The sequence below is a fragment of the Copadichromis virginalis genome, linkage group LG2 (assembly GCF_057382275.1).
Source record: "Copadichromis virginalis isolate Kocher_CV1m ecotype Utaka linkage group LG2, C_Virginalis_male_GT1.1, whole genome shotgun sequence".
In the NCBI taxonomy this organism is placed as follows: Eukaryota; Metazoa; Chordata; class Actinopteri; order Cichliformes; family Cichlidae; genus Copadichromis; species Copadichromis virginalis.
This window is the reverse complement of record NC_140619.1, coordinates 13,747,452-13,819,540: the sequence shown is the minus strand read 5'-3', so window position 1 is coordinate 13,819,540 and position 72,089 is coordinate 13,747,452. Positions and strand designations below refer to the sequence as shown.

Genomic DNA, 72,089 nt, shown 5'->3' with positions numbered 1-72,089 from the left:
GAATGAAATGAAATGAACTGGCAGGTGTCACTGATAAATACAACAAAATAAAATGATTCGACCAAGACAAAAACTGTGGTATTTTGTAAATATAATAATTCATTGTGTAATCGTGTAACTTTATTAGCAGCGTCCTCCTGAAATGCGCCAACAACATTGAGAGTAACATCCTCCTCTCTCCCACTAAATGCTCTTTGGTCGCTATGGTAACACGTAAACATTTATTTCAAAATAAGACACACAACTACAAAACAAATATAAAAGTACAAGAAAAAATATAACTCACCATAACGCTCAATCAGTGAGAGCCCTGTGCTTGTTTCTCTGCAACGAGACGGTCCCACCTGGGTATAATGGGGGACAATGACACCCGAAGTGTGTTGCTTATGTTCAGTCTGCTCCTCAATTTTGTTTTCATCGCTGTTACTGCAGAAAACTCCGCTTCACACAGATATGATGTCGGAAATGGCAACAGGGTTTTTAGTGCTGTTGTGGCAATCTCGGGGTATTCTGCCATGACTTTTATCCAGAATACCGGCAAAGCTGATGTCTCGAACATACTTTTAAGGCCGCCGTCATGTGATTTCCAACAGCTGATCTTCTTCTTGCAAAGACAAGCTGGACTCACCCGGTTTATTGACAAATGGGACGCGGATCCATTCCTTGTCAGTTCGTGGGTCTTTTGTGATTGGGGAGTAGCGCTCGAACTCTTTTAAAAGCAATGACAGGTGATCGTGCACTAGCTGGGAGAATGATTGCTCAGGCTGAGTCTCTTCCAAAAATCCAGCCAATGTTTGAAACATGTCAAATATGCCTCTGTTTACGTGTCATCTCCACAAGTCCAGTTCGGCTTTAAATGCAACTACCTTATCTGCCAACTTGAAGATAGTTGTCATTTTCCCCTGAAGGGACAGATTGAGTTCATTTAGTAGGCCAAACGTCGCATAACTAAGCGAGTTTTGCGACCCACTTCTTGTCACTGAAATGTACTGCCAGCGGTGACTTCTATTCTGAGAAAAATCTCTGCTCTCGTAATTCATAAACTCTGGCCAGTGATCTCCCTTGGGTTAACCACCTTATTTCTGTGTGCAAGAGAAGGCGCCTGTGCTCCGCGTTCATCTCCTCACAAAGTTGCTCGAACAGGCATGAGTTGAGGGCGTGTGCTTTGATGTGGTTAATAACTCCAACAACATCATTCAATATGCTGTTAAGTTCTGGTGGCACTTTTCGGCTAGCCAGCATTTCTCTGAATGACACAGTGTGTAGATTCACATTCAGGTGCAACTTCCTTAATCCGAGTAGTCAAACCAGACAGCCGTCCGGTCATGGCAGCAGCTCCGTCTGTGCATATGCCGACACAGAAAGACCATTTAAGTTTTCCTGATACATAATCATCCAGTGACCTGAATAGTTCTGCAGCTATGGTTTTGGTTGTCAACGATAGTGCACACAACATATCCTCATGCACATCCTCCTGATAAAGGTATAGCACATAAACAAGTAGTATTGCCTTATTGTCCACATCTGTAGACTCGTCATCTACAAAGCGTACCACGGTGATGTATTAATTCTCTCCAACAACTGTGTCTCAATGTCCTCTGGTATTTCCTAAATGCGACGAGTAACGGTGCTAGCCGATAGAGACACCTGTGCTATCTTTTCACCCCCCGAAAAGTTCACAGCAAATGTCTTTAGCATGGCAGAAAGGGTCAATTCTTTTTAGCCTTAGCAATACGGTTAGCCACCAAGTATGATGCTCTCAGTGCACTTGCATTTGTGGTTGTGGAGGCCCTCAGTAATTGCTTCGGTCCCTGTTGTTGTTTTCTTTCAAAATACTCCAAAGGTTTGTTTTTAAATGTCGGGTGCTTGGTCTCCAAGTGACGAAGCAGTTTTGAAGGCTTCATTGCCTCATTGGAGAGCCGGTGGCCGCATATTATGCAGAGCGGGCTTGGTGCGTGGGAATCACCTGTTGCAATAAATCCATATTTCAAGTAGGTCTTTTGGTATTGTCTGTTAAATGCAGCTTTCTTTTTCTTAGTGGTTGTCATAGACTCTTCTTCTGTCTCCTCACTGGGCCTTTTTCCCTTTGCAAAGAAACCCTCCAAAGACATCTGTTTTTTACTCATTTTGCTAGCTTGTGGGTTTAATATTAGCTAATGTGTCTTGACATGCGTCAAGAGTCAGTCATAGACGGAAGTAACTGAGAGAATTCAGTCTTTTTCAAAATAAAACACTGCTCAGAGTCGGATAATAAATAAAACAGAAATAATGTAAGTTATTTATTTTTTCTGTGTGGTATGAGGCTCAACTCTCGCGGCCTGGTACCAAACAACTCACGACCCGGTACCGGTCCGCGGCCCGGGGGTTGGGGACCGCTGATCTAAGCTACTCAACCAAAATGTGGAGGACATGGAAACACCATGTTCATCTACAGCAAATCATCTGAGGAAAGGTTTATGTAGATCCATCCATGCATTCATTATTTAAGAATTAAATAATTGTGTTGTTTGAATGCCGTATTCTATTTAACGGAAAAAATTGACGTTTTTTTTTTTTTGAGTTTTTTATTTTTAGTAAAAAGCAGCTTTATTTATAGGTATCACATGACATTGCCACTTCCTTTTTTAAAGAAAATGCATGGCAGCCATGTTGACCATGTGCTGAACACAAGTACCTCAGTGTTGTGGCATCATACAAGCAATCCCACAACTTAGTTCATTTTACAGAAAGCATAGATCAATAAGTATTTCACTTAGAAGTTAACTCATGACTGAACAAGCTAAGTGCAAACTTCTGATTCATTTGAGATACAGACAGGAGTGCAGATGCTGTTTGTTTCTGCATTTTTTATTTTCAATAATTGAAATTTGAATCTCTGAAGACTATTTTATGTTTCCGTGACGATTAAATCTTACTGCAACTCTTTGGTGTTCTCATGCAGGTCCAATGAAGACACCGAGGAAAACAAGCCCTGCATGAAATGACAACTAGTGTTATTCACGTAACATTTTGTGGAACCTCAACGAAAAGGCAAAACCGAGACTCACGATCTCACTAATAATGTTAAGATTTACAACCAACACCGAAGCAGTCTGAACCTCACACTGTAGTAGAGGCACCTCTGTCAGTTAGGCGTAGCTTATTCCGCAAATGTGTTTAAATGTGTTTCAGAGTCTAATGAAGAAAATACCAGTTTAATCATCAACACTGTAAAGTAGGCTGTACGGGGACAACACCAAGGTTTACATGTAGAATATTTTGGCTGTTTGTTTGGGGTTTTTTGCAGCAGAATCCAAAACAAGCACATACTCTACTTTAACTTTACTCTAAATGTATCTTCTGCCAGTGAATTACACTTTATTGAAAGAAATACTTCAGTGCTTCTCTTGAAAACTCGCAGAAATATTCCTGGATAGGTGGAGAAGAGCAGCAGGGATTCGATCATCTCTTTTTGCAGAAACTCAATAGTCAGTTCAGCTGCTTTTCTCCCTGTTTATTCCCCAGTCCCCCGTCCACACGGTCAGATCAATATGCCATTTATTGGTGGTAAAGCTGAGTATTGCCTTGGGCTGGTTAGTGCAAGCTGGGATGTGTTTTCCTCTGTGTGTGTGTGTGTGTGTGTGTGTGTGTGTGTGTGTGTGTGTGTGTGTGTGTGTGTGTGTGTGTGCTGGTATGTCATAGCACAGACACAGGCAGGTACTGTGAATGAATGTGTTAGCAGTGTGATGTCCTGCGCTCCTAAATAATGGGGGTGTGCTGTGAGCTTGTAGCCTGATCCAGACGCATTTTAACTCTTTTTATGTTTGTTATCATTTAGTTTGACAGAAGTTTTATTTTTGGACCAGTCTTAGAAGTGTTCTACTGAAAAGGTCAAATTAGTTAAATCATTACATTTTTGTTTTACAAGATAAATGAGTCAAAATGGAAAAAGTACAACTCTAACAGCTACTTATTAAATAATTTCCCCCAGGGATCAATAAAGTATTCTGATTCTGATTCTGATTATTGACCCACTTGTAAATGAGTTTGCTATTGCTGTGTAGTTATTGCTTAGCAAGCTATTCATCAGCCAAAGCTGATTTATTAGATCAGCTGATTTATTAGATCTCTATTAATTGGTTTGAATTACCAACTAACCATTCCACTGTTCAACTTCAGGAAATCCAAAGGAAAACATCACAACAGGGGCTTCTTTTGTCATACAAACACTCACGGAACCCCTTCACTTTCTGGCAACACCAGTTTACCTGCCTGTTCATGTAGGCACAAGTACAACCCAATGACTGTTTTCTATAGTCATAGGTACAACCATTTTGACATGGAGCAACATTTCAGTGTAATGAAGATCTCATTAATCCATCAAACCGAGATAATAATAAAATGAGGAAAATACTAAAAAATGCAACAAGTCAGAAATGTTCACACTGATGGATGCAGTCCCAATTATTATTATTGTTTTAATTCCAGAGTTTCTGTGTTGTGAACAGAAGTCACTAAAAGGTTACTATTGTCACTGTGCCCCAAGCTGATTCAGAATTTCTAATTCTGATTCATTTTCTGGTGTTCAGAAACAAACAGTGGACTAACATTTTTGTCAGGCTCTTGTAAGACCGACACTTTACATGCAAAACAGATGGATTCATGATAAACGATGTTTACCCCTTAGTCCTAAAAGGTTGATGTGACCCTGCCGGGCTGGTGTGTGGGCGGGCGGCATGGACACTTGGGTTTGTGAATACGACAGCTTGAGAATGAGGCAACATCAAAAATGATAATCTCAGACAAGTCCAATTTTCAGTGACCTTGACCTCAAGGTCATTTTCAGAATTGTGATAATTCAAGGAGGAAGTCAGCTAGGATTTTCACATTTAAACCATCTAAGCATCTACTAAGAGGTTGAGAGCCAACAGTATTTTTTCATCAAATATTAGATGTTTTTCCCTGTTGGTAATTTGTTCCTTAGTCATATAGCATTTGGCTGTATTCTGCTTTTTCAGGCAAGAAATACACTTTAGTTCTCAGCTGTTGCCAGTTTTTCCTCACTGTGCCTCCTCATCTTTCTTCTTTATGATTTCAGATATCAGACAGGTGTTATTTATTTATTTATTTATTTAGGACAGTGCATGTTAATGAACATAAGTGTAAAAAAAAAAAAGACATGAATGTAAACATGCCAGATTATAGCCAAAGGCTAATTTCCATCTGTTGTCCTTAAACATAAAAAAATAGACATAATAATTCATCATTCATTCATAATAAAAACTCCATCACCAAACTTACACATACACACCATTCTGTTCCCAAATAAAACATTAAAACTATACAACTCATACATGATCACACACTTGATTTGTCCATAACCAGTTTTTAACCTTTGCCTTAATCAAATTGAATGTCGAGCATTCTCTAATGGGTTGAGGAAGACTGTTCCACAGATGGCCACCCTTAACAGAGAGGACGTTCTGCCCAAATGCTGTCCGTCTGTGGGGTATAAACAAGTCTCCTCAGATTGTAGCTCGAGTGGTCCTGTCTGAGCTTTCTTTATGCCTAATGAACTGCTTTAGTGGTGGTGGAGCAAGGGAGTGTAAGACTTTATATATTAAACACACTCTTTTAAGTTTCACTAAGTTATTGAAGTTCAGTAATTTATGTTTTTTTAACACATGACAGTGGTGGTGGGAAGTCGGTTTTTTGTCAAGTAGTTTTAAACTTCTTTTATAAATGTTTTCAATAGTTTTAAGTGTTGTTGGACAAGCAAGTGACCAGGACGTCAAACAATAGTCCATATGAGAGATGATCATTGAGTAAAAATAAGTTTTTGCAACATTCATATTTAAATTATTATGTATATGATTAAAATTTCGATTATTAAATTTATTCTAGCTCCTTCCATCTTGAGACACTTGTTTTCAACTTTTCCTTTTATACGTATGATGAAACAGAAACCAGCTAAAAATACAAATGTGGCTCTCTCTGATGCTGTTCCTACCAGGCAGCCACACTCTATCAAGCTGTTTGTTGTGACTGTATTATGGAAGGAACCCATCTCAGTTCAACATTCAGTTGGGCTGTGCGGCATGTGCCATGGCGACCCGCCGGGTGTTGCGTGATTGATCGCACCGTTGCGAGGAGGATTACTATGCCGTGATGCAGAGGCAAATTAATCATTCTGACACTGTGGCTGACATGTAATTTCTTCTCTGCACGTTAGCAGGGTGAAACCTCCGGCAGGTGGAAAGCTCAAATATGAGCAATGTTTACCCCGTGGAGGTGGAGTTGTATTCAGGCTTTACTTATTTACATGCAGTATTAACATTTAAATTAACTTATTTGTAAAAGAGCTGAGTGTTTTCAGGAGTATGCTCTCGTGTTTCACATCTGTAAGAAGCTGGATATGAGAAGCACCTGATATTTAGAAACCTCCTTCTCTGGCTTTAACATTGCTGTGAAGAATAAAAATAAAGTATCACCTGATGCCCCCCAAAAAACAGCAAGTTGTCTACATTATGGTGACATGACAAGACATGGTGGAATAACTAATATTTATAAGAAGCACCAACAAAAGAAGTGGAAATACTATCAAGCTGTTTAGTTCAGTGCAGGTGTGGAATTGAATGATGTGCTTTAAAACTCACATGTAATCTAGTGGATGTAAAGCGGTTAAGGTTACATTTGCATCCATCTATTTTCATGGATTTTTCGCCTTTTTAAGGGACCATTCATTCCAGTCCCTGGTAACATCCATGGGTTAAGGTGGGCTGGAATGATCCGTAACAATTTTTATTCTGTACTTAATCCAGCAGAAACCATTTTGTGGTATCAAAGCATTCCTCTTCTCCTATGCCAACAACACTGGGTGTGACTGTGCCTCAGGAGGTAGAGCATCTACTAATTGGTAGGTTGGTGGTTCGCAGTGTTGGTCAAGTTACTTGAAAAAAGTAATCAGTAACTAATTACTGATTACTCCCCCAAAAAAGTAATCCCGTTACTTTACTGATTACTTATTTTCAAAAGTAATTAATTACTTAGTTACTTAGTTACTTAGTTACTTTTTAAAAACACGATTTACAACCTGAAGAGGTGATAAAGTGATAGATCTTTCAGCCCAATTCTACTTTTTCTACATAATCCATCATACAAAATGTAATCAAATGGAAAAGTCTCTTTTTAAAACTTGTTTTATCAGTTTTAATCTTTTAACTTTATGCATCAAGCAAAACATTTAATTATATGCAACATTCTCTGACTTGAATAAATTAGTTTAACATTTAAACCTATTTTCTACACATTCCAGCACATAAAATAAAATATTTTTTGTGTTTTCACTCACTCTTTCAAACAGATGCAAGTAAAACACAGCAGAAAATAAATAAAGTCAAAGACTCAGCGGTCCTTTTGCTCTATTTTCACCTGTAAAGCAGGAGCAGGGTAGGCGGAGGGTTACCCTGGTGCAGGTGTGCTGCGGTCAGTTGAAGAATCCGCGCGAGTGTCTCTGTGAGTTTCCCATCACGTCGTAGCTACTCGGTGCTTGCTCGGAAGTTTAGGGGTTTTTTTCGCTGTAAAAAGAAGTTTTCTTCCCACGCACGATGGACGCTAATGTTTTTGTCACTTTTTATGGAATCAAACTCAAAGTAAGGTCAGTACTTCCACGCTTTAAACGCTGCACGCTCATACTCTCTCCCGCACTCGATATATTATCCATTGTTGATCTGCACACAGCTGCTGTCACCAACGTCGCACTTGCTTACGTCACTGTCATGAGACATTCTCGCAAAAAAAATCACGGTTTTAGTAACGCAGTAACGCAGCGTTCCTACGGGAAAGTAACGGTAATCTAATTACCGATTTTGCAATAGTAATCCCTTACTTTACTCGTTACTTGAAAAAAGTAATCAGATTACAGTAACGCGTTACAAGTAACGCGTTACTGCCCATCTCTGGTGGTTCGATCCCCAACTGCTCCAGTCTGCGTGCCAAAGCATCCCTGCTCCCAATGCAGAGTGTGAATATTATATCCAAACTCTTAGATTTAGAAAAAGGTGCCTGTGTGAATGAGACATGTTGTATAAAGCTCTTTGAATGCTCTATAAGCAACAACCCATTTACCACCATGCGTCAGAGTAATTGTGTAAATGACATATGATGGATGGGAAATCTGCTATAGGAGAATGGAAAGTGCCATAAACAATCAATCAGTAATGTCCTTCACTTCTAGGAGTCCATATCAGCATTTCAACTGAAAGTTGATACCCTCCAAACATACCCACTGCACATCACCAACAGTTATTTTACATGTAAAGGCTACAAGTGGTCAGTCGAAAAAACAATAGAGTCCCAGAAAAAATACAGACACGTGAATAGAGATTCCTTTTACTGCTGTTGACAATAATTAAAGGTTTTAAATCCAGTATTTACAGCACTTCACTTGTTCCATATTTGTCATGTTACAGTCATATTCCAAATTAGATAAAAATCATTTTCACCTCAAAATTTTACACACACAATACCCCATAACGACAAAGTGAAAAAAGTTTGCTTGAAATAAAAAACTACAGGGTGGGCCATTTATATGGATACACCGTAATAAAATGGGAATGGTTGGTGATATTAAAGTCCTGTTTGTGGCACATTAGTATATGTGAGGGGGCAAACTCCTCAAGATGGGTGGTGACCATGGTGGCCATTTAGAAGTCGGTCATCTTGGATACAACTTTTGTTTTTTCAATAGGTAGAGGGCCATGTGACACATCAAACTTATTGGTAATGTCACAAGAAAAATAATGGTGTGCTTGGTTTCAACGTAACTTTATTCTTATATTAGTTATTTACAAGTTTCTGACCACTCATAACATGTGTTCAATGTGCTGCCCATTGTGTTGGATTGTCAATGCAACCCTCTTCTCCCACTCTTCACACACTGATAGCAACACCGCAGGAGAAATGCCAGCACAGGCATCCAGTATCCGTAGTTTCAGGTGCTGCACATCTCGTATCTTCACACCATAGACAATTGCCTTCAGATGACCCCAAAGATAAAAACTCAGGGAACGTGCCAGCTTCAGTGCATAAAGAGGGAAACACATCATCATGTAGCAATTTCAAATATCCAGTGGCCTTGAGGTCCTGTTCCAATTTTTGTTTTGCCCATTCTGCAAATTCTGTGCGCCGATCTGGGTCATCCTCGTTGAGATGCTGCAGCAGCTGGAGTTTGTAAGGGTGCCATTTGTGAGTAGCTAATATAGGGATAGGGATGTTTGACTAATGCCACTCTCCAGTGACATGCGGCGAGTGCTACGCTGTGGGCTCTTGCTGAATGAAGCTAGGACAGCCACTGATGTTTCTTCATTAGTGACAGTTTTCTTGCGTCCACATTTTGGCAAATCCAACACTGGACCAGTTTCAGGAAACTTAGCAAGCAGTTTGCTAACTGTAGCATGGGAGATGGGTGGTCTCGTAGGGTGTCTTGCATTGAAATCTGCTGCAATGACCCGGTTACTGCGTTCACCAGATATCAACACAATTACGATCCGCTCCTCACGTGTTAACCTCTTCGACATGTCAATGGTTGTGAACAAAGAGAAAGTTGTAAATAACTAATGAAAGAATAAAGTTATCTTGAAACCAAGCACACTATTGTTTTTCTTGTGACATTACCAATAAGTTTGATGTGTCACATGGCCCTCTTCCTATTGAAAAAACAAAAGTTGTATCCAAGATGGCCGACTTCTAATTGGCCACCATGGTCACCACCCATCTTGAGGAGTTTGCCCCCTGACATATACTAATGTGCCACAAACAGGACTTTAATATCACCAACCATTCCCATTTTATCACGGTGTATCCATATAAATGGCCCACCCTGTATATCAAGCACATAAGTATTTACAGCCTTTACCACGAAACTCAAAATTGAGGTCGGATACATCCTGTTTCAACCAATTAGCTGTCAGATATTTCTACAACCTGATCGGAGTCCACCTGTGGTAATTTCAGTTGATTAGACATGATTTGGAAAGGCACACAGCTGTCTATATAAAGTCCCAGAGTTGACAATTTATATCAGAGCACAAACCGAGCCATGAAGTCCAGGAATTGTCTGTAGATCTCCGGGACAGGATTGTACCACAGATCTGAGGAAGGGTACAGAAACATTTCTGCAGTATTGAAGGTCCCAGCGAGCACAGTGACCTCCAACATTGATTGGGGTAGAAGGACCTCAGTCAGGGAGGTGACCAATAAGCTAATCATCACTCTGACCGAGCCCCAGTGTTGCTCTGCGCAGAGAGGAGAACCTTCTAGAAAGTTCTGCACAACTCTACCAACCAAACCTTATGACATAGTCACCAGATATAAGCCCCTCCTCAGTAAAAGGCAGATGACAGCCTGCCTGGAGTTTGTCAAAAGGCAGTGGAAGGACTTTCAGACCACGAGAACTCTGGACTGGGCAAAGGTTCATCTTTCAACAGGAGAATGACCCTAAGCAAACACCCAGGACAGCAAAGGAGTGGCTTTGGGACCACTCTGTGAATATCCTTGAGTGGCCCAGCCAGAGGCCAGACCTGAACCCGAATGAACATCTTTGCAAAGAGCTGAAAATGGCTGTGCACAGATGCTCTCCATCCAACTGGATGGAGCATTGAGAGCATCTGGAAGGAAGAACGGGAGAAACTGTCCATAAATAGTAGGGGTGCAATGATACTCAAAATTCACGGTTCGGTTCGGTTTGATACTTTGGTGTCACGGTTCGATATTTTTTCGATACAAAAAAAATGTTCATGCCTTTTTAATTTGTCATTTATTAAAATTATAAATATATATTTTAACTCAAAAGTACAGTTTTTAAATTTAACCCTAACCCTTGTGCGTGTTTTTTATTTTGACAGCGAATGGGCACCTGCGGACCACTTATGTGCACCCTTGGTTATTTAGCTCGTCATATTGCAGCCACAGAAATTATTTTGTCCATGAAACCATAAAGCTGCACTTTCTTTTTGCCTTATAGTCTGATTTGTCATAACTTTTCCGTTTTGTGGTAAGCTTTTCTTTGGCTGTCACTCCTTCACCCTGACCTGTCTTATTTGGCTCAGCAGAACTAAAATATATATCCTGCTGCTTTTACACACTCACTCACATAAGCTCAGCGATTCTCTGCGCGATCAACCTCTCACATGTTTAAGCTTGCTGCGGGAGATTTCACTCGTCATGTTTGCATAGTAAGCTAACGATTAATAAGACAATGTCAGAGGAATTGGTGCACAAATTATCATCACTCACCAATCAGTACTGTCGCTCTCTATACACAGTTCGCGCGATTGCAAAGTGAAAGCAAAAAAACAAGCGCAAATTCAAACGCGATTTCAATATGTCACATATTGACAGTGGCTCACCGATGCCAATGACATAATTACCCAGCTACATTTCCGAAAGAATGCAAAAGCATTGACATATATTTTTCCTTCCTACAATAGCCGGACGGGCAGGGCAGAGATAGATTTTGGTAGCCCGACTGGAAAAATCGCTAGCCCCAGGACGTCGGGCTAGCGATTTTGCGAGCCCTGTATCTGATTGAGGAATCACTCATCTTTGGAAAAGAGAGTTTATTACAGAGAAATGGCTCTTTCCAAAATAAAAGCTATACTATCCGCTTCTTCTGGGCTACATTCTCAGCAGCATATTAAACATATCAGGTCCCCATAAGGAGACTCATGTGCTAACGGCTGTCTAAATGACTCGGGTAAAGTTTGTAGCATGCATGCTTGTTGTTTTTGTCTTTGCACTAGGATGATGTCGGCGTAAATGTGCAGTCATATTCGTTGTGTTCCCACTAGTGCTTTCAGGTTAACCTCGTTAAAATGACCTTAACGCCACAACATGGCAAATCTCCGTTAACGAGCTACCCCTGATAGCCCCGTGCATGGGGCTAGACGGCCAACACGTTAACGAGCTAATTGCGCTAACACACTAGCTCCCACCCATGTAACTGAGCATTGCGTGGCACATCCAACATACTGTTTTACTTTAGTCCATGACGCGCTTACCTTCAGGGTCATACGTCACATGAAAACCAAAATAATTCCAAGCGCCAGATCTGAATGAGGGTGGGGGAGGTTCAATTTGCCATGTTGCAAGGAGAGCTTAACTTCTGTCTCGCCAGCTTGCCCTGCGCTCTTCCTTCTGACTATGCTGTCTGTGTGGAGCGCTCAGTGGATCTGCGCTCGACAGTGCAGCCTAGGCGGAGTAGTCGAACGCAGACCTGAAGGAAAGTTGATAAAATAAATTACAAATGTTGTATTGTTCGATACATATGCGTACCGAACCGAAAGCACTGTATCGAACGGTTCAATATCGATACGAATATCGTTGGACCCTAATAAATAGATGTGCCAAGCTTGTTGTATCATACTCAGGCTGGAGGCTGCTGTTGCTGCCAAAGGTGCTTCAACAAAGTAATGAGCAAAGGCTGTGAATACAACCTTCTTCCATTAATGGATGATGGCGGCCACTGCTGCAGAAGTGTTTCTGTATCTGTGCCTCGATACAGTTCTATCTGTAACATGACAAAATGTCGAACAAGTGAAGGGCTGTGAATGCTTCCCAGATGCACTGTACTAGGTAAGGGTTTGGGACACAGCACTTTTTAAAGTAGAACTTCTGTTTGACTTTACTATAGTAGAGTTTCAGATGACTCCCAAAGTCATTTAAGAAACCAGTAGTAACTTTCTAAAATCCTTTGGTCTAGCTGTGTCACATTGTCCCTGGCAGTCAGCTACAGCATGATAAAATGTCCCTTTCTTTCAGCAGCCTGTCACAGAGTTCCTGATACAGAATAACAAGGCCAAAGGCCACATTCAGACAGATCAAAACCTATTTTGTTTCTTGTCTGTTAGATGGAAGACAGTTTGGTTGGTACTGTGTCTTGGTGTGGCCGGTCTGTTCTCGAGTTCAAAAAAACATTGTCTTTATTTTTCTGAAATTTGTTGCCTTCGGTAATGCTTGTGTGTGTGGGGGTTTTTTTTGTGTGTGTATTCATGTGGATGAGGGCAGTACAGGAAGGCTTGATCCTGTGACACAACAGTAAGTCAAAGAGAACAGCGTGCTTCAGGACCCTGAACTCAGCTGAAACCTTCAGGTGAAAAGATACATGAGTTTTTACCTTTGTAGCTTCCACTTAACCTAATGAGTCTGAAGACTACAAACAAAGCAGTGATTTCACTCATCAGACAACAACAAGGGGTCAAATAGATCAGGATGAGCATCACACTGGGTTTAGACACCTAACCAACCATCAGCACTCGAGAAATCAGTGTAATCAAATTACCAATCTGGCGATAATTGCTGTCTCAGTCTTAAATGAGAGCATCAGCAGCATGCTATAAAAAAACATGAAACCTTTTAATGATTTCAATTTTATTTCATTTTGTGTTTTTTATTTTTATTTTAATTTACTTATCAATGGAATAAAAGAAAACTGCTATAATGCTTTGTTCAATCTAACTAAACTTTCTTCTGCCTTACTAACCCTTTCTGAGTTGAAATACAAAAAAAATGCATTAGTCAGCTTTACTGATTCCATTTTTATGATCATGGAAATCTTGGAAGATACATCAACCCCCTCAAAACCAATTTTGTGAGCCAAATGAGAAATAGGTGGCAAAATAGACCACAGCAAAAACTTGTTCTCTTTACTGTCAACGCGACAGCATCAGAGTGAGAATCCCACGTCTGAAATGTGCTTACGAAATGAGAGTACAATAGGAATAAGAAATTTCTCACAAAGGAGAATGGCAGCTCCATCTCTAGTCTACCTGATGGCTACCTGGACCCCTGTGTCTCTTCCTTAGGCTTCCTCTCACATTCAAAGAAATGCATGCAAGAGCTGCTTTCCTTCTATTCTGCTCTTGTTTGTGTGCTGATACGCACTACAGTGTGCATGCAGAAATAAACAAAGACAAATTACAAAAAATGTGTGTGTGCTTCGATTTGTGTGACTTTTTTGTTTAATTTTGTGTGACTTCAAAATCCAACACTTCCCATCTAAAATGAGAAGCCACAGTTGAAAAATGAATTACACATCTTCAGTGTTTCACTCCGGTGTGATATCGACCCACATGATGACTTTACCCAATAAGCCACATGCAAACAGAACTATCAGACCACATTAAAGAGAACCTTTGAACAGGGTAGAAAAGGGCTGACAGTAACAGCCTGAACACAGCAGTCAGGAAGAAGCGGGTGGAACACTGGATACAGGTCTTAATTCAGACAGACTCAGGCCGATTAGGTTTATTAGGTGGAGGTAGAGGTTCAGATTTATTCAGAAATTTAACTCTCAGTTAAAAACAATATTGGATTTTGGTATTAAGAACTATTCAGCGAATAGCTAAGGTACTCTACTTTCTTGCCACAGTGGGAAGCTACACGTATCTGACTTGATTTTATGCCCAGCGTCCTTCATGAAACATTAATATTTTATTACATTAGTTTTAAATACAGTCATAATCATTCAATTCAATTCAATTTTATTTATACAACGCCAAATCACAAGAACAATCACTTCAAGGCGCTTTATATTGTAAGGTAGACCTACAATAATACATAAAGAGAAAAACCAAACAAACACATGACCCCCTATAAGCAAGCACTTTGGCGACAGTGGGAAGGAAAAACTCAGTTTTAACAGGAAGTAACCTATGGCAGAACCAGGAGCAGGTAGAGGCTGCCATCTGCTGCGACCAGTTTGGCTGAGAGAAGGAAGACAGGATAAAAGACATGATACAAAAGCATTCACAGTAATGGGCATGCATATTTATTTATATTATATATGTGGAGGATGCTTTTGTTTTGGACAAGATGGCACCTGTGTGTTTGGCAAGCTGTCTATCGCTCTCTTTTATTTGTTTTATTTTATTGTTCTTAGCTAACTTTATGCAACGTGTCAGCCCAACATTGTCTTATGATTGCCAGACATTACTGGAAATAGGTTTATCGACGCAGATCTTAGATCGGATTGGAAACAAGAACCAAGGCTTTCTGCCTCCCTGAAGTAACACCACCGCACTGGCGCTCCTTACCACGGCCACTGGATTCGCGGAAGCGATGCAGGAGATGGGGTAACCGTAGTGGCCACCTCGTCAAGCTGAGGATTTGGATTTCTTATTTTCTCCATTTGTCGATCTTATCTGCGACTCTTGGTGCCAATGCGTGCCTTGGACCCGGTGGACCCCTGGCTGCAAAATCCCCTTCTTTTCAGCATCTGCGTTGGCGCGGAGTGGAGCAGACTAACCTTCGACTGGTGGATCTGGATGCCGCTGCTTCGGAAGTTTCCGACCCATTTCGCCTCAGGTTATGTTTAATTAATGGCCGATCTGTGGCAAATAAGACCTTCATTTTGAAAGAATTTTTCACTTCCCATGTGCTGGATTTTCTTTTTCTGACTGAAACTTGGATTCCAAACAGTGAGTTAAGTGCCTTCACTGAGCTATTGTAGGTTGGCTGTGACTTTTTTAATGTTTCGAGAGTCTCTGGTTGTGCCACCAGCATCCCCTGCCAGCGAGCGGTCGGTACGGTGAGAGCCTGTCCCGGTGCAACACCACCATGCGCCCCGGGCCCGGCATGCGAAGACACCACTTCTGTTAGCCGTTCCACAACCTCCGCCGGCCCTTGCCAGTGACTGCAGAGTTTGGGGGACACTCCTCTCTTGCGAACCGGGCAGTACACCCAAACCTTGTTGCCAGGCATGAAAACCCCCCCTCGGCACTTGGTGTTGTAGGTTCTTTTCTGTCGTACTCCGGCGCTGGCCTGGGCCTGGCGGATGTAGTCATGAACCACCTGCAGCCGCTCTCTCAGCCTCCTGTAGTAGTCCATCTCTGGCCCACCATCAATCTCCGGCTCGGGGGGGGACCCGAACACCAGATCCACAGGCGTCCGGAGCTCCCAAACATCAGAGCGGCAGGTGTGCACTGGCTGGACTCCTGAACCGCAGTCCGATACGACCAAAGGCCCAGGGGCAGATGTCGGTCCCAATCCCGCTGGTGGCGGCTGGTGAGAATGGCGAGCTGGGTGGCCAGCGTGCGGTTGAAGCGCTCAACCAAGCCATCGCTTTGTGGGTGTAGCGGTGTGGTTCTCGTCTTCTCCACCCCCAGTCGCCGGCAGATCTCCCCGTAGACCTTCGATTCGAAGTTACGCCCCTGGTCACTGTGGAGCTCAGCCGGGACCCCAAAACGGGTGAACATCTCCTCCACCAGCTTCTCGGCCGTAGTCGTTGCGCTCTGGTCCGGCACCGCGTAGGCCTCTGGCTACTTCGTGAAATAGTCCATAGCCACCAACACATACCGGTTCCGTGACTCTGTGACGGGGAAAGGCCCTAGGACATCCACTCCCACTCTTTCCATTGGGGCCCCCACCAGGTACTGCTGAAGGGGGGCAGTGGAGCGTTGAGTTGGGCCCTTCTGTGCCGTGCAGGTGTCACAGCAGTGCGCATGAAGTTCCACATCCCGTTGACAGCCAGCCCAGTAGAGCCGTCCCGAGGCGGCGGAGAGTTTTGGCGTTCCCATAGTGTCCTGCCCCCACCGAGCCGTGGAACAGCTCAAGCACCTGCGACTGCAGCGACCGAGGCACCAACAGCTGCAGGAGATCTCTGCCCTGACCGGGGGCCCGCCATCTCCGGTACAGGAGGCCGTCGTGGGTCTCCAGATTGTTGTGCTGGGAGTAGTAGGCCTTCACCTCGGGCTCCTGTCCCGACACCCCCGTCCAGGCGGGACGTTGCGCCGCCTCCAGCCAGGCCCCCACCTAAACCAACGTCGCGCCCTGACTCCTACATTGCTAGCATCAGTGTCCACAATGAAAGGTTGCCGGGCGTCGGGGTAGGCCAGGACTGGGGCTCTGCTGAGGGCCTCCTTCAGCTGTGCTAAAGCCGCAGCACAGGCCTCCCCCCAGCCAAACAGCTGTCCCTTGTCAGTCAGGCGGTGGAGGGGGCTGGCCATCGTCGCGAACCCCTTGATGAACCGACAGTAGTAGGAGGCTAGGCCCAGGAAGCTCTGCAGTTCTTGGACGTTCGAGGGAGTCGGCCAGTCCCGGACCGCAGCCACTTTTGCGGGGTCAGTGGCGACACCTCGAGCGCTGATCACATGGCCCAAGAACGTGGTCTCTCTCGCCAACAGCCGGCATTTCGCGGGGTTGAGCTGCAGCCCAGCTCGTCGGATGGCACTCAAGACCTCGCTCAGGTGAGACAGTGCACTGTCGAAGTCGCCACCGTGCACCAACAGGTCATCCAGGTACACAACGCAGCGGCTACGAGGGATATCCACGAGCACCCTCTCCATCAGCCTCTCAAACGTCGCTGGCGCATTGCAGAGCCCAACTGGCATGACCCTGAACTGCCACAGCCCCTGTCCAATGGTGAATGCAGTCTTAGGCCTTGCATCGGGGGCTAGCTCCATCTGCCAGTAACCGCTACGTAGGTCGAGGGAGCTGAACCAACTGGAGCCGGTAACGTAATCTAGGGCCTCGTCGATCCGCGGCAGCGGGTACAAGTCCTTCTTGGTGACTGCATTGAGTTGGCGAAAATCCACACAGAACCTTGGGCTGCCATCCTTCTTCCCCACCAGAACCACGGGTGCCGCCCATGGGCTATTGGACCGCTCGATCACCCCAGCCGCAGCCCTCTCACAGATCTTCTCTTCCGCTACCTGCCGTTTTGAGACGGGCAGCCGGTGTGGGTGCAGACGGATGGGCTGAGCAGAGCCGGTGTCGATGGTGTGCTGGACCAGACTCGTCTGCCTACAGTCTTTGTCACTGGCAGCAAAGATGTCCACATTCTCGTCCAGGAGGAGGCACCTCAACCGCTGGCGCTGGTCGACGTTGAGGTTTGTCAGGCTGAGAGGCTGAGGCTGAGGCAAGTGGAGATGAACCGGAGCCACCGGTATCCGAAATCTGCTGAGCGCCAGCTGCCCGACGCCTGTCTCGTCTGGTCCCCGCTCCCTGCTTTTGGCCGCGCTGGAGATCAAAAGTCTCTGCGCCAAGAGTGATAGCCAGCTTCGCGGTGTCGACGCAGGCCCCCCAGCGGCTCAGCAGATCCAGGCCAATGATGCACTGGTCTTGAATGTCGGCGAGCCAGAAGTCGTGCACCAGCTCTAGATCCTTCAGTCGGATCCGCAACAGTTTCTTCCCCCGCATAACAGTTTTCTCCCCCGTCACTGTCATCAGCTGGGTGTCTGTGGGCAACCAACCCTTCACCAGTGGCCTGGATGTTTCAGGGAGCACGCCAGGTCGTATCAGGGAAATGGTAGACCCCGTGTCCACCAGGGCCTGGCATGGCTGGTCCTCAACACAGCAGCTCAGGTAAAGTCCCTTGAGGTGCCCAACTCGGCCCACCACTGTGCATCATCCTTGGAGGGGGGCAGGAAGCTGGAGCGGTGGTCCCCTCGCTACACCGCTCCCTCCTCGTTTCCCTGAGACTGCGTAGTTCTGGTCTTCGGGGCTGGTGCTGGGCAGTCACGCGCCACGTGACCAGGCTCATCGCACCGGTAGCAGCGGTCGGTCGACGAGGACGCCTCCGGGGCACCGAGGGTTGCAGCTGGGACATCTCGGCGACCCCCCCCCCTCCCCGTCGCAGTCTGCGACTCTGATTTGGGGGTAGTTTGGGGGGGGGGTGCCTGCTTGTTAGGTCGCGAGGTGAGCACTGGCTCGGCCCTTTCAGCCTCAAGAATAGAATAGAATAGAATAGCCTTTATTGTCATTGTACAGAGTACAACGAAATTGGAGTGCCACTCCCTTGGTGCAAGTTTCAATAATAAATATAAATGTAAAATATAAAAAGTACAAAAAAAACAATCGTAAGTACTCAAACAATAGTATGTACAATATATACAGGATAGCAGCATTAATATAATGACAGTGACGGTATGGAATAGGTTCAATTGTTTTTGTGCTTATTTACTACGGTGATAGCTCTGGGAAAGAAGCTATCCCTGAATCTGTTTGTCCTGGTTTTATGTGACCTGTACCGTCGGCCTGACGGTAATAGTTCAAACAGTTGGTTGCTGGGGTGAGAGTGGTCCTTGATGATATTGCCAGCTCTGCTGAGGTACCGAGAGTTTGCAGTGACCTCCAGGCTGGGCAGAGAGCAGCCAGTGATCTTCTGGGCTGTGTTGATGACCCTCTGCAGTACTTTCCTGTCTGCAGCTGAGCACCCTGCATACCATGTTGTTATGCCGTACGTTAGGATGCTCTCTATGGTGGCTCTGTAAAATGTCACCAGCAGCCTCTCCTCCAGGTTGTTCCTCCTGAGCACTCTCAGAAAGTGGAGACGCTGCTGGGCCTTTTTAACCACCGCTGTAGTATTTGCAGTCCAGGAGAGGTCATCAGATATCTGCACGCCCAGAAACCTCATGGAGTGTACCCTCTCCACACAGCTCCCGTGAATGTAAAGTGGGGCCGGGTCTGCTCTGCCCTTCCTGAAGTCCAAGATAAGTTCTTTAGTTTTCGTGGTGTTCAGTTGGAGGTTGTTAACTGAACACCACTCAGTCAGTCTGTTGACCTCATCTCTGTAGTCCGACTCATCCCCCCTTGAGATGAGTCCAACCACTGTGGTGTCATCCGCGAACTTTATGATGGTGTTTGAGAGATGGGTAGGGGAGCAGTCGGATGTGTAGAGCGTAAACAGGAGGGGACTCAAAACACATCCTTGTGGAGACCCGGTGCTGAGTGTGATGGTGCTGGACCGGTGGGGGCCGAGTCTGACAGACTGTGGTCTATTTGTCAGGAAGTCCTTGATCCAGAGGCAGATGGGGGTGGAGAGTCCCAGGTGAGACAGTTTCTGGACCAGGATCTCCGGGATGATATGATTGAATGCTGAGCTGAAGTCCAGAAAGAGCATTCTCACATAGCTTCCTCGGTGCTCCAGGTGACTCAGCGCAGTGTGGAGCGCTATGGTGATAGCGTCCTCGGTGGAACGATTTGTCCTGTAGGCAAATTGGTGGGGATCCAGAGTGGGAGGCAGACCGGCCCTGATGTGCTGACAGACCAGTCTCTCAAAGCACTTCATCACTACAGGCGTAAGTGCAACAGGCCTGTAGTCATTTGGGCTGGCCACGGCTGTCTTCTTGGCGATGGGGATGATGGTGGAGGTTTTGAGGCAGGGCGGGACGGTGTTTGATGACAAGGAAAGGTTGAAGATTTTAGTGAAGACTCCGGTCAGTTCGTCAGCACATGCTCTGAGAACCTTTCCATGTATTCCATCAGGACCTGCCGCCTTCCTGGGATTCACTGACCTTAGAACACACCTCACTTGGTGCTCCCTAAGTGTTAGTGTGCCAGTGCTGGGGGCGGGTGGAAGTGGTGTGGCAGCTGAGGGCTTGGTCATCTCAAAGCGGGCGAAGAAACGGTTTAGATCCTCAGCCAGTGAGGCATCAGTCCTAGATGTTGCCTGGTTATTGCTTCTGTAGTTGGTAATGTGATTGATCCCCTGCCACATTTTTCTGGGGTCGTTGTCAGCAAAGTGATCTTCAATCCTCCTCCTATAGGCAGCCTTAGCTTTCCTGATGCCTCTACTCAGGTCTGCCCTGGCCGCCCTATACGCAGCCCTGTCCCCTGACTTGAAGGCAGTGTTGCGACTTTTTAGGAGGGATTGCACTTCGCTATTCATCCAGGGTTTTTGATTTGGAAACACCCTGACCCTTTTGTTGACGGTGACATTGTCAACACAGTTCCTGATGTACGAGAGTACAGTGTCCGTGTACTCCTGGAGGTTGTGGCTGGAGAATAAATCCCATACAGTTGTTGAGAAGCAGTCCTGCAGTTGAGAAAGGGCTCCTTCAGGCCAGGTTTTTATTGTCTTTGTCTGGGGCTTTGTTTTTCTCAGCAGGGGGGTGTAGGTGGGGGTGAGGGACATGCAGAGGTGGTCAGATCCAGCCAGGTGGGGGAGGGGTGTCGCTCTGAAAGCATGCCTGATGTTTGAATAGACATGGTCCAAAGTGTGTTCTCCTCTCGTAGCAAAGTCCACGAACTGGACAAATTTAGGAAGCACAGTCTTTAGGCACGCTTTGTTAAAGTCGCCGGCGACAATAAAAACCTCATCGGGGTGGGCAAGCTGTTGTTTGTTTATGGTGTTGAGCAAGAGGCTGAGAGCCGTGCTAACGTTAGCATCCGGCGGTATATAAACAGCTATCACAATAACTACTGTAAACTCCCTCGGGATGTAAAATGGTCTGCACGAGACTGCCAGAACCTCCAAATCAGGAGAACAGTGTGTGTGAATGATCCTGCTGTTACAACACCACTCGTTATGCACGTAAACACATAGCCCCCCTCCTCTGCTTTTACCTGAGTTGCTGTTTCTGTCATGCCGGTGTAGCGTGCGGCCTGCTAACTCGACTGCAGCATCGGGAATCAGCGGGTGAAGCCACGTCTCCGTAATAAGAATAATGCTGCAGTTACGTGCAAAGCTTGTGTTGGCTATCTGTAGCTCCAATTCGTCAAGTTTGTGGGTGATGGATCTGGCGTTCGATAGGAAAAGGCTCGGAAGTGCTGGCCGGTGTGGATGTTTGCGTAGCCTAGCGTCTGAGCCCGACCGGCATCCCCTCTTCTGCTTTCTTTCCCTCCGTCGCCTTCTACGCTTGCTGGGCGGGCAGACCATCCACGGTGACCCTGGCGGTCTCGCTATCTCCACCAGGATGTTGTGTGTTCGCTGATAGTCGCCAGAAACAGACAAACTATATTTAAAACCTAGATCAATTAGGTTCTGGCGACTGTAAGAGATGGCGGCGTTGCAAACATTAAAAAATATCCACATTAAAAGTAAAAACGAGCACCAAACTGGAGAGCTAAGAGCCGCTGCACCCGTGCGCGCCGCCATCTTGTTTTTGACAAGGAGCGCCTCACGGAGGGTCTGAGGCATGGCCAGGCGGACGTGTTGGCGTAGTCGCTCTGGGAAAAGTCCTTGCAGAAAAGCATGCAGGCTAAGCTCCTCACGGGCTGCTGCTGGAAACTCCGGGTAGCCACGACGAGCATACAGCAACACATCTGCTGCAAAGGTGCCCAGGTTCTCCCCCCGGTCGACGGCTCCGGTTGGTCAGCTGCTCTCTGCTCTGATCAGTGGAGTGCTGCTGCCCGAATCGCCTCTCGAGTGCCGCGGTGAGGGCCTGGAGCTCATGCTGCTCTGCCGGGGCTAGGTCAAGGAGTATCTGCAGTGCATCTCCCTCTAATGCTAGCGCTAGGTGTGTAGCAGTCTCCTCTTCGCTCCAGCCACTATGTCTGGCGGCCAGCCGCACTTGTGAGAGGTAGGGCTCTAGCGGGGTTAGCCCGTTGTATTTCGGTACCTTAACTGGCGTGGTAGGCATGACTGCTCGAGGTTGGGGGCTCGGCGTGTGGGTCGACAGAGGTAGCCTATGAAGCATTGTCCTAGCATCTGTCGCGACGGGCCGCCGCCGCGGTGTACTCGCGCTATCGGGACCCGTTGGGGGACTTACATGGCCGCTCACATCCTCTCTCTTCAATCGCCAGTTTCCCAAGTGGGGAATGTTCTCCTCTACAGCTTGCTCCAGCCTCTGAATGTCTCTCTCCATTACGGCGAGGGTGAGCTATCCCACTTCTGACACCAATGTGGCGAGCTCAGACAAGGAGGAAACAGGGGTATCGTTTGGTCTTGCTTCCCGTGAGCTAGCCAGGGAGCACAGCCGTTTATTAACATTTGCAGAAGAACACTGCCGCTAGCTAAGTGCTCAGCGCAGCAACAACGACAACAACACACAGGGCGCCCTCTGACCCTGGAATGACACACCGTCGCAGCCAGAGGGCGTCACCCGTCACTATGGTAACATAAACAAAACATCACAAACAGAACCCCGAACAGCCCTGACCCGCTACAATATATTTCTAGTTAGAGAAATTTAAGAGGCTTATCCCTCAAAACTGTAAATATAAAAAAGTTGCACAAAATAGTTTCCCACCACAGAAAATTTATTTTGAGTGTCTTCATGGTTTTATTTTTGAAATACACCAATTTCTATACACTGCAGGAAAAACGAAAATAAATATTATAATGCAAATTTGAAAAAAAGCAGCATATGCATCAAAATAAACTATTTCCAGCAGTGCAATATTAGTCCTAAGCATCCCAGAAACGACACAGAAAGTCATAAAGTCAAACATAACTTTTAAAAACACCAGTATAAGCTCATGAGGCCTTGATGGTAAAAAACTACATGACCTAGGACAAGCTGATGGCATAAGATGTAAGTACAACTCCTCCGGTTTCATATGCAAAAAAAATTATTGCGCTAGCTCACGTGGTTGCAGTGCTACCGGGATTTAAAAATAGTTACGCAAAATGGAGCGTGCCCACTCTGACCGGTTTTAAAGGGTTAAAGAGGCCAAACACATAAAAAGGTGACTCAGACCAGGAGCACTGCAGGACTGTGACAACATATTATATATTAGATAGACAAATAGAAATATATAGACAAAGAGGAAAAAAATAGACCAAATGTGGAAAATTCTAATGCTCTAAAATCAACACAGCATCTCTCTGAGAGGTAGAGAAAGTTACTGACTTGGGCCAGAGTCGGGGACGGGCTTTAGTACAGCGACTCAGGACAGTATCTGCTCAGAGAAACACAAATCCAGCTGTGTCTGAAACTGTATACAATATATAGCATTAGTACAGTATTCAGTAATCACTGCAATACAGGGAGTGCAGAATTATTAGGCAAATGAGTATTTTGTCCACATCATCCTCTTCACGCATGTTGTCTTACTCCAAGCTGTATAGGCTCGAAAGCCTACTACCAATTAAGCATATTAGGTGATGTGCATCTCTGTAATGAGAAGGGGTGTGGTCTAATGACATCAACACCCTATATCAGGTGTGCATAATTATTAGGCAACGTCCTTTCCTTTGGCAAAATGGGTCAAAAGAAGGACTTGACAGGCTCAGAAAAGTCAAAAACAGTGAGATATCTTGCAGAGGGATGCAGCAGTCTCAAAAAATTGCAAAGCTTCTGAAGCGTGATCATCGAACAATCAAGCGTTTCATTCAAAGTAGTCAACAGGGTCGCAAGAAGCGTGTGGAAAAACCAAGGCGCAAAATAACTGCCCATGAACTGAGAAAAGTCAAGCGTGCAGCTGCCAAGATGCCACTTGCCACCAGTTTGGCCATATTTCAGAGCTGCAACATCACTGGAGTGCCCAAAAGCACAAGGTGTGCAATACTCAGAGACATTGCCAAGGTAAGAAAGGCTGAAAGAAGACCACCACTTAACAAGACACACAAGCTGAAACGTCAAGACTGGGCCAAGAAACATCTCAAGACTGATTTTTCTAAGGTTTTATGGACTGATGAAATGAGAGTGAGTCTTGATGGGCCAGATGGATGGGCCCGTGGCTGGATTGGTAAAGGGCAGAGAGCTCCAGTCCGACTCAGACGCCAGCAAGGTGGAGGTGGAGTACTGGTTTGGGCTGGTATCATCAAAGATGAGCTTGTGGGGCCTTTTCGGGTTGAGGATGGAGTCAAGCTCAACTCCCAGTCCTACTGCCAGTTTCTGGAAGACACCTTCTTCAAGCAGTGGTACAGGAAGAAGTCTGCATCCTTCAAGAAAAACATGATTTTCAATTCAATTCAATTCAATTCAATTCAATTTAATTTATATAGCGCCAAATCAGAACATAAGTCGCCTCAAGGTGCTTCATAGATACAGAGAAAAACCCAACAATCATATGACCCCCTATGAGCAAGCACTTTGGCAACAGTGGGAAGGAAAAACTCCCTTTTAACAGGAAGAAACCTCCGGCAGAACCAGGCTCAGGGAGGGGCGGATTTTGAATTCAATTCTGGATTTAACAGAAAGCCAATGAAGGGAAGCCAAAACAGGAGAAATATGCTCTCTCTTTCTAGTCCCTGTCAGTACTCTTGCTGCAGCATTTTGGATTAGCTGAAGGCTTTTCAGTGAGTTTTTTGGACATCCTGATAATAATGAATTACAGTAGTCCAGCCTGGAAGTAATAAATGCATGAACTAGTTTTTCAGCGTCACTCTGAGACAGGATATTTCTAATTTTAGAGATGTTGCGCAAATGGAAGAACGCAGTCTTACATATTTGTTTAATATGTGCATTGAAGGACATGTCTGGTCAAAAATGACTCGAAGGTTCCTCACAGCGTTACTGGAGGCCAAGGTAATGCCATCCAGAGTAAGAATCTGGTTAGATACCATATTTCTAGGCTTTTCAGGGCCGAGTACAATAACCTCAGTTTTATCTGAATTAAGAAGCAGAAAGTTAGCGGCCATCCAGGTCTTTATGTCTTTAAGACATCCCTGCAGTTTAACTAATTGGTGTGTGTTATCTGGCTTCATGGACAGATAGAGCTGGGTGTCATCTGCGTAGCAGTGAAAATGTATGCTATGTCTTCTAATGATACTGCCTAAGCAAGCATGTATAATGTAAACAGAATTGGTCCTAGCACTGAACCCTGTGGAACTCCATAATTAACCTCAGTGTGTGAAGAGGACTCTCCATTTACATGAACAAACTGGAGTCTATTAGATAGATATGATACAAACCACTGCAGTGCAGTACCTATAATACCTACAGCATGTTCTAATCGCTCTAATAGGATATTATGGTCGACAGTATCGAATGCTGCACTGAGGTCTAGCAGGACAAGCACAGAGATGAGTCCACTGTCAGAGGCCATAAGAAGATCATTTGTAACCTTCACTAAAGCTGTTTCTGTGCTGTGATGAGCTCTGAAACCTGACTGAAACTCTTCAAATAAACCATTCCTCTGCAGATGATCAGTTAGCTGTTTGACAACTACTCTTTCAAGGATTTTTGATATGAAAGGAAGGTTGGAGATTGGCCTATAATTAGCTAAGACTGCTGGGTCTAGAGATGGCTTTTTGAGTAATGGTTTGACTTCAACTAGCTTGAAGGCCTGTGGTACATAGCCGATCATTAGATTAGATTAGATTAGATAGAACTTTATTAATCCCTCGGGTGGGTTCCTCTGGGAAATTCGATTTCCAAAAAGCACAGCACCGACAGAAGTTTCAGAGTTACAGAATATTATATATATATATATATATATATATATATATACACACACACACACACACACACACACACACATATATATAAATACAGAGACAATATAAATAAAATATACGAAGGGGATAAATAGAATAAATAGGAATAAAAAATAAAAATACAAGTGAATGAATTGCACATTTCGAGTATTGAGTCTATTGCACTGTTGACTATTTACAAAAGTATTGCACAAGGTATTGCATTAGAGATAGGTTGGTCATATTTAAGATCGAAGAATTAATTAATGGCAGGACTTCTTTGAGCAGTTTTGTAGGAATGGGGTCTAAAAGACACGTTGATGGTTTGGAGGAAGTAATTATTGAAGTTAACTCAGAAAGATCAATTAGAGAAAAAGAGTCTAACTTAACATCAATGGTACTAAGAGTAGCTGTAGATAATATTACATCTGTGGGATGATTATTGGTAATTTTTTCTCTATTGATAAAAATTTTATTTGTGAAGAAGTTCATGAAGTCATTACTAGTTAACGTTAAAGGGATTGTTGGCTCAAAAGAGCTCTGACTTTTTGTCAGCCTGGCTACAGTGCTGAAGAGAAACCTGGGGTTGTTCTTATTTTCTTCAATCAGTGATGAATAGTAAGATGTTCTGGCTTTGCGGAGGGCTTTCTTATAAAGCAGCAAACTATTTCTCCAGGCTAAATGATGATCCTCTAAATTTGTGACACGCCATTTCCTCTCCAGATTACGAGTCATCTGCTTTAGGGTACGTGTTTGAGAATTATACCACGGAGTCAGGTACTTCTGATTAGAGACCTTAGTTTTCACAGGAGCTACAGTATCCAGATTCGTACGTAGTGAGGAGGTGAAATTATTAACAAGATAATCGACCTCTGTTGGAGTAGCGTTCAGATAGCTGCTCTGCTCTGTGTTGGTACAGGGCATCGAAGATGATAACAGTGGGTGGATTATATTCTTAAACTTAGTTACAGCGCTTTCAGAAAGACATCTACTTTGATAAAGTCTACTCTCCACTGCTGTGTAATCAATTATTGTAAATGTAAATGTTATCAGGAAATGATCAGACAGGAGAGGGTTTTCAGGAAACACTGTTAAATGTTCAGTTTCTATGCTATATGTTAAAACAAGATCTAGAGTGTGATTAAAGTGGTGGGTGGGTTCTTTTACATTTTGAGAGAAACCAATTGAGTCTAATAACAGACTAAATGCCATGTTGAGGCTGTCATTTTTAGCATCTACATGGATGTTAAAATCACCCACAATAATTATTTTATCTGAGCTCAGAACTAAATTAGATATAAAGTCTGAGAAATCAGACAGAAACTCTGTGTAAGGCCCAGGTGGACGATAGATGATAACAAGTAAGACTGGTTTCTGCGTTTTACAGCTGGGGTGGATGAGGCTAAGCATCAGGCTTTCAAATGAATTAAAAGTCTGTCTTGGTCTTTCATTAATTAATAGGCTGGTGTGAAAAATTGCTGCCACACTGCCCCCTCGGCCTGTGCTTCGAGATTTCTGGTAGTTAGAATGACTCGGGGGTGTTGATTCATTTAAACTAACATAATCATCCTGCTGCAACCAGGTTTCTGTAAGGCAGAGTAAATCAATTTGTTGATCAATTATTAAGTCATGTACTAACAGAGACTTGGAGGAGAGAGACCTAATATTTAATAATCCACATTTCACTGTTTTACTCTTTGGTTCAGATGTGGATACTTTATTGTTCTTTCTTTGTAATTGTTTATGTTTAAGTTGTTTGTTGCTGGTTTTTAGTTTGTTTTTTGTCTGTTTGGGAGCTGACACAGTCTCTATGGAGATGGGTTTTTGGGGGGGTAGCAGGAGGAGAGAAGCTGCAGAGAGGCGTGTAAGACTGCAACTCTGCTTCCTGGTCCCAACTCTGGATAGTCATATTTTGGGGGGTTTAATAAATTTGTCCATATTTCTAGAAATGAGAGCTGCTCCATCCAAAGTGGGATGGATGCCGTCTCTCCTAACAAGACCAGGTTTCCTCCAGAAGGTTTGCCAATTATCTATGAAGCCCACATCGTTTCTGGGACACCACTCAGACAGCCAGCAATTTAAGGAGAACATGCGGCTAAACATGTCACTCCTGGTCTGATTGGGGAGGGGACCAGAGAAAACTACAGGACATGCAGGACAATGCTCCATCACACGCATTCAAGAACTCCACAGCGTGGCTGGCAAGAAAGGGTATAAAAGAAGAAAAACTAATGACATGGCCACCTTGTTCACCTGATCTGAACCCCATTGAGAACCTGTGGTCCATCATCAAATGTGAGATTTACAAGGAGGGAAAACAGTACACCTCTCTGAACAGTGTCTGGGAGGCTGTGGTTGCTGCTGCACGCAATGTTGATGGTGAACAGATCAAAAAACTGACAGAATCCATGGATGGCAGGCTTTTGAGTGTCCTTGCAAAGAAAGGTGGCTATATTGGTCGCTGATTTGTTTTTGTTTTGTTTTTGAATGTCAGAAATGTATATTTGTGAATGTGGAGATGTTATATTGGTTTCAGTGGTAAAAAATAAATAATTGAAATGGGTATATATTTGTTTTTTATTGAGTTGCCTAATAATTATGCACAGTAATAGTCACCTGCACACACAGATATCCCCCTAAAATAGCTAAAACTAAAACACAAACTAAAAACTACTTCCAAAAACATTCAGCTTTGATATTAATGAGTTTTTTGGGTTCATTGAGAACATGGTTGTTGTTCAATAATAAAATTATTCTTCAAAAATACAACTTGCCTAATAATTCTGCACTCCCTGTATTATTAGCTCACATTCCTACTGAAGAATGTAACATCATGGCCTACATGTGGGTGGGAAACAGCTGTAATAAATGAGTTGATAGCCAGCTGTTGCACATCCACTCTGCCACATTATTCCTGGAGTCGGCTGGAGCTCAAACACCACCAGCTTTTTTAAAAGTGAAAGTAAGACTGTTCTTATCCGTCCTTGTGAGGCTGAAACATCTGCTGACGCGTCAGTGTGATTGAGCGGCCACATGACTCAGTCATCTGGAGCTCCAGAGGAGTGAACAGCACAGCAGGTAAAGCAGGACAAGGTGTTGGAAATTGTGAATGTGGAAAAGTGTGAAGAAGACTTTATGGATACGGTGCACAGAGCACCACAGTTTGAAACCAAAATAGAAAGTTGAGAAGGTAAAACTTTGATCAAGAAGTGTGAATTTTTTTGGCTTGGATCATTTTTATTACTTCATTAGTGAGTGCTAAATGTTCTTAGGCAACAAGAGAACACCATTCTCTCACGTTCATGTCTGTTCCTGGTTAACCCAACCATCCACCCCGACCTCCTCCTTTGTACACAAGTCGGTTTCCTCCTCTGCTCCCTGCTGACGTGAGTTACAACAACGTTTTACTTCAGTGTGTTGTTTTGAGGCGTTTGTTTAAAACAATATTTTAATTGCACAGACAGTATTATAAAAGACAATATATAAAATATATTGTCAAAAACAGTTAAAAACAGATTAGCTATATAGAAGTTTCTTTTCTCGTTGGCTGCCTTGTTTTCTCAATTTATCTATCATTTTCTCTGCATAAAGCCTCTCTCCCCATCTCTGTCTGATGTATCAGCATCCCTGAGAGAGGCTGCTGAGCCCCCAAAGTAATTTATAGATGCAAAGAGTCTTTTCTGCTTTCGCTGAATACATATTTCCTTCATAAACAAACGATCCCATTAGCATACTCTACAGTATTTCTTACTTTCTTTTTATTCATATCCTACTTTGTGTGCAGCCTTAGACTTATTCAAACAGACCTGTATAGTGAAAATGCACATTTTTTTTAAAACTATATAAATATTCAAGTGTACATGCATGAAAGGTCAGTTTAATCGTGAATACTCACATAAACAGAAAGCCACACAAACACTCATCGATAAGTTATTGTTCTGCAAAATATTTTTTCCTGGGGTTTTAATTCATCCCATCCTTCCTAGCATGCCTAGCTGCTTTGTATACAAAGCATAAAAGCTGATCACTCGTGGTGGGATTTGAAGAGGTGATGGGAAAATGAGTTGAACTTTATCACAGGTTGCTGGTCTTAATCGGATTCATAAGTAAGATCCAATTACATCTTTTCTTCCAATGGGCTCTTTTGTCCTTTGAAGGTTTTGAAGGTCTCCAGACCATTTGAGATTCCACCATCATTCCAGGCCTGATAAACAATCAGTGGCTGTGGCGGATGTCCCGAATGACAAACAACAAAGGGTTTGTAGAAGCATTGTTTGCTTCAGCACATGCTAGCTGTTTCTTTAATCACCGTCAGTCTGGGCAGTGGACAGTTTTTCAAAAACTACAGACATTTTAGAACATTTGGTTAAAAGAGAGAAATCTCTGGCAGACAGTATCTGATAGACTTTTGCCAATCTTTGATAAAGCGCCTTGAGACAACTGTCGTTGTTCTCTTTCCACCCACTTCCATGTCACCAAATTCTGCACAAACACTCCCTTGCCTTGAATTTCCATGGATTTATATACAAAATCAGGTTTTTTAGAGACAAAGTTATAGAAGGTCAATTATGTTTGTTTATGGGCTTTATTGATTGTTGGTGGTTAGACTGCCACTGGGGCAATATGCTAACCACACTTACTGCACCCCAGCCTTCTCCTTCCATGGTGTTCCCAAGCTAGCCAAGAGATATAATCTCTCCATTGTATCCTGGATCTGCCTCGGGGCCTGATAGAGAACCATCTCAGCTGGCGCCTTGTGGTGGGATGACAGTTAGAGTCTGAGTGCCTCCTAAATCACCACTGGATATATGTCACTGCCACAGAAGGTGGATGCCTGCTGTAGGCAGATTCATGAGAATTAAAATGAAAGCAAAATCAAAACCTAACAGAAGATCCAGGTTTAGATGGGATTTCTCTTTAGCAGTGGACTTAACAGACCACCATCCAGAGTGATGTGCAGCTTTTTCAAAGATTTAAAGTGAACCTAAGATAAATTTAGAATGAAATGAAACTTGAAAGTTGTGCTTACAGAGATGGAAAGTATGGAGATTGAGGTGAGGATGGTTTCTTTTTAAATTGCTCTTTCCAGTCCTCTGCATATATTTGAAGTGAAGAGAATAGAAATTGAAAGTGAAATGTGACAGCAGTCTGAGTCGTGGGTCCGACTGAATGGCAACCTAATTGGCCATCTGCTGAGTGTCCTGTGTGTCGCATAGTTCCCGGTTCTCTTTTAGTCAGAGATTATAAACAGTGACTTGTAACAATATTCTGCACCAAAGAGCAGAACCAAAAAAGCTTTTGGATCTGCAGATGTTGTATCTTGGTTTTGATATTGATGAAGATTCCAGAGTGTGGGTTCTTTGGATATATTTGGATATTGGATATTCAAATGTCAGAGTATGTCAAGACATACTGAAAAGACCAAACGTCTAATGATCACATACAGACTAAAGACTTTCTGCATTCATAATTCCATCAATTTTGACATGATCTCCAACACCACGGGCTGAAATCAGCCCATACCATGACAGAGCTCCAACGTGTTTTACAGATGTAGACTCTAACTATTGGACCTCCTCTATACATGCTGACCATGACTTGGATTCATCACTCTATCAGTCCAGTTTGTGTGTAATTTTTATACCTCAGCCTTTTCTCCCTGTTTCCCTTAATTAAGAATGGCTTCTTGACAGTCACTGGGACCATGTATGATAAAGCTTCAGTGAACAGTAGATAACAACAGATAATTAGGGCTATATAAAGAAAATGAAAATAGAAGGATTTTTTTTCATTATTATTGTAAATTTAAAGAATAAAGTCAAAATGTAGAGATTAAAGTTGGCATTTCAGTCTAAACAACAGCCAGGCCTGCTATATCTCAGTAATGCCTCGTGTAGTGAAATTAAACTTTAGAATTGTTTTTAGTATCGAGGAAATGATTTCCCTTTTAGCGCATGAACACAGTATGATGATAAAGACAGAAGGAAAAACAACAGAAAGTTTGAGGAGTTGGCCACATTTGTACAAAATAAAACAGCTGGCAATGGACAGATGCAAGGATATCCATATCAGAGGAGGTATGATGTTGTATAAAGACACAATAAGACAGCTCAACATCAAGTTGTTTCACTAACTCATTTACTCAAGCCATCGTGGAGTATGTAGCAGCCACAGCAGTTGTTTGACTTGAAAGAACAGCTTTAATGTCCACATTATGGCTTTATAGTCTTAATGTGGCTCTAATACTCCATCACAGTAGATGGATCAGCTTAAGGAATGTGATGCAGTGGCATGTCCAGCGGGGTGGCCTGGGGGGGCACAGGCCACCCCCCCCCCCCCCCCCCCCCCAACCAGACTGGCCACCCCAGGTGCCACTCCAAAGGCAAAACAATAAAATTCAATCAAATATCAAATGTACGATTATGTTTTCACGGTGAAGCTCAGATATCCGAGTGTAAGTGAATGCAGCATCGGCTTCTGCGCTGTGTGCATCACGTTAGCAAAGGTAGGAGAGCCAAGCACGAAAGACAGCACTGCAGGAAACAATTTTTCGGTGAAAGAAAATGAGGACAGAATAAATGTCCCGGTAAGTAATATTAAGTTTGTTGAGTTTAGTAAACTTCGGTTAAATTAGAATACCAAGGAAAAAAATAACACTTGCAGCCGTTGAATATTTCAGACAGTATGCTACTGAGGGGAGCTAACATAAGAGTTATGAGTTATAAGATGTAATCTAAGTCGTAACATTGCTGTATGGAGCTGCAGATTTGGTTGCAGGTTAACATAGCTGGACTGGCCATCGGGCATACCGGGCATATACCTGGTGACTTATTTTTTATTTTTTTTGTAATGGCATGAACAATGAGAGGTGGTGGATTGGCCAGATGCAGGTCGATGTGTAAAAATAACTCAGTTGTTTGGTGGTGGCTATGGCAGGGCTGCCACAGAGGCCAGCAGGTGGATGAGGGAAGGGGAGGCAGGAGGAGAGCCCCGAGGCAGCCACCAGTCCGAGTGTCAGGTGAACTGAACTTCAGGTAAGAAGTTATGACCTGCAGTCTATCTGGGTCAGATATAAACCAAGTTTAGGTGGAGTTTATTTTCATGTTGCTGACTTTTTACTGTCAGTTGCAATAACTCGTACTGCGTTCTAGCCAGCTTGACGGAGTTTTTATACAGTACAGCTGGGTGGGTGCTATGATGTTACTGATAGTGAACTTTATTTTATTCATAAGGTTAGTTAGTAGAGTTGCCAACGGCTCCTTAAAAAAATGGAATGGTCCCTCATTCATAGAAAATATTACGCGTTTCGTATTGAGCTGAGAAGAGACGCAGTTTGTCCCGTACTTTCGCTATAATGAAGAAAAGACACAAAGCTGGATTTATTCTGTCTTTATGCTGCACAGCTGCCTCTTCTCTCATTCTCTCCCCCTCCCTCTCCTGTTGCTACTTCAATCATGAAACTGATCAATGATCAGCTGATCGGCTTTTCTCTCTTGTTTGTTTATCGCCCACTTTGCGCCAGAAAGAGGAAACCAGCAGATGTCGCGCTAAACAACAGCAGCACGTTTAAGCTTGATCAGCTGTTGTTAGAATTTATTTAATATTATATTAATTTCTAATATCAGCTGATGTTTGCTGGAGCCACAGCTGTAAAGCTGCTGGTCATGATGTCAGTTTGGATATGTGGTGAGAGGGAAACATGAGGATGAAACCGGGAGATGTCCTTACTGAATCATCAGAGCTGAACAGGTGATGGAGAAACAGGTTTACCTTTTAGTTCACATGAATGAGTTGAAGGGAAGTTATGAACTGTTTCTGAGAGACAAATAACACCAGGATCCTTTTCTAAACAGCTGACAGCTGGGAAATGTACAGGGGCGGGTCTAGCAAAGTTTTGCCAGGGGGGCAGGTAGGGCATTAACAGGGAGAGGGGGGCACAAAGAAATACTTTTCTTTCTTATTCTCATTTAAAATATCTCGCTTTTATTAAATAATTATCTAAATCTTACAACCAAAGTTTTTATCTGACGTAAAATGTATAGAAATCATACATATACCAACAAGACTGTACATCACTGTCACAACAGGGTTTGTTTTCAGTCAAAGTCTTTATGGCTTTAATACCTGGTGGGCCGGTCTCTAGTCAAACTGCCCGATTTTCTGTCCCAGTCCATTCCTGCAGGTTAATACTGGCAGTGTCACCATGCCAGCTGACTGTATTTCATCATCAGCCAGTGTTGTTCTTTATACATCAATATTACCAAAGTTTACCATAAGGCAGCATAGAAAGTATTTACTTGCTTTCAGGTTTTATTCAAATGTTAGTCTTTTCAGTTGTTTCCCCACTTTTTTCCTGTTTCAAAATCAAACACCAGTTTGTGAGAAGATTATCTTCTTTTTTTAATAGGCAGATAAAGTTTTACATTGGCATTGGCTAATTTGTCAATTGTTTGTTACAAATGTTTGTATTTTAATATTCAAAAATGTTTTTGCCCAAGACATATGTGCACTACATGTCAGTAAAAATACTATGCAAATATTGATGTCCTTGACTGCTGAATAAACACTGATTGTATCTCTTGTACTTTATCAACGCAGTATCTAAAAACTTTGCACCGTAGTGGTTAAAATCTCATTCTGATAAGAGTTAAAAGTGCATTCGGTTGTTAGGTTTATAGGGTTATTGAATTATGGTTAACGGTTGGTAGAATTTTTTTTAAACATTATCTGCCAGTTACATCTGCCACCCTTCTCCAAATCTGTGCCCCTACCTGGCCCCCCCAACAAAAATTTTCTAGACACGCCACTGATGTGATGAAGAAATGAGGTGGCTGAAGACTTTTGCACAGTATTGCAGCTCAAAAAGCTTAAAACAGCTGTGTAATCTCCACCAGTTTTCTGTTAAAAAGATGGTTGATGTATTTTTTATATTACTGCAGTATGATGCTAAAAGAGAAAACACAAAAAGATTGTAGATGAGGAGGTCGTCCCACCTCCGCCAGAGCTCCGAAAGCATTCCGAGGGAGACTGGGGACATTGAGTCCGAATGGACCATGTCCAGTGTAACAGAGTTAGAAAGTAGCTTAATGAATTTCCTCAAAATTGATGTGCTTTGTGAATAGTTGGAGCCACCTGGTGGACAAACACAGCAACTGCAACTGTTAAGGTTCTAAATTGTTTCACAGCGCATGCCTCAGCAAAGGAAAAAAACTCCCAAGCTGGTGGTAGGTGCTAGTGAGCGATACTGTTGTCAATTTTGTAATTGTACTAATGAAAACATTCTTATAGTGGTAATTGTCAACATGTATTCTGATTGTAAGCAGTACTAGCATGTATCCTGAAAGTTACAGGCATTTTGATGCATGGGTAGTAACTTTATTCACGAGTAGCATTTTTAGTTAGCATGCTAAGCTAATACTCGTTAGCTAGTCAGGTGCTTTTTGACTTGCACTCAGCTCTAATGCTTCTCTATGAGATTGTAATTGTTCTAATTCTTTTTAACAGAACTGAATGTTGCAGTTGCTTTGCACGCTGTTAATGAAGACTGTGTGCTGTTTTCTTTGTACCAGTTGCCAGAATAAAGAGGGAGCCCAGAGTAAGGGCAAGTCCATCGTTGCAGTGCCGTCCTTTCTACATGGGCATATCACACCACTTGCACAATAGACTCACAGAACAGCAACAGCTACACCAGCACTTCCATTGCTGAAGCTGTTGAACCACCGCAAGGTGTTTGTGTGATGGTAACCCCCAAGATGATGGACACCAGAGGTGAAGAGAACCAAAAACACAGGTGTGGCAGGTGTTTGGCGAGGCCATGGAAAAAGACTTTTGGACTGCCTCAAGAAGATTCTGGAAAACTGTGAGGCGACTAAGGAGGGGAAAGTGGTGCTCTGAGGATATTGTTGGGCGGTGGAAGGAATACTTCGAGGACCTCCTTAATCCTACTGACACGTTAGGATGCTGGAAAGGAGAGTTGAACTTTGGATGAACTGTCCAGATAAACAGAATCAACTTCTTGGGGGTCCAGCACTAATAAATTTATCCACATGAACTCTAAAAGACAAATTTAGAGTTTATTTGTATGTGAAACAGGGCATCTTAGTTCACACTTACCCAGGAATATTAAGCACAGTAACCTCAGTAACATCATTTCCACATGATTCAACCTCGTGGATCCACAGCAGATTAGGTATGTATGCGGGTCACATCCATTTGGGGACACAGAGAGTGCTGACATATATACATGTCAGGGTGCGATAGCAGAAGCCTCAGGTTGGCTGCAGATGAGACCTCCGCCCCTGCCTAGGTGGAGAAGAGTTAACAGGAGGTTAAAAGAATCATTTTTCATCCATCTTGAATCACCTTTCCCTGCAGACCTGCCTGATACAGCAAAGCATCATCTGGCCCTGCTGACAGCGGGCACACAGACCTCTGCTCCACTTCCAATTTCACTAAGCTCCAGCTGAACTCAGCTTCCACCTTACATTCAAATAAAGACTTTTAGTGATGCAGCTCGAGCATCAGTCATACATCAGTCCTACGATCGCTCGGTTTATTGATTTAAATCATCGTTCTAACCACTTACAAGACTCGTAAATCTCTTGCTTTTGAACAGCAGCTACCTGTTACAGCAGTTTATTTGCATCCCCATTCATTTCTTTTTTCATTAATTTATATCTCAGCTTATTCATCAGTTCACTAACACATGAACTGATTTGTTTGCTCGAACACAAACATGAAGTACCTCACTCTGTAGGTCAGCTGATGTCCAACACACACCTCTAATCATTCAATCCATCAGACCTCAGTTCCTTCATTTACACACGCTCCATCCTCCCCTACAGCAATCATTAAGCTTTTTTTCTAAATCATTAATGTAATTTCATTGACTCAAGCAGTCTCTTGTTAATCCTTTCATGCTTGTAATATGAAGCTGCTGTCATATCTGTGATGCAGGGCTATATTTTCTTCTGTTTACACACTCAGACAGCTAAACAGACCGCAGTGCAAAGCCCCATCAGTTACCATGTATCCATGCGTGCTAAATAAACCGTGTGTGTGTGTTCACTCAGTGAACAGCAGTGAATGAAAAACAGCTTTCTTCCTCTTTTGTTCACATTGAGCTAATGAAGAAAATGGAGCAAACCATTGAGCCAATCAAAAACCTTTAAAAAGACAGACGCTAAGCTGAATGAAGATGCCAGTTTAAACCACAAACGTAAATAGTGCTTTTAAGCTTTAAGCTTTTTATTTTTATTATTAATATTAAAATTAGGGTAATGGGGCATACATTATACTGCCAAAAGTATTCACTCACTCATCCAAATCATTGAATTCAGGTGTTCCAGTCACCTCCATGTCCACAGGTTTATGAAATCAAGCAGCTAGACATGCAGACTGCTTCTATTTCAATTCAATTTCATTTGAATTCAATTTTATTTATACAGCACTAAATCACAAGTCGCCTTAAATTTCAGAAGCTCAGTGAATTCCAGTGTGGTACCGTGATAGGATGCCACCTGTGCAACACTTCAAGTTGTGAAATTTACCCACTACTGAATATTCCACTGTCAGCTGTTAGTGGTATTACAATAGTTGATGCTGAGACGCGTAGTGTGAAGACATCACCAACTTTCTGCAAAGGCAGTAGCTACAGACCTCCACATTTCATGTGGTCTTCAGATTAGCTCAAGAACAGTGCATAAACCGCGTCATGGAATGGACCAACTGCATCAAAGCCTTACATCATCAAGCTCAATGCAATGCATCAGAGTGATGAGTCACACGTACACCAGTATACACGTACAAATACAGCAGACAGTGTGTATTTGTCTACACAGATTTGTATTTATATTCTGTGTGTGTGTGTGTGTGTGTGTGTGTGTCTTTTCCAACATCAGTGTCTGGCTTCACAATGTACTTTTGGAAGAATGGTCAAAAATTCCCATAAACACTAGGGGTGCAACGATATTCGTATCGATATTGAACCGTTCGATACAGTGCTTTCGGTTCGGTACGCATATGTATCGAACAATACAACATTTGTAATTTATTTTATCAATTTTCCTTCTGACGATGCTGTCTGTGTTGAGCGCTCAGTGAATCTGTGTTCGACTACTCCGCCTAGGCTGCACTGTCGAGCGCAGATCCACTGAGCGCTCAACACAGACAGCATAGTCAGAGGGAAGAGCGCAGGGCAAGCTAGCGAGACAGAAGTTAAGCTCTCCTTGCAACAGGCAAATTGAACGTCATTCAGATCTGGCGTTTGGAATTATTTTGGTTTTCATGTGACGTATGACCCTGAAGGTAAGCGAGTCATGGACTAAAGTAAAACAGTATGTTGAATGTGCCATGCAATGCTCAATTACATTGGTGTGAACTAGTGTGTTAGCGCAGTTAGCTCGTTAACGTGTTGGCCGTCTAGCCCCATGCACGGAGTGATCGGCGGTAGCTCGTTAACGGAGATTTGCCGTGTTGTGGCGTTAAGGTAATTTCAACGAGATTAACCTGAAAGCACTAGCGGGAACACAACGAATATGACTGCACATTTACGCCGACATCATCGTAGTGCAAAGACAAGTGGAAGCAGACAAAAAAAAGCAAGCATGCTACTAACTTTAGCCGAGTCATTTAGACAGCTGTTAGCACATGATTCTCCTTATGCTGCTGAGAATATAGCCCAGAAGAAGCGGATAGTATAGCTTTTATTTTGGAAAGAGACATTTCTCTGTAATAAACTCTCTTTTCCAAAGATGAGTGATTCCTCAATCAGATACAGGGCTCGCAAAATCGCTAGCCCGACGTCCTGGGGCTAGCGATTTTTCCAGTCGGGCTACCAAAATCTATCTCTGCCCTGCCCGTCCGGCTATTGTAGGAAGGAAAAATATATGTCAATGCTTTTGCATTCTTTCGGAAATGTAGCTGGGTAATTATGTCATTGGCATCGGTGAGCCACTGTCAATATGTGACATATTGAAATCGCATTTGAATTTGCGCTTGTTTTTTTGCTTTCACTTTGCAATCGCGTGAACTGTGTATAGAGAGCGACAGTACTGATTGGTGAGTGATGATAATTTGTGCACCAATTCCTCTGACATCGTCTTATTAATCGTTAGCTTACTATGCAAACATGACAAGTGAAATCTCCCGCAGCAAGCTTAAACATGTGAGAGGTTGATCGTGCAGAGAATCGCTGAGCTTATGTGAGTGAGTGTGTAAAAGCATTTCAGTTCTGCTGAGCCAAATAAGACAGGTCAGGGTGAAGAAGTGACAGCCAAAGAAAAGCTTACCACAAAACGGAGAAGTTATGACAAATCAGACTATAAGGCAAAAAGAAAGTGCAGCTTTATGGTTTCATGGACAAAAGAATTTCTGTGGCTGCAATATGATGAGCTAAATAACCAGGGCTGCACATAAGTGGTCCGCAGGTGCGCATTCGCTGTCAAAATAAAAACACGCACAAGGGTTAGGGTTAAATTCAAAAACTGTACTTTTGAGTTAAAATATATATTTATAATTTTAATAAATGACAAATTAAAAATGCATGAACATTTTTTTGTATCGAAAAAATATCGAACCGTGACACCAAAGTATCGAACCGAACCGAACCGTGAATTTTGTGTATCGTTGCACCCCTAATAAACACGCCAAAACATTTTGAAAAGCCTTCCAAGAAGAGACGTACTGTAGCTGTTAAAGCTGCAAAGGGTGGGACGACATCATGTTAAACCCTGTGGATTAAGAATTGGATGTCACTCAAGTTCAAATACGTGTGAAGGCAGACAAGCAAATACTTTTGGCAGTATAGTGCAGTGTTTCCCAACCTGTGTGCTGTGGAAGGTTATCTGGTTTTCACCTGATTAGTACTCTGTACTGCCCGTTACTCATGCCGGTCGCTTAGAGGGCAGTACAACTACCTGCTCTAATTAAATGGGTTGCCAACTGCCAGTAAAACAGAAGAAGACGAAGAAATTACATAATAGTGATGCTGTAAGACAACTGCATAATAGCAATAGATACATATTTGAAAAGAATAAGTAGCCAGTCTGACCTGGGTCCTGGAGAAAACTCCGACCCAAATGAAGGCCATAGCATGAGTAGTGGTCAGAAGAAAGCAAAAATGTATACTGGAGACAAACCGAGCCAATTTCACAATGGCTTCTGCATGGGGAAAATGATCAATATGCTTTTTGTGACATTTTTGTTTGGAGGTGTGCCGCGTGATTTACACTGGTGTAGTGTATTTTTTGATGACTGTGGGTTCTCCTCAGTGCAGGAGACAGCCAGTTTAAAATTCTCTATCCCACAATGGTTTGCTAAACAGTTGCTCATGTTTTCTTTGTGATATTTAACAGTGATTGCATTTTTTCCTGCTTTTCTGAGCATATTTCATTATTATACCAATAAACTTTACAAAGAAATGCAGGTGGAGCAATTTTCTTTGGTAATTTTCTTATTTAGTCACCGATGTACAGTTTGTCTTCTTTTATGAAAAACTGAAGAAATATATCTAGTACAAAACTAACAAATGTTGATTAATAGCCAGTTTACTAAACTACATGCTACTGGTTTTCCTCTACATACACATTTTTCATCTTGGAACTTTTCTCCCTCTTTCTTCCATTTTACTCTTTTTGTTTCCTCTTCTTCCCCCTTCCCACGCTCTGCAATTCAGTTTCTCTTTTTCCTTACATTTCCATCTCCAGCTGTTTTTCCCAATCTCATATACAACTTCTATACTTCCGTCTATACTAAATGTCCTTATTTTCTTTTTTCCTCTTCATCCCCCATTGTTGACATCCCTCTTCAAACATGACCCCCATTTGTTTCCCCTTTATTCCTTCTTTTTTCATTCCCCCTCTCCCTCCTTCCATTTCTCCCAGCTGAGATTTCGTCCTTCCACACCTTCCTTCCATCCTCCTCTGTCTCTCTCAACAATGACAGACCATCTGGCCTCAGCCAGGCATTTTAATGGCTTCATCACAGACTATGGGACTATGGGAAACCAAGAGCAGTGATTGGTTGACTAGGCTGTGCTCCTCCTACAGTATAACTACAACGCTGGAGTGGCTTTTCCCTGAGAGACGCCATCTACAGTGGGGCAAAAGAGTATTTAGTCAGCCACCGATTGTGCAAGTTCCCCCACCTAAAATGATGACAGAGGTCAGTAATTTGCACCAGAGGTACACTTCAACTGTGAGAGACAGAATGTGAAAAAAAAAATCCATGAATCCACATGGTAGGATTTGTAAAGAATTTATTGGTAAATCAGGGTGGAAAATAAGTATTTGGTCAATAACAAAAATACAACTCAATACTTTGTAACATAACCTTTGTTGGCAATAACAGAGGTCAAACGTTTACTATAGGTCTTTACCAGGTTTGCACACACAGTAGCTGGTATTTTGGCCCATTCCTCCATGCAGATCTTCTCGAGAGCAGTGATGTTTTGGGGCTGTCGCCGAGCACCACGGACTTTCAACTCCCGCCACAGATTTTCTATGGGGTTGAGGTCTGGAGACTGGCTAGGCCACTCCAGGACTTTCAAATGCTTCTTACGGAGCCACTCCTTTGTTGCCCGGGCGGTGTGTTTTGGATCATTGTCATGTTGGAAGACCCAACCTCGTTTCATCTTCAAAGTTCTCACTGATGGAAGGAGGTTTTGGCTCAAAATCTCACCATACATGGCCCCATTCATTCTGTCCTTAACACGGATCAGTCATCCTGTCCCCTTGGCAGAAAAACAGCCCCATAGCATGATGTTTCCACCCCCATGCTTCACAGTAGGTATGGTGTTCTTGGGATGCAACTCAGTATTCTTCGTCCTCCAAACACGACGAGTTGAGTTTATACCAAAAAGTTCTACTTTGGTTTCATCTGACCACATGACATTCTCCCAATCCTCTGCTGTATCATCCATGTGCTCTCTGGCAAACTTCAGACGGGCCTGCACATGCACTGGCTTCAGCAGCGGAACACGTCTGGCACTGCGGGATTTGATTCCCTGCCGTTGTAGTGTGTTACTGATGGTGACCTTTGTTACTGTGGTCCCAGCTCTCTGCAGGTCATTCACCAGGTCCCCCCGTGTGGTTCTGGGATCTTTGCTCACCGTTCTCATGATCATTTTGACCCCACGGGATGAGATCTTGCGTGGAGCCCCAGATCGAGGGAGATTATCAGTGGTCTTGTATGTCTTCCATTTTCTGATGATTGCTCCCACAGTTGATTTTTTCACACCAAGCTGCTTGCCTATTGTAGATTCACTCTTCCCAGTCTGGTGCAGGTCTACAATACTTTTCCTGGTGTCCTTCGAAAGCTCTTTGGTCTTGGCCACGGCGGAGTTTGGAGTCTGATTGTTTGAGGCTGTGGACAGGTGTCTTTTATACAGATGATGCGTTCAAACAGGTGCCATTCATACAGGTAACGAGTGGGGGACAGAAAAGCTTCTTACAGAAGACGTTACAGGTCTGTGAGAGCCAGAGATTTTCCATGTTTTGAGGTGACCAAATACTTATTTTCCACCCTGATTTACCAATAAATTCTTTACAAATCCTACCATGTGAATTCATGGATTTTTTTTTTTTCACATTCTGTCTCTCACAGTTGAAGTGTATCTCTGGTGCAAATTACTGACCTCTGTCATCATTTTAAGTGGGGGAACTTGCACAATCGGTGGCTGACTAAATACTTTTTTGCCCCACTGTATTGTTGATGAGTTATTCGTCTCAGCTGGGTACGAACAGAGTATCTATCTCAGCTCATGTACTCCCTTTCAGCTCAGTTTACTGTTTACATTTGAGAAAAACAGTAGTTTCCAGAAATGGTATCTGATTCTAAAGAAGTATATTTGGTTTAAATGTGTATGGTCTGACATTTAAATAAACTTATAGGCTCTATAAGCTTAAAATATAATGCTCCCTAATGATAGCTTGCATGTCAGGGAGAAGGTGCTAGTTAACTGTAGTTTCAGTTCCCCATGTATAACAGGTCAGGATAGTTTTGCCCCTGAACTGCCACACACACTAACAGAGCAGGCAGTACAGTGGCCACTAATATTTGTGGTACATTTTAAAGAGGAGAGTTCTGCCAGCATTGCTCTATACTGTAAAGATGTTTTCAAAGTGACAGCAGCACAAATTTGTGTATTCAGGTTCTAGAGATGGACCGATCCGATATTACGTATCGGTATCGGTCCGATACTGACCTAAATTACTGGATCGGATATCGGAGAAAAATAAAAAAATGTAATCCGATCCATTAAATATCACGAAAGCACCTCACAAAACTTGCAACACGCCGTAACTCGCCTCAGAACGTCGGAGCAGTATGCATCACGTGATAGAGCAGCTGTGGCATGCGGGACCTGTCGGTGGTCTGGATAGCATGTGGAGCTTCGCTAGCAACCTGGCATTTCATCTCCGACAAAGTTATCCCCGAGAGAAGTAAAGCAAGTGTGTAAGTCCATCTCTGAATGTTTGTAAAGCATTCCCAGTTAAGCTTAACTAGCGACTGCCTCTCGCTCTCCGGCTGCTACTTCAATCTGAAACTGCTAATGATCAGCTGATCGGCTTTTCTGTTGTGAGTCCGTCTCTCTTGTTTGTTTTTGGTCCACTTTGCGCCAGAAAGAGGAAACCAGCGGCTGAACAACAGCAGCACGTTTAAGCTTGATAAGCTGTTGTTAGAATTTATTTAATATTACTTTCTACACCAGGATCTTTTTCTACGTAGCTGACGGCTGGTAACTGTGCAGGGGCGGATCTAGCAAAGTTTAGCCAGGGGGGCCGATAGGGCATTAACTGGGAAAAGGGGGCACAAAGACATACTTTTCTTTCTTATTCTCATTTAAAATGTCTAGCTTTTAATAAATAATTATCTGACACCCAAAGTTTTAATTTGATGTAAAATGAATAGAAGTCAATTACTGTATATAGTGACTATTAAGTCTAATATATATACCCTAGTAAGCTATAGTACATTTTCCTTTGGGAAGGTACCATCTGTGCAGTCTGCAATTTTGTTGAAGAAAGATGTTGAATCTATTTAATATTTCTTGAAAAATAATTGATTTCTGTGCATTTTTTTTCACACTGCATCAAATTAAGGTTGATTACGTTGATTAAGCATCATGAGGTGGAGCGTGAGGGGTGGTTCCCTATTTTTTATTTATTTATTTTTGTTGTTGCTGGGAGTTGGAACCCTATTAGTTAGGTTGCTTAATATTTACGCTAAGTACTCTTTAAAATACCAGAATAGGGAGGATGGTGTAGGTCTAAGTTTATTAGATTGATCAGTATTGCTGAACTATGAAATATTTTTTTTGTATACAGGTATAACAGAATAGCTTTAGTGTAGTTGTTTTAAACTTGAGTATGAACTTGCAGACTTGCAAAATGCAGCAAGATATTTTAAAAAACAGTTTTGTTGATTAAAAAAACACTATATCGGATTCATATCGGTATCGGCAGATATCCAAATTTATGATATCGGTATCGGTATCGGACATAAAAAAGTGGTATCGTGCCATCTCTATCAGGTTCACAAAGTCCAAACCTGAACTTCACGTCACACGGTCCTCCACAGTCGAACTGTGGTGCTGCCCACACTGTGTCTTCTGGTCCGACTAGCATGAAACAAAATGCTTGTTCATCCAGTTCCCATCACAGCTTAAGTCAACATCACCCTCAGGAGGGGTTTAATTAGCCAGCGTAACAGGAAACACCTGTGAGCCTGTGCAGGTATGTTAGGGTCACAGGTCTGGTACAGCGTTTGGACGCTGGCTGTGCAGCTCATGGTAGGAGCCTCAGAGAGACATCTGCAGACACTTGGCTCAATCAGCACATAAAGTCACAGTGTGTTGTGTAATGATGAGATTAATGGTGTGTCCTGGTCCTGTTTGAATAGTCCAGTATATTCTCACGTCTCTGTGTTTATGAATATTTATTTGACAGCAAGTAGGCCTCACGCTGCTTTTCCGTTACAAAACACTGCAGGTACACAGCAGTTTGCTAACACTTCTTATGAGCTACCCGGGGTTTTGCTACCACCAACAAATCAGCAGCTGAACTAAAGGAGATTTTTTTTTTTTGCATCTTCAACTGAATGGACTGAACTGAAAGTGAACCATAGCCTCTGTGTGAAGCAGAGGAGCTGCTAAGGATGAAGGGCAGAACGAAGGAGATAACCACACTTCTAATTAAGGACAATGGCCCTCCAGAGATGGGCACTGATATCTCATACTGTACTTTGTGCAGAAGCATGTACTGAATCAGGGACAGGAATTAGCAGGGTCTCCGGGCAAAAATCTCCTTGAAAGTTCATAATATGTCTGCTAAATTAAAAACAAGGGAGAACAAATCATTCATATTATTTTCAAGGGTGGCAGGTATGGCATAGCTCTTACAGAAAGCTTGCTGTTAATTTTCAGCACTGGAGGAGAGTTTAAAGTGTGTGACAAAAATGTAGAGTGGTTATCCTACATGTTCTACCTCATAAATCATTTGAAAAACCTATTGTTTAAAGTGATGACAACTCCAATGTTTCTGTAAGCCTCTGGTATCACAATCATTTGTCTCTTTTACTTGCTAGCTTCTGCAGTGAACAATAAAACAAAAAAAATATCCCCAAAACCAAACTGAGTGTCCCTCCTACACGATTCAAACAGATATGTGATGTTAGACATGTCAAAGAGAAAGTCTTTCCTTCTTGTAAACATGGAAAATATTCAGAATGTGTTTCGTATGAAGAATGTCTAGGTTCATCCTTAGAGATAGGATGACTGGCTGAGAGTAAAGCTCCACACAGAGACTGGTGAGGTGGTATCTCCAAATAAACCCTGAAAATGTAAATAAATTTAAAAAAAATCTATTAAATGTTATTAAAGGTAAATACTCTACAATAATAATGAGAAAAACCCAACAATCAGATGACACCCTATCAGCAAGCGCTTTGGCGACAGTGGGGAGGAAAAACTCCCTTTTAACAGGAAGAAACCTCCAGCAGAACCAGGCTCAGGCAGGGGCGACTGGTTGGGGTGAGAGAAGGAAGACAGGATAAAAGACATGCTGTGGAAGAGAGCCAGATATTAATAACAAGTATGATTCAGTGTAGAGAGGTCTATTAACACATAGTGACCAAAGAAGAAACACCCAGTGCATCATGGGAATCCTCCAGCAGCCTACACTTATTACAGCATGACTGAGGGAGGATTCAGGGTCACCTGGTCCAGCCCTAACTATATGCTTTAGCAAAAAGGAAAGTTTAAAGAGTAATCTTAAAAGTAGAGATAGTGTCTGTCTCCCGAATCCAAACTGGAAGCTGTTCCACAGAAGAGGTGCCTGAAAACTGAAGGCTCTCCTTCACATTCTCATTTTAAATACTCTAGGAACAACGAGTAGGCCTGCAGTGTGAGAGTGAAGTGCTCTAATGGGGTGATATGGTACTATAAGGTCATTAAGATAAGATGGGGCCTGATTATTTAAGACCTTGTATGTGAGGAAATACATGAACTAGTTTTTCAGCGTCACTCTGAGACAGGATGTTTTTAATTTTAGAGATATTGCGCAAATGGAAGAAAGCAGTCCTACATATTTGTTTAATATGTGCATTGAAGGGCATCCTGATCAAAAATGACTCCAAGGTTCCTCACAGTGTTACTGGAGGCCAAGGTAATGCCATCCAGAGTAAGAATCTGGTTAGATACCATATTTCTAAGATTACAAAAAGACAATCTCATGCAGTGATTTACAAATCTCATTAACCCATTTTTTTCACAATGAAGCAGCGAAAACATCAGTTCATTTAAACTGAGATAATTTAGTGACTGAATCCAAACAGGCAATGTTTTTTACCATTGCTGCACCGCCTCATACATGACACCATCTGCATTACATCAACCAGGTTTCTCTGACCTCGCAACAAAGACCAGCCTCCGCTGGGAGGTGCAGAGGCTGGGAGGTGCAGAGTGACTTCCAGAGAGGAGAAAGCAGGTAACAGTGTATTTATCTGTATTACTACATTAGACCAGATGTGCTCTGTTAAAAAGAAAGCCCTCTGCCTCTTTTGTTCTTTCACCTCATAAATCACAGCACATGATCAACCCCAAAATGTAGGTGTAAATGTAAACTTTGCAGCCACCCCTACTGGCATCGAAATCTGAAGTGTCTCTATTGCTTTAGCTTCTCTATCTACATTTACTATGCTGAGCTCATTTACCAGACGTCCAAGGTGTGTGCTTTCTCTCTATTGGAACAATCAAGAAAGGGAAGGGGTTGGGGAACAGGAAAGCAATGGTAGGAGAGAGAGAGGAGGGGGGGGGGAAGAAAAGTGGAGCAGAGAGAGAGAGAGAGAGAGAGAGAGAGAGAGGGAAAGAAAAGTGGAGCAGAGAGAGGGGGGGGAGGGGTGATAAATCATCCTCCACCATCCCAGTTTGGGTTTTGTTGTTGCTCTCCTCCATCATGATGAATCGTACTCCTCTGAGAAAAGAACGCATAAAAACAAGAAAATGAAAGTAATAGAATAAAAGAGTGAAACGAAGGCCATCTCACTTCTTTTATCCAAAAAAATTAAAGGAAAAAAACGGCGGTGGGCACAGACAGTGGGCATGTCTGAGGGACGACGGGATGGCCTGAGTGAGAACACAGACATGGTTTCTGCTCTTCCTGCGAGTTTATGAGCCGTGAAGAGTCTCGAGCTGAAAATAGGCTGCAGTTGTTCATCAAACACTTTCAAGGATCCTCCTCTTCATTTTCACCTCTTCTTTAGCCTCTCTCTTATTTTTCTCTTACATAATTGTTAATAAATACGATAATGGGTTTGCATTTATTAAGGTATAGCTGTTACAACCAAACTCATTTCATCATTAAAAAGACAATTTTCTGTATTTTTTTGTACTTTTAATGTAATCATCGACAGAAATTCATGAAAGACATTTTCTAATTCTCCCCTCTGTCTTCCTCCACTCACGACCAGCTGGAGGCGGCAGATGGCCGTCCCTCCCTGAGCCTGGTTCTGCTGGGGGTTTCTTCCTGTTAAAAGGGAGTTTTTCCTTCCCACTGTTGCCAAAGAGCTTGCTAGGGTGTCATCTGACTGTTGAGCCTTTCTCTGTATTATTGTAGGGCTTTACCTTTACAATCAAAGCACCCATAGGCAACTGTTGTGATTTGGTGCAACATAAATAAAATTATGTTGAAAACTTGAATTGATTTTGTGAAGTTTAAGATGTTCCCAGTTTTTTGTTTTATTTTGAAACTGTTTCATGCGTTCCTGTTGCCTTGTTTCCTGCCTTGGCCTTATGTGCCCTATCTGTTTCTGTGATGTGTGACCGTTCAGCCCTGTGCGTTAGTTTCTGTTCACTCATCATGTGCTGCACAGTCCCGTCTCAGTTTTTATAAAGTTGCCTTTTGTGTGTTCGACTTCCTGTTTTCTGTGTTTGGGTCCAAATTATGTGCTGCACTCAACAATTTTATGGCAAACTACCCAATAAATGCTGAGATTTATCAGTCTGTAGACAGAGGATGGGAGTTCAAGAGCTTGGTAATTTGCTTTGTTTTTACTGGAGATTTACTTTGGCTTTTACAACCCTCTTCATTAAGTACAGGCACAAAGCACTTGGTTGGGTTTTGGAAAAGCTCATAGTTTTAATTCAGAGTTGCTAATTCACAACATTAGCCCTCTGTATTAAATAAAAAAATAATCAAACACATCTATCTGCACCTGTTTGTTATATCGATGCACTTCAATCAGATGAACCCATGTGAGCAAGCACTTGGCAACAGTGGGAAAACCCCCAGCAGAGCCAATCTCAGCACCAATACCTGCAACTTTGCACATGTTAAATGATTCTTTTTTTCTTTTTTTTAAACAATGCCTTTTTTTCCAGAGTAAGAAGTGTCTCATCCATTTATTGGATTTATATTGGATAAAATAACCTGGTGGCTGATGCTACCATGCTTGAGCGTAGTTGTCTCCAGATCCTCGGCTGGCCTGTGTTTACACGTAACACCTCTCTCTCTTTCACACACACACACACACACACACACACACACACACACACACACACACACACACACACACACACACAGGCTGTACAAGCAGGAAGAGAGTAGCAACCATGTGATGACAGGTGAAATAACCGTTAGCAAAACAAACTGTGTGGATCCGGAGTCCATATCTTCAATATGCAGCGGCTGCTTTCTGTAAGCAGAGCACAGAGACAAATTTATGCATTTTATGGATTAATTGTGAAATTAATTGTGACTTTGGCTGTGGTAACAGACTTTTCTCTCACATGTCGTATAAATGTATCTGTTACGCAGCACAGTGATCTTCATGGTGGCAGCTACTATCAAGTGTTACTAACTCTACAAGCAGGCCAGGGCACAGCATGTGCCAGATGTCAGAAGAACTGGACTGTGGAGGTCAAATGAGCTCAAGCTTACTCAAACTTGAGTTTATCCTCAAACTAGAGATGAACTGACTTTTTGCAGTCGTTTGAAGATATTGTTGTGACCCAGACTTACACTCCTGGTTTAAACCATTTATGACCCATCCAGTTATTCCCAAACAGGGTGAGATCATGATTAGATTAGACCAGCGGGGTTTCTCGGTTTGCTAAGTTTTAAATTAAAGTTGAGATTAGATTGGCAGCAATTCCAAGTGCCATGCTCACTAATAGGATAACAGAGATGATAGTACACAGCAAATTCAAAAGTGTTAAATGTTTTGGTGTTAATAGTCTTCTTGCAAAAGTAGAGTTAATTTTACTCTAAGCAGAGTCACATTCTTTTAATGTAACTCTGAGGTGTAAAATGATAGTAGTTAAAATCGAGTGTTAAAAATGAGTGTTTCTCTGTCAAATCTGGAGGTGTTACAATGGAAACATTAACTCTTGACCTCTTAACTCTGAACTCCTAGAAGGGCTATGACACCAACAGAGTAAATTCACAGACTCCGCCCCCAGCACGGCTCCAATCGAAGCTGAAGTGAAGCCATTTCAGAACATTTTGCTCTACATATTTGAGTTGTTTGCCATGCTTGGTAAGTCATTTTTTCAAAGATTGTTTCAATTATTATTATGAGCTTTTACTTCTGTGGCTCTTTGGAGCTGAGACAAAGCTGTGTGAAAGGCATTAGCCATGTTGCTCGGTGATAGCATAATATTCTGTTTTAGCTAGCTGAAAGGTATTGTTTGCGGGCAAATACCACAGCACTGAAAAAAAGCTTGCATGTGAATTTTCAGTCAAACCTTTGGTCAAATACACCTAAAACAATGTGTAGAATGTGAAATGTTGGTATAATGGTGCTACTTGAAGCCTGAAAACGATCGCCCATTAAAAAAAAACAAAAAACGAGCAAACAGCAGTAGCAGACGTCCTGACTGGATTCTACGTTAGCATAGATCCCTCCAGAGTTTTGTGCACACGGTTTAGGTAAAAATGAAAAAGGTTGAGGTTTTACATTTAGTTCAGTATTACCTGTTGCCTGTGTCCTTGTCTTTTGGGAAAATATTTTACACAAGTAATGGCTCAAAGAGGATTCCTTTTTTTTTTTTTTTTTACTGTGCTGCAATTGTTTACTGGATTATTTGTGCCATTAATTAGTGTCAACTAATTTTTATTCAATCTCCGCACAGGATATGCTTGTGAAGATGGAATATGGGGGAGAGCAGAAGTGCGTTGAAGTTCCACAAAGGGATGAATGAAGGACATGCATATTGTATTGAAGAAATAAGTGATGAGAATGCTGTTATTTGCATTTACCATGTCAGACCTTTTGATAAACAAAACTCTAATGAAAGTGAGAACATGTATACTGTTACGTCTTTCAGAAAATGTTTTGAAATTGTGGTGCACAGTTCAGAATAAATGTTTTTCAAAAACCATTGCATCTTTTTAGTAAATGTTTATTTCCAAAAGAAATTTCTAGAAGTTCAGAACAGTAAAATTCCTACTTTTTAGAATGAATTAGAAGATAACTCTTACGTAGTTAAACTAAAATACTCTTTGAGAGTTAATATATAAACTCTTAACACCAAGTGTTAAATTATCAACTCCAGACAGATTTGGTGTTTAACATTAAATCAGAGTTAACGTACCAACTCTCCAAAAAGAGTTAAATTAACACTCTCTGGTGTGGACCCATATAGACACTTTAATAGTGTTGAAATCAAATCCGACGGTGTTAATTTGGACATGCTGGATTTGCTGTGTAGGCTGAATGTTAATGTAAGTCTGGGATTAAAAAGAACTTTAGGCGTAAATGTGTCCCCAACATCAAACTGCAGCTAACGTGACGAAACCTCCATATTGTAACTTATAATCTTTGTTTCTTTGACATTTTTTTCTTCTTAAAGTAAAACTTCACTTCAGTCCAACCTTTAGGACAGGATTTAAAGCCTGGTTTGGCAAACTGATGCTGAAAATAGATTTTATGGTGCAGACTTGGAACGTTCTCATTTGTGCCTGAGTCGAGCGGTTCCTGAGAAATAACAAACTGCACATAAATAGAACTGGTTGCACCAACTTACAGGACTTCAATGTAAACTGTCATCAGGTTTGTATGTTTTCTTTTTTTTTTTAAGAGAAATTATGTTTCAACCAATTCCACCGTTAAATAAGCGTCATAACTTTGTAGTTTCATATTTTTAAAAATCAAAGTATATAGATAATGTGACAGAGGGCGCTGTAACTATTAATGTGCACCTCAAATACAGGGATGGGTGAGGAGACTATTTTCAGTGGTCACCTTTGAGTACAAGTACTACTGTGTGTGTGTTTATGGTACTTAAGGACAAAAATTTAGAATAGCTTCAGACAAACTTTAAAAATCCAGTCTTTAAGTGATGGCGTATGAACTTTGCTTCCGGGTCCAAACTACTCTGTGTTTAAGATGTTTTAATGCTTTGTATCTCATTTAATCTGAACAAGTCTCTAAAAAGAGTCAGCGATCACTGCTGGCCTCTCTAAGTTTTTATTACCACTGTTTATTTTACAGCTCAGTTTTTAAAACCTTACGATGTAACTACAGCCCAGCCCATGTGTCACAGTCTGGCAGAGATGGATGGATTGACGAAAAGGACCCAAAACGCAGACACCAAGGAACGTGGATTATACTTGAATGTTAACAGTAGTGATGTGACGTTCTGTATCAAGGCGGGGGCGTTTCCGCGATGCGCGTATCGAGGCTTGCTTCATTTATGGGAGGAGCTGAAAATGATGACGTCCGAAGCCTCGCTGCCCAGCTGTACCACGTGACTGGTTCATGAAGTGGTTCGAACTTTGCCGCGAGCTATGACAGCGATATAAACCCCTCAGACTTCATTCAAAATGTGGGTGTTTGATGGAGAGTTGCGTTTAGTGAGAGTTTGGAGACAGTTTGGAGGTTTATGAGAGTGAGGAGAGAAAGCCAGGAGAGAATGGAGCCAGCTAAGAAGAGGAGGATGTCCTCCCCTGTGTGGGAACATTTTGATTTTATTCCTCCCAACAAGGTATGTAAATTTCTACAGAAGATGTATTTTCATAATACTGATGGTGCAATACAATTTATGTTAAACTGTCTTTACTTTTGTACAAGGTGAAGTGTTTGCTATGTGCCAGGGAGCTGGGATATAACAACAACACCTCATCCATGCTTAGGCACTACAGAGCTTTGCATGAGAATAAGGGGAACAGCGATTGTGGAGCAAGACCAGGTGAGCCATCAAATGCCATGATAATATAGGATGCAGTAATGTTACTAAATGATATAACAATATTATACAACTGTTATAAGTTACGTGTGTGATATTTATATTTGTGCTTTGTCTTTATTGTCTTTCCTCAGGAGAAGAATCTCAAATAGATGAAGACCTGGTTAGCATGGTGATTGAGGACTACCAGCCATTTAGCATTGTGGAGGACAAAGGATTCAAAAGATTTGTTAAATCATTAAATCCTAGCTATGTTCTCCCCACTAAAGGTTATAAAAGCAGTGAAAATTTAGTTTTTACAGAATAAAATATGCGCAGGACTGACGCCTCAGTGTGTAGCTGTCCATACCTCAACATTACAAAAGCACAACCACTGTCCACACCCCAACCACACCTCACCTCACAGTAAATGATCATTTCCATTTTAAGCATTTCCAAATGATCATTTTCCATACTGCCAGTATAAATATACAAAGTATAATGCCATCAATACAACATAGATGTTTTACACACTCCTTTTGTTGTTGACATTTACAGGCTGTGTGCAAAAGGCCAAACTCTTCAAATTCATGCCAACTAATATTTTTACGTCCAGTAGGTGTCCTACTAGAGCAAATGAAGCTTCAAGAAGCTTTGCGCTGGGGTGAACCAATTGGATGAAAAGCTTCAGTGCTTCATGAAGCTTCATCTGCCCATCACTAGTTAACAGAAAGCGAGCCGTTTATTAAGGCTGGTAAACACTACACAAAACAAAAGGCAGAGATGGATTATATCAGTTGTTCTCCTGACTGAAGTTTGGTCTGTTTATAGCATCCTGCCATGCCATTGCATTTGTCCCTAACCATCGGGAACCCTCACATTAACTTTTATCGAGTGGAGAAAAGTTAGCGTTCATCCTCCAGCTTTACTTTGTTTATGTTATGCTAACATAGCTGTGTAGTGAGCCACCACTTAGCACATCATTCAATACAAGCTAGCCCAACTTCAGTAACCCTAAACCTGAAAAAATATATATATATTTGCATGTTGTGGCACTCGTTAAATTGTGTTTCATATTTATATACAGTACTGTGCAAAAGTTTTAGGCAGGTGTGAAAAAAATGCTGTAAACAAAGAATGCGTTCAGAGATATAAATGATTATTTATTGGCCCCAAATGTGTGTTTGTCTGCAGCAGGACAAACACACAGCCAATGTCATCAAGAACTATCTTCAGTGTAAAGAAGAACAAGAAGTACTGGAAGTGATGGTACAACCCCCGCAGGTCTCAACATCATCAAGTGTGTCTGGGATTACAAGAAGAGAGAGAAGGATGTGAGGAAGCCTACATCCACAGAAAATCTGTGGTTAGTTCTCCAAGATGTTTGGAACAACCTACCAGCACAGTTTCTTCAAAAACGGTGTGCAAGTGTACCCAGAAGAAGGCAAAGGGTGGTCCCAGCAAATACTGATTTGATTTAGATTTCTCTTTTGTTCATTCACTGCATTTTGTTGATTGATTAAAATAAATGATTAACACTTACATTTTTTGAAAGCATTCTTTGTTTACAGCATTTTCCTCACCTGCCTAAAACCTTTGCACAGTACTGTATATAAATATGAAACACAATTTAACAAGTGCCACAACATGCAAAATGGATCAAATTTCGATTTGTTCACCTCTTTTTTTTTTTTATCCTGCCAGTAAATTCTTGTTTTCAGCTGCATGTGCTGCCAAAGCATGAAAAATAGCTCAAACAAAACATTTATAAAAATGCTTAAAAGCATCTAAAGAGGAAAGAGTAAGCTGCATTTGTGGAAAGCTCAGGAAGAAGGAGGTGGTTAGCACCATTCTTGCTTTAATGCAATGAGGCAGGAGAAGAGCAGCCGTTCATGGGCTCAGGTGAGTGCTCGCCTTGAGGGAAATAACACTTGGATCACAGAAAAGAGAGGGATGACTGTTCAAGGTAGATGATGAGGAACGGAGGAAAAGACGGGGACAAAGAAGACATCGGGAGGTAAAGTGTGATTAGACAGAAATCAGTGAATAAATGAGAGGGGAAAAAAACAAAATGGAGAAATACACAGACGTGTAAAAAAACAAGACAAAAACAGAGAATAATGCAGAGGGGGGTGCGAGAGCCGAGAATAACAAGGAAAAGTGCAACAAGCAAGATAAAAAACTGCAGAGACGAGATGAAGAAGAAGAACGAACAATCAGTGAATTCACAAAGGAGATATAAACACAAGCCGAGTGGACAGAATACATGAGAAGAAAATCAAGAAAAATCACTGAAATGATTCTTAGAAACGAGGAAAAGTGAACTCTGTGGTGTTATGAACTCTAAACGGCTGGCAGAAACAGAGATGGACGGAGAAAATCAGATAAATGTGAAAGTGAACGACAGAAAATAAAGTGCTGGACGGAGAAATGAAAGCTGCCATGAGTCAAACGAAGACAGAGATCCTGAAATATGAATGGCATGATTCAAAGAGGACAGTCGAGGGAGCAGCAACAAAGATCGCAACACAATCTCCAGCAGATAAAAGCAAATGAAAAAGGGAGGAGGAAGAGAGAACATGAGGCAAAGTGAGCGTATCATCCCACAGGTGAACGGCACAGACACGAGCCTTTGTTAATTATGCTGCGAGGGTGACGCGTTTGTCATGGCGCTTCATCTTCTCCTCGTCCTCCTGGTGCTGCTTACATTTTGCCTCTTCTGCTGCGTGTCGTACATCGCTGAGTCGATGATTTTCAGTTCAATCATTCAACTCAGAAGTCAGGCAGAGAAATGTTGCATACGAGCCACTGATTCTGGATCATCGCCCACCAATAATTAGGATGACAAATGTAGAACGCAGTAAATCAGTGTGTTCTCCAGAGAAGGTTACAAACAGCAGCTTGCATGTTTGCAGTGAAGCAACAAGGATGTCAGGTGATGTGCTCTGATGATGCTTTTCCTTATTTTCTGCCATATAAATGAGGAGGTCATCTTACGACCAGGTAATCCTTCCTTAAGAAAAACTCCAAGACAGTTTTTCCGACCCTTGGATCTCTGTGATGTCAGAGAGAGAGGATATCCCTGATGTGGTCATTCTAGGCTCAACGGCTTTGGCTGTTTAAACCTTGTGATTTAAGGACCAGAGAAAGGTTGCCTTAAAGGCAGAGGAGTTCAAACAAAGTGTGCTGTAGAGATGAACAGCAGTAAGGTCTAAGAACAAACGTATGAAGCTTGAATCCAAACATGCTTATCTCTAACTGTCTGCTAACTGCAGCACTGAAAAGACTGAAGTCTTTTTACCTGGGAAGATCTCCATGGTAAGTTGTGCTAAACAACCTCTGGAGGAGTTATTTTACTTTTTATTATCGGCTGTAAGAACCAAATGATGGTTCTCACAGCCTGTTGAGCTGCACGTTGGAAACACCTCCTCCTGTTAAGTTAGTGCAGTGCGAACACTGAGCGCTGATTCGCATGGCCTCAGCTGATGATGCTGAAAATGCATGAATATGATTTTATGCAAAGTCGGGTTCTGGAAAGACGGGTGTGAGACACCCACAGTTGTTCATCAAGCCAATGAACACAAAGCCTGGCTGTGTCGTGGCTTGAGCATCTGGAGGATTTGAGGTTTGTAGAGTCTGAGCCATCAATAGAGGATGATTCTTTTTTTTTCTCTCTCTCTCTCTCTTTTTCCTGTAATATGGCCTCTGGTCATCACTATACTCCTCCTCCTCCTCTTTTGTGTGATCTGGAAGAATCTGGAAGGGAGAGGCCAGAGGTCGACTGAATGCACTGAGTGGCCGACTGACAAAGAGCCGAGGGCTTTGCGATTAATGTGGTCAGAAGGACACGTGTGAACATTCACGTGTGCTCCTGAGCTGCACTCAGCTCTTTTATTCAAGCTTTACACTGTCCTTGGTTTAAACGTCTTCCTAGCAGTGATGTAACGGCTTGCAAGCTTTGTTATTTTCTTTGTTTCATCCATGGTTGACATCAAATTTAAAAATATCAGCTGAAATATTGACAGAAAAATGAAAAGTGGTTACGGTACAACTATAAAGTCGTGCGTCTGTACCGAGCAGGTCGTTATTTGTCTGTTATTATTGGAGAATGTGAGGTAATCCATAACAAAAAAATAAAATAAAATCCCGGCTGGTCCATTCAGATAAAAGCGTATCAAGGACAAACAGCAAACAGAGGGAAATGAAGGTAATTGTGTGCTGTCTTGTATTAAACATGCGTCTTCTTGACCGAGAGAAAACGGTGACACCTTTTAAATCACTTCCTGAAATATGACTTTATGTTCTGATTGTTTTTCTGTTTTTATTTCCCCGATTTTTCTGTCGCTGTTTGTGTCTCTGTAATATTCTGGCTTCTTTAAATGCTGAAGTGAAATGACTGAAAATGAAATATAACAAATACAGTTTGTGCTGAAAGAACTTGAACATGTAAAAACTCCCCGTGTAGTCTCCATCTACTTTGAATTGTCAAGAAGTGCTGGGAAGGTTACTTTTAAAATGTATTCCACTACAGATTACAGAATACATGCCCCAAAATGTATTTTGTAATGTATTCCATTACGTTACTCAATATTCTGAATCCAAAGTATTCTGAATACTCTTGGATTACTTAACATATTATCATGCGTCTAACAAATACTTTTATTACTATTACTGGAGGTCCGTGGCTCCTAACCATAGTAAAGGGACCGCTGGCTAATATGTCGGGTTCGTAGCCGAAAAATAGCTTTACTTTGTTGTCTGGGTCAACTTTGCTAGCGAGAGACAGAGAGAGGCGTTGAAAGGCTGCTCCAACGGAACTTATTGTTTCGGAGGAAAACACAAACACAGTGTACAGTCCAGTCTTAATAGCTTACTTACAACTGGGCTCATCAGGCTCTCTTCTTGGCTGCAGTGGTTATTATTATATTTACATACTTCCAGCTCCCGTTTCTGCTCGATGACAGCTCGTTCTTTCTCACTCTCCTTTTTCTCCCTCCTGGCGCTCACAGACACATAACGGGTATGGCAGTCTGTTCTCCCTGCAGCACGGACTACACTGCCCATGAGGCTACATTCTTTAGGGCTATGCCTGTAGCATTCTGCCTATTAGCTTAGCACAACAACAACAACAACAAAAAGGCGCTCTCTCACCCAGGAAACACAAAGTCACAGAGAGAGTGTCACCCTGTAACCATGGCAACCGTAACGCTACCGCCTGGAACAACAGAACATAGCTGTCAAACAAAACCCAAACAGTCCTGACCCACCACAATATGAAACAGGAAAATACTGCCGTGTAATCCATTTATTTCAACAAAGTAACTGTATTCTAAATACCACCTTTTTAAATGGTAACTGTAAGGGAATACAGTTACTCATATTTTGTATTTTAAATACGTAACGGCGGTACATGTATTCCCCAACACTGCAGTACAATTATCAGGTCACTGGTAAAAACTAATAACTGATATCGAAGCTGCAGTCATATCAGATAGAGCTGCTCTGAGGTCTGCTGCTGCATTGCTGTCCTGCTGCCTGTTTCTTCAACTTGAGCCAGAAAGCGCTGCCAGGTAGACGGCTGTCTGCAGGAGATAATTATTAAGAGGTGTCTCATGTAAGCGCTGGCTCCACAAACATTGCAGGATGACATTCAAAGTCTGATTCCAGCTCTGCGGGTAACAAAAGTTCTGCACTTTCAGCGTCTGTAAGTTCACAATTGAGAGGGTAATATGCATACTGCTTTTTTTTTTTTAATTATGAAACTACACTAACCAACCAGCAAATAAGACAAGTGGGAATAAAACATCTTCTTTTCTTAGATTTTTGCTCATGTTTGATCACAACCAAACAAAAAGTGCAAATTACAGCTGTGTTGCTCTACACTTCATTCTCAGTTTTTATTATTGGCCAGAGACAAAGGCAACACTTACTTCATATAAGACAGCATTCTGAAAATTCTCATTAATTTCAATGATTCAGTCAAGAGCTTATTAATGACTTCTATAGCCAAGCGTAAAGAAAAACGAGTAGAAAGCTGTGCTCTTGTACTGAGGAAGTTTCAGTTTAAAGTTAAACCTTTGGTCATGCCCAAGCACCTTTTGAGATGCGCTTGAGCTGAGGTGGTTCTTGTCAGTGGACACGTTAATTTGAGGATTGTAATTGGCTGTGACTGGACATGAACTTAATACTTACCACTTCCTATTCACCAACTACAGCTCATGCTGATGTAGACCCACAATTACAATTGTTTCTATACTCGATAATATTGACCAAAAAATATTTACTTTGTTGCCACTAGGTGGCACCACGAGTGGCTGAATATTGGCATGTAAATGTCTCGAGATTCAGATTCTGATCAAAAATATGATGAAGTTTGTGATGAATGAACAAATTGACAATCTCTCAGGTTAAAATCGATCACGATGGCAAAAACTGAGCCAAAGACAAACATTTATTTTTTTCTTTAAAACAAACAAACAAATATAAACATAAAAAACAATTTAAAATATTGTTATATGCAACGGTGAACAGACTTCCACAGAATGATTTCAGGTGCTACTGAAGCTTTTTTATGAGACGAGCATTGTCATCATAGACTCTTTGTTTGATCTTAATTCAATTAGTGACATATAAATCATCTATCTTTTTGTTTATTTTTTAATTTTAAATTAACGTGGAAACAGTAGAAAATTATTCTTCAACAGAACCTTTCTCATACTTGAAAGTGTTTTTTTTCACCAAGACTTAACATCAAGAAAAGACCTGCAGCCGACAGTAATTCACGAATAAATGTTAAATGTTTGCTTGGACTTTTATCTTCTTGGGTGAATGATCAGAATTTGATGTGCCCAAACCTGGGTTTAAATAAAGAGTCAAAATCTCAGCTTTGTTTTTGTGGGCATGATTATTTTTATAGTTAAAGGAGCAGCAGAGGTCACTGTATGCAGCTTCTCTAACTTTCCGTCGTGGCCTCATTAGTCTGTGTGACCTGTGTGGCCCAGCACGAATAAGCCTTATGCAGATGCAGTGCAGGTCATGCTTTCTGCAGCTGCTGCAAAACTCCTGGTATCAATCTCCATAAAGGAGGCGTATCGGTCGGAGAGGCCGACACTCTACATCTGTTCATATGAGCTGCCGGAAAAGTCAAACAGATGTCCACCCAGGACAGTGGCCACCACACAGAGTCACAGGTTGTTCGCTCAGTTACATTCCGAATCACAATGTCTGCAGTAGATTTAAGCCTCTGTTGTCTTTTAAAACCTCTGTTCCTGCTTTTTTGGGGCCCACGTTCACAAAAACGCAGATATTAAAAAATAAAACATTTTTGATATGTGGGGGTGGGCTGATATAAATATTTGAGTGAACAAGTCCTTAATCCACATGTTACTTTCAATTTATTAGGTAACTGTAACTGAATAGCAATTTTGAGGGACGGAGCTGAAAGGAGACCATTTGGCATCAAAAGTCTTCTAAAACATCGTAATATAGAAATGGATTCATATGCTGATGTAACAGTTATGATAGATTACGACAGAGTTAATAACAGAGCACACGTGCACTGAAAGACACATAAAAATGGTTTGCACTGAGGTGGTTTGGCTTATGAATAATTCAAGATGGATAAATTCAATTAAGATGTGCATGTGGAGCCATGTTGTGCTGAGGTCGGGTCAGTGGGTTTAGCTACTTATTCAGCCTGACCTTTCAGACAGAGAGCGGGATAATGAGTCAGCTGGAGCAAGACTTACACCAAACGCTGTACTCTGTCATTACACCAGGTTTATTTCACATTTGAAAAACATATGCAGTTTAAATTTGGCTGGTCTCCGTCTACAGTTAGACTTCCCAGGCAAAGCTTGCCATTCTGTACATTTGCGCTCATGTGTTTGCAATGCAGATTGGCCTCGTCCTGTCAACAAGCAGCTTTCCACCTTGAATTTCATTTTGGTGAAAGTGGAAGAAGTGGCAGGGAGCAAAATCTGGTGAGTTAAACTGTTGTGCTCAAAAACACAATAAAACACAAACTGGTGGGTTTTAATGACTCTGTGCATGAACAGGAGGGTACAACGCCATCATGGTGTGCACCTCACTTTATCATGACTGCATCTCTTCAGGTGTTAAATAATAACTGCCCGTGTTAACTGTATGACAGTGCACAGCTAGAAGAACAAAGCGCTGCCCTTGACTTGCCCACTGAAAATTGTTCAGAGGTTGATGCTCTCTGTACAAGTTTGAGTTCTATAGTAAAATGGCAGGAACACAAGTGCAAGCAGTCAGAATGGGCCTGCGAGTGAGTGAAGCAGCAAACCAGTAATGCTGGAAGAGGCCCAGAGGTGCACGAGGACGTGAACTTAGAGAGGAGATTCTGGTTTTTGATATTTTGCTGGTAGAGTTTCAGAACCTGTGATTTAAGTCAAAATCCAAAAAATCTCTTTTCAATTACAGAACAATTAAATCTATGATTTCCCCTCCTTTTAGCTTTTAACAGGTTGAAAATGATTAAACGTAGGTTTTGTTTGCTGTTATATGCTTGAAGAATTGTTTCAGAGGAGACAGTGAAGCCTTTTTGTTCATATTGTTGTGTAGAGTGTGTCCTCCTTTTTTTTTAACCTTTCCAGTAAAATAAAGAGTACTGTGCCGGCGCCTCCATCAAAGTTAAGAGACGGCTGTTCTCTGTTATTGACTGCACTTTCTTCAAATACTTAATTATACCCAAGGAGGTGAGGCTGTGTGTGTGCATGAATGTGTGTGTGGTTTTATTTGTTTGTGTGTGTCTGCAGTTGGAGGGCTATGAAGAGGGGGCAGAGACTCAGAGCCAAACGGGAGCTTCCTCTGTGCCTCGAGGCAACTGTTGACTGTGGCGGAAAATATTGGACGCTCAGAAATAGCTGACGTTTCAGTGTGTTCTCAGCAAAACACACACACACAGAGCGAGGGAGAGAACAGAGTCTCTGCTGCTCTTTCCCCGCGTATGCTCGCGGGCGAATGAGGACTGCTCTTATGTCATATGGTGAAGAATCTTTTAGTTCTGCTCTGAAATGCTGGATCACAATCGCAACCACATGAATATGTGAGGTCACTGCATTCACATGAGGTCACTCTCTGGCTCCCTTGTCATCATCAGCACTGTGAGGAGTGCTTATCATCAGAAGGAGTACAGATCACAGCACAGGTGAGGAAATCTCTTTCTGCCCGTTTAGAGACGTGATAATATCACGTGGACGTTCACACAAAGTCAAAGGCAGAAAATGAACCTTTCATTCACCTTCAGTCTGAGTTTACTGTTGATGCATCATCAGTACGATAACATTGGTTTCTCAAAGGACTTTTCACCCTGGACTCAGAAATGGCTCGTTTAATAAAAATGTTTTTTTGCTTGTCAGTCTGCACTGTTGGAGATTTATCTGCAAAACTGTCAAAGCTGAAAAATAAGCTCTTAAAATATCACCACACGTTTTTCCTACCTCTGCCTAAAAACAAAAAAATCTAATATTTGTATTTATTTTATTTTTTTGGTCTATGGTGTTAAACCTGTTCTAACATGTCCCCGCTTGTTCAAGTAAACATAAAACCGTTATCACAGTCTGGATTTGTCACTTTGGGACGGATCAATATTTGGCCTGTGCAGTTAAATTCAGTCTTTTGGTTGAGACTGGCACGTAATCCAGAATGCTGTAGGCCGAATTTAGAGGAGAAATATAATACGATTTCTAAATGCACATTTTAAACAGACTGAAAATGATAATAAACTATATTTATTTTATTTTTATTTTGTTTTATGTGTCTGTCATGTGAAGGCTATGTGCAGGCAGGATAGGAGGACCCAAAGTGCAGACTCGTGGAGGCAAACGTGAACTCAAAGTCAGCGTTTACTGCTGGACAGCGTTTAACAGATGTAATGAAGCAATTTCAGAATACTCTTTAAATATTGACTTTCAATAAAATGTATTTAAATCATTGCGGCTGTTATGTTTTCATGTAAATATTTTTCATGTAAAATATTTCTGTACACTCTCCCTGTTCTTTGAGATATTAAGAGATGATCATCTCTTTATTGATGTCAGATATAAATCTGTAATTCAAAGTTCATGGCATTCACACTAAGAGGAAATGCTTGGCCTGGGTCAAACCTGACCTGGGCCACAGTGTGACGTTTGTTAGGCTTAAGAACTGCATTACATTTAATTACTCAATCCCAGTAGAAAATATTCTGAAGCTTGCTGTTCCTAGTCCCACCACCCTTACGTCCTCAGCCTCAGACATTCACTGTTGAGGCTGTGCTGGATTTGCAGCTCATCCTATTCAAAATTTCAGTCTGTTTCTCTTTCCTGGAGCATATTTATAGGATGCCTGTTTCCTCTACAAACAGATCTCAGGTTGTTGGAGCATATCTTGACCCTCTAGGCTATGTACATACTCAGCCCACAGTAAGCATGTAATTGGAAAAGTCCGGAAGCTCATGTGACTGGCTTTACATGCCTGATCAGATTTACGAGACTTTCACGTTATTCTAAACTTCTAAACTAAACAACAGAGACAAGAAAAACTGATGCTGGCATTTTATAATGATTCAAGTGGTCAGGGACAAAGAGTACTGTTATAAAATATTTTTAGTAGAAGGTGAGGTGATCTTAGCTCAGGATTTAGGGCAGATTCACCAGGATAGTTCTCACTGCTGTAAATATATTCTTCATCCATCTCACTCACTAATGTGCAACAAGAGTCAGAGCAGGGACATTGTCCGGTAGAGAATGAGTCATAGTCCAGGTTTCACCATGAGCTTTAGTTTTAGCTGTGAAATTTCCAAAGCCTACATGGAGTCAGCAGGAGAATGGGTTGTGACATGCAGGCAGTGTTGGTCAAGTTACTTGAAAAAAGTAATCAGATTCCCGGCAGATTCCCCCGGCTCAACATCGCCAGCCGGCAAAGATATTGCCGACATATTGGAGTCAATGGACAAGCGATTGTCCAGTTTCGACGCAAGGCTGTCCTTGGTGGAGATTCTTCACCGAGAATTTAAATGCTTGCGAGAATCCCTGGAGTACAGCCAGCAGCAGGTGGAAACGCTTGCTGCTGAAAATGCCACGCTAAGGGAGTCAGTGAAATGTCTCACAGATAATGTTACCCAGCTCAATAGAGAAAATAAAAAAATAAAAGAAACAGTTATCGATCTACAAGCTCGTAGCATGCGTGATAATCTGGTATTTTCTGGTATTCCAGAAGCCGCTGGAGAGGACGCGGAGACCACGGTAAAAAGCTTCATCAAAACCCACCTGAAGCTGCCGGAGGACACTGTGAAGAACATCGTCTTCGATCGGGTACATCGCCTCGGCCCCATTCGGGCTACGGCCGGGAGACCACGTCCTATCGTGGCCAAATTCGGCCACTTCAAACAAAAGCAACATGTGAAAAGCCGCAGCAGGGAATTAAAAGGAACGGACTTCAGCGTGAACGACCAGTTCCCCAAAGAGATCTTGGAACGACGCAGGGTCCTCTTCCCAATCCGACGCGGCTTCGTCCAGAAGGGTTCCCGCGCTGTCATCGCTGTGGACCGGCTGTACGTGGACGGACAGCTCCACCACGACCCCAACATCACTCCGTGGCTGTATTAACCTCACACCAGATAAGAATCAGCTGCACCATTTCCCTATCCACTCACACTAACTTGCATTAACATCTGTTTAACTTACCAGCATCAAATCGCATCTTAAAGTGTGATTTCATAGCAGAATTAACACCGTCACTCTCCATCAGTGATTTAATTGGAATGTTTACATTTTGTTTTGTGTTTTTTTTTCTTCTCGTTTTTTTTTCCCCTCTCTTTCCCCCCCTCTTGGTTTTATGCTGCTCACCCCTGTCCTTGGTTTCTTTCTTTATTCCTTTCACTGCCTCGATCACCTGCTTCGACACTCATCCACAAACATCCTTTATTTCGACACATACGCACCATGCGCTCAACGGCAGCACATTTACATCAGTCAGACAGCGCACACAGTCGTTTAGGATACACACACTTAAGCCAAGCCTACTCATATTAGTAACTATGCATACACAAAGTCAGACTCAGGGAGGATCTCGCCACACATTTTTTCTCTCTCTCCTTCTCTTTATTTATGAACAAGTGACGTATTCTCTCCACCTGGCTAAGCGACGCACACAGCATACATCCCTAGTTATACACAAACATCTATGGGTACACTGAGGTTCATTACATGGAATATAAATGGAGCTGGCTCCAGAGAAAAGAGGTTAAAAATATTTAACCAACTCAAAAAACTACAGGCAGATGTTGTCCTATTACAAGAGACCCACAGACCTCTTAGAGGTTCGAATGAACTTAAAACACCTGAGTTTCCTAATGTGTTCTCAGCTTGTTATAATTCTAGACAAAGGGGAGCAGCAATTTTAATACATAAAAATATTAATTTCACAGTACTCGATACAGTTATAGATCCAGAGGGCAGATTCTTAATCATTAAACTATCTATACTTGATAAAAAGCTATGTATTGTAAGTGTATATGGTCCAAATGTTGATGATCCCTCATTCTTTCACGGTTTTTTCAGTGCACTCTCTGAACACTTAGGTGGCACACTTGTTCTTGGAGGCGACCTCAACCTTGGACTAAATGAAGACATGGATAGGCTCAATACAGCGGGAACTCAGCGTAATTGGCAGTCCACAAATATAATCAAACAGTATATGAGCGACTTTGGTCTTTGCGATGCATGGCGCTCCCTTCACCCCACCAGTAAGGAATATACTTTTTTCTCACATGTCCATCACTCCTACTCTCGTCTGGATTATTTTTTGGTCAGCAGCTCACTGCTGAACGACATTTCAGACACTGAGATTCATCCTATAGCTGTCAGCGATCATGGTCCTGTATCTTTAACACTAATGCACAAGAATAATACTACGCCAAGAAAAAACTGGAGATTTAATATATCACTACTTAAAGATGAAGACTTTATTAAATATTTTAAAAAAGAGTGGACTTCATATTTGGACTATAATGACACTCCCGAAACATCAGCTTCTGTTCTATGGGAAGCAGGGAAAGCTGTGATGAGAAGTAAAATAATTTCTTTCTCATCACATAAAAAGAAAAAAGAAAACAAAAATATTCAGGAATTAGAAAAAAACATCAAATCACTAGAAGAAGCCTACGCGTCCCACCAAGATCAGGAAACATTGAACAAAATACGCAAAACAAAACTAGAATTAAATGAGATAATTGATAAAAAAACAAAATTCTTAGTACAAAGACTACGCCTACAAAATTATGAACATGGTAATAAATCCGGTCAATTTCTAGCAAACCAGCTAAAAATAAATAAAGAAAAAACAACTATATGTGCTGTTCAAGATTCATCTGGGAACACAATATATGATCCGATACAAATAAACAACATTTTCAGGGATTTCTATAAAACGTTGTATTCACCACAAATAAACCCATCTAAAAAAGAAATTGATCAGTTTTTGGACAACATAACTCTTCCAAAATTATTGGACACTCAAGCAATGGCACTGGATTCACCATTGACACCAGGTGAACTCCAGGAAGCCCTGATAAGTATGCCCAATAATAAGGCTCCAGGTCCAGACGGCTTTCCTGCAGAATTCTACAAAGAATTCTGGTCGATTCTAGCACCAGTTTTCTACAGAACGTTGTTGGAAATTAAAGAAAAGGGCAGACTTCCATCAAATATGAATTCTGCAAACATTAATCTCCTGCTAAAACCAGGCAAAGACCCTGTATATCCCTCAAGCTATCGTCCAATATCCCTTATAAATGCAGACCTTAAAATAATCTGCAAAGCTCTCTCAAAGAAACTGGAGAAAATAACCCCCCTCTTAATTCATCCTGACCAAATTGTTTTCATAAAAGGTAGGCACTCATCAACAAATACACGTAGATTACTTAATTTGATAGACTACTCATACAGTAAAAACCTAGAAACTACAATATTCTCTTTAGATGCAGAAAAAGCATTCGACAGAGTTAACTGGAAATTTCTATTTGCAACTTTACACAAATTTGGTTTTGGATCCTCTTTCATAAACTGGTTAAAAATACTATATAATTCCCCAACAGCTTGTGTTAGAACAAATGACCAGACATCCTCCAGCTTCTGTCTCTTGAGGGGCACCAGGCAGGGATGCCCACTCTCCCCTTCACTGTTTGCAATTTTTATTGAACCACTAGCAGCAGCAATTAGACAGAATTCAGTAATTAAGGGCATACAATGCAAGAACGTGGAACATAAAATCAGCCTTTATGCGGATGATGTGTTACTCTTTCTCCAAAATTCACAAACCAATATCTCTGGGGTGATTGAATTGATAAACTCTTTTGCAAGAATATCAGATTACTCAATTAACTGGTCAAAATCTACAGTTCTACCGATTAATTGCTCCCTCCATAATTCCTCTTCTACACCACTGCAATCGGGAAATATAAAATATTTAGGTATTAATGTTTCTCCCAAGCTTGCAGATCTAACTAAATTAAACCATATCCCACTTTTAAAGAAGGTAGAAGATGATCTGGCTAGATGGAAATGTCTACCCATATCACTCATGGGAAGGGTTGCCGCTATAAAAATGATGGTCTTACCAAAAATTAATTATTTATTCTCAATGATCCCAACTAAACCGCCACAAGATTGGTTCAGATCTCTAGATTCATGTATGTCCAAATTCCTTTGGAAAAATAAACCCCCGCGTATAAGCTTAAAAACACTACAAAAGACCAAGGATAAAGGAGGACTAGAACGGCCTAACTTTCAGCACTACTTCTTAGCCAACAGGCTTCAGTTTATCTCAGGATGGCTAAAACATACCCTCTTAGATGAACCTTGGCTAGATGTAGAACAAGCACTTTGCAATAATCTAGAGATCTCAGACCTACCATTTATCAGCTCAAACATCCAACGACATGAATGCTTTAAAAGCATCAACATCAGCGCTTCTCTGACAGCATGGTGGGAGTTTCTAAAATTGACGGCGTCTTCATTAATCCCATGCAAACGTACACCTATCTGGAACAACCCTGACATATTACAAAACAATAATATGATAAACTTTTCAGATTGGAGTGGTAAAGGAATCAAATATTTAGAACATATACTAGAAGGAACAGAATTTATTTCATTTGACAGACTAGTTACACAATATGGGATCAACAAGAAAAGATTTTTAGAATATCAACAAATTAAATCCATAGTAAAAAAGAAATTTAAACCGGGTCAAGTTGAACTACAAACACCACCAAGTGTGGTTCAATTTCTTACTCTTAAAACCCCCAAATTACTATCCAAAATATACAGAATGCTTTCTAAAAACAGATGAATCAATATCACTTCCTATTGCAAAATGGGAAGCGGATTTATCAGTTAACTTAGACCTAAACTTCTGGTCTCAGATTTGCTTAAAAACCTTTCATCTAATTAGAAATCCCAGTCTTCAATTAATTCAATACAAAATATTACATAGAGTGCACTATACAGGTCATCGGATGTTCAAGATGGGCTTTACGTCTACCAACAACTGCTCACACTGCCAAACCAATTCACCGGACAATTATATCCACGCTCTTTGGTTCTGTCCACCAGTTCAGAAGTTTTGGCGCGAGATATGTGAAGACTTATCAAAGTGTCTGAAATGTAACATTCCAACTTCCCCCTTAGTGTGTTTGTTGGGCAGCTTAGATAATGTCACTTCAGAAAAGAATATCGCCCATATGGTTTTCACTGCCCTATGCATAGCCAAGAAAACAGTCCTCATGAACTGGAAAAATAAAAATAATCTTAATTCTAACCAATATAGAAATTATCTATTAGATTACATTAGTCTTGATACAGCCTCTGCCACCACATCAGATCAATCGCTCTGGGCTCCTTTGGTCAGCTCCATCACCTAGTGGGGGTGGGGGGTCATAGTTTGGTCCCGCCTTCACTGTTGTGATTGGTGTGGGGGTAGGGACAGGCTTAGGGCATCGGGGGGTTCCCCGGAGGCATTTTCCTTGGGGGGCTCAACCCGGGGTAGCGGTCATGTCCGGTTAGGGGCTCTGTTGGCTCTCAGGTGACTGTTTCCTCGCGGCTGCGTGCAGCGGGACTAGGGGAGGGTCTGTGCTGACGGACGTGGGTTACTGACCTGGTAGCCTGGCTCCCCCTGGGTGGGTCCGGGATGGGCGTGAGGTTCTGGGGGTGCTCCGTCTCTGGGCTGGGGCCCGGGCCGGGCCTCGGGGGCTTGGGTCCTGGTTGGTGTGTTGCGGTTGTGGGCGGGTGGGTGCATGGGGGCCCAGCCCTGGAGCAGGGTGCCGCCGGTGCATCGAGCCACCTGGGGGGCTCTTCAACTGGTGGGGAAGATTGTCACATCTTGCAGGAGCTTTCCTCTCCTCAGGGGCTCTCTCTACAGGAGGGGGAGATACAGGAGAGGTGGAGGAAGATCTCAGCCTGGGTGTTTATTGTCTTATGTAGTCTGGAAGAAGAGTGGATGGTGGGGTGGGTGCAGTTTTCTCTGTGGTGGGGTTGGGTGGACTGTCCTGGGCTCTGTGGGGCCGGGAGGCGCTGCTGCGCTGTGCCCCAGTCTGGATGGGCCTGGGCCCCCTTTCCCTGGTGGGTCGCGGAGTATGGGGGTGCCTACTGGGGTCAGCGGGCGAGCTGGCCCCAGGGAGGGGTCACTTGCCCCTCCCTTCCTTCCCTCCCCATCTCCAGCTGCCTCCCTCTTCCCGCTCCATCACAACCACCCACACATGCAGGACCTTGGAGTAGGGGTATGTCACCAGGGTGTAGAGGAGGCCACCCCCCCTCCCCTGTCCCCTTCTGGCTGCCCCTGCCTCAATTTTATCCCACAACGTAGACATTCACATTACTCACACTCTCATTACACATACATATAGGATCTTGGGGGTGGGCACGATACACGGAATCCAAAGTACCATCAGGGTGTACACCCCACCCCTGGCATCGTTGCCCACCTCTCAAAGTTAAATACACGTAGACATTGAGGGCCAGCAGGAGGGACCATGCGCTTACCTGCTGCTCTCTGGCAGGTAGCTCCATGCCCTCCTGGGTTTTAAATGCACCTTAGAACACACATGCATCAACACTACAATGAGCGGGTGGAGGGAGGTTTGGAGTCTTCTCTCACCCCCATTCTCTGCGACCTGCTGGAGCGGGGGGGCTAGGAGGAGGAGTTGGCCGTCCGACTGCGGTCTGGAGTGTGGGGCCTCCCTGCTGCTGCGGAGTCGGGGCGGTCTGCCTCCCCCCACCGCAGGGAAAAGGGTAACACCACCTGGGTCTGGGTGCAGTTCCCCCCCCCTCCAGGGGCAAGGGTACCTAGACCCGGGGCTTAGAGTACGCTTGGGGAGTGTGATCGTGTGTACAGCGTCTCTTTATGTCTGTCTCCACGTTGGTTGAGTGTGGAGTAAGTGTATATGAGAGCATGAGGGTGGGAATGGATGTTTGTATCTGTGTGTGCCTGTATTTCTGTGTCTATATGTCAGGTTGGGTGTCAGGCGCCACCTCTCTGGGGACATCTTAGGCCCTCCAAGGTATGGAGGCCTATCTCCCCCTACCACCACTTCCCCTGCCAGTGGCGGACTCCCTCAGACGTCGGTGCGTTGGTGGTTCTTTGTGTCCGGGGATGGGCGTCCAGGTACACACCGGCTCACTCCTTGGCGGCCGCTTATCGGGGCCTGGAGCCTGGGGCTTGCTCGGGCCACTTCGGAGGTGGGGTGCCCCCGGCCTCTCGGCCTGGGGCTCGGTCACTCAGGCACGGCTGGCTGCTGGCGGAGCTCACGGGCGCGTCACTGCAACTCCCCCTGGCTTCTGCTCCGCGGCTGCTGAGTGAGCCCTCATCTGGGACTCTCCTCAGCTCTTTCTGGGACAGTGGCGCGGCTGCCCCTCTGTTGGTCTTCCTTGGTCTCTTGTGTTCTGGGGGCCTCTGGATGTCTGGAGTTTTGATCTCCTCCATACCTGCTTCATGCCCTGGAGGACGGGGCTGTGGCCCCCCCACACCCTCTAGCAGATTATTACATGAAGGAACCTTTTAAAAAACAAAAAACAAGCGCATCCATGCTCACAGGTGTACACACGGGTGATCACACCCACAAACTACACCTTTTTTGGCTCCTACCTCAAAGCACACTGTGTTCTGTTGATCTTATGTGCTGCACAATAATGTTTAATATTTAGTATTTACTGTCATATTCCCATATATCATTGTGATGTTGTTTATTCTATTACTCTTGTTCTCTTCTGCTTGTTTTCTTTTTTCTTTCTCAGCAGGTGACCCAGGTGATTGATATATGCATTTTTTTTTCTTTTTTTCTTTTTTTTCTTTTTCTGCTCATTCTGTTGGTTTTTGGTTTTTGCCCTTCTCCCCCGTCCCTCTTCTCAGCTGTTTCTCTTTCCCTCTTTCTTTCTCCCCTTCTTTCCCCCAGTCAAGTCTGTCCCATGTTCAGTAAGTGAAAATAAAATAAACAATAAAAGGTGAATCAAATGGACCATTATGGCAAGGCTGGGATGGTCAATTTGGTAAAGTAAATCCGTTGGGCATCTTTCTTTGCCTTTAGACAACAATTCTGATGGCAAAAGAGCCAAACGGGACAGGCAAAAAAAAAGAAAAAAAAAAAAAAAAAGAAAAGAAAAAGTAATCAGTAACTAATTACCGATTACTTCCCCCAAAAAGTAATCCCATTACTTTACTGATTACTTATTTTCAAAAGTAATTAATTACTTAGTTACTTAGTTACTTTTTAAAAACACAATTTACAACCTGAATAGGTGATAGGGCGATAGATCTTTCAGCCCAATTCTACTTTTTCTGCATAATCCATCATACAAAATGTAATTAAATGGAAAAGTTTTTTTTTAAATCTTGTTTTATTAGTTTTAACTTTTTAACTTTATGCATCAAGCAAAAATGTAATTATATGCAACATTCTCTGACTGGAAGAAATTTGTTTAACATTTAAACCTATTTTCTGCACATTCCAGCACATAATTTTTGTGTGTGTGTGTGTTTACACTCACTCTTTCAAATAGATGCAAGTAAAACACAGCAGAAAATAAATAACATCAAAGACTAGTGGTCCTGTTGCTCTATTTTCACCTGTAAAGCAGGAGTGGCGTAGGCGGAGGTTTGCCCTGGTGCAGGTGTGCCGCGGTAGTCAGTGGAAGAATCCGCGAGTTTCTCTGTGAGTTTCCCATTACGTGGTAGCGCACTCCCGGTGCTTGCTTGAAAGTTTAGGGGGTTTTTTTCGCTTTAAAAGGAAGTTTTCTTCCCACACACAACGGACGCTAATGTTTTTGTCACTTTTTATGGAATCAAACTCAAAGTAAGGTCAGTACTTCC

The 72,089-nt window shown here is 42.5% G+C and overlaps 1 long non-coding RNA gene across 1 annotated transcript; it reads left to right on the top strand.

Moving 5' to 3' along the window:
* The first annotated feature begins 49,851 nt into the window (after nt 1-49,851).
* On the top strand, nt 49,852-50,936 carry LOC146717083 (uncharacterized). The gene is made up of 2 exons (XR_014921827.1): nt 49,852-50,092; nt 50,688-50,936. It is a non-coding gene; the product is annotated as an uncharacterized LOC146717083 (long non-coding RNA).
* Nucleotides 50,937-72,089: the final 21,153 nt, after the last annotated feature.